Raw genomic sequence first — 57,668 nt, 5'->3', positions numbered from 1 at the left:
CTGCATGTTTACCTAAGGCAATAATAAAAACACTTACTACTTATGAAATATGTAGTGTGTTCCAGGCTCTGTATGTGTTGTTTCCTCTTTAATTCTTACTGTATCTGCAAAGTAGATATTTTCCTGATGTTAGAGATAAATTGAGGCTCATGGAGACTGTTAAAAATTACACTTCTAGTAAGTGATTGAGCTACGACCGGAAACCAGATAGCTCTGACTTCAAAGTCTTGTTTGCTACCAACCTCCCTGAAGATATATATATAAAAAAAGCTAAGTCGCTCAGTCGTGTCCGACTCTTTGCGACCCCATGGACAGTATAGCCCACCAGGCTCCTCTGTCTATGGGGTTCTCCAGGCAAGAATACTGGAGTGGGTTGCCATTTCCTTCTCCAGGGGATCTTCCCAACCCAGGGATCTTCCCCACCCAGGGATCGAACCCAGGTCTCCCACATTGCAGGCAGACGCTTTAACCTCTGAGCCACCAGGGAAGCCTGAAGATATATATAGATATAGATATAGATATATAGATATTTTTTTTTTACATAGTACAGCACTAGTTCCATAACTCTGATGTTAAATGCAGGCATGTACTAATGAGAAATTCTTTCATAACTTACACAACTGTTCCCGTCTTGCAGGATATGTGGGCTGCTGTCTCTTTCTCCCCCTCTCCCTTCTCCTCCATCTTCCTCTTTCCTCATCTTCTCTCCCCTCCTCCCCTTCCCCACACACACTGCCTTAATGAACATCTTCACGGATTTTTTTTTCACTAATTATTTGCTAAAGGTTTGACCTAATTTGAATGCCACACTGAAATGACACTGGCATGTTATCATTTTAAAAAGAGAGCCTATAATTTAATAGGTAAAAAAAAAACACCCTTACTTGATTTAATTAGTGTATATTTGAATACAAGTTTGTTTTTATTCAAGGAGCATTTAAGGCGTATCTGCTGTTTACTAGGACTGATGGCAGGAATGGAAACAACAAAGATATTTTTATTGCACAACTCAGTGAGAAAGCCAACAGCAAGGCACCTCAATTCATTCAACCCATGGCTAAGTTGATTGTTTTAGGAATTCGGTCATTGCTCCTAAGACCGAGGGGGTGATGTGTGGGCAAATGTCAAAACGATGAGTTGGTTTAATCAGCTCAGAAAAATGTGGTGTGGGCTAGATGGGATTCCCAGTTGATGGGTGTAATCAGTTCAGTTCAGTTGTTCAGTCGTGTCCAACTCTTTGCAACCCTATGGACTGCAGCATGACAAGCTTCCCTGTCCATCATCAACTCCTGGAGCCTACTCAAACTCATGTCCATCACATCAGTGATGCCATCCAACCATCTCATCCTCTGTTGTCCTCTTCTCCTGCCTTCAATCTTACCAGCATCATGGTCTTTTCCAATGAGTTGGTTCTTTGCATCAGGTGGCCAAAATATTGGAGTTTCAGCTTCAACATCAATCCTTCCAATGAATATCAGGACTGATTTCCTTTAGGATTGACTGGTTGGAACTCCTTGCAGTTCAGGGGACTCTCAAGAGTCTTCTCCAACACCACAGTTCAAAAGCATCAATTTTTCAGTGCTCAGCTTTCTTTGTGGTCCAACTCTAACATCCATACATGACTACTGGAAAAACCATAGCTTTGACTAGATGGACCTTTGTTGGCAAAGTAATGTCTCTGATTTTTTAATATTCTGTCTAGGTTGGTCATAGCTTTTCTTCCAAGGAGTAAGCATCTTTTAATTTCATAGCTGAAGTCACCATCTGCAGTGATTTTGGAGCCCAAGAAAATAAAGTTTCCTCATTTATTTGCCATGAAGTGATGGGATCGGATGCCATGATCTTAGTTTTCTGAATGTTGAGTTTTAAGCCAGCTTTTTCACTCTCCTCTTTCATCTTCAAGAGGCTCTTCAGTTCCTCTTCACTTTCTGCCATAAGGGTAGTGTCATCTGCATATCTGAGGTTATTGATATTTCTCCCGGCAATCTTGATTCCAGCTTGTGCTTCCTCCAGCCCAGCGTTTCTCATGATGTACTCTGCAGATAAGTTAAATAAGCAGGGTGACAATATATAGCCTTAACATACTCCATTTCCTATTTGGAACCAGTCTGTTGTTCCATGTCCAGTTCTAACTGTTGCTTCCTGACCTGCATACAGGTTTTTCAAGAGGCAGGTCAGGTGGTCTGGTATTCCCATCTCTTTCAGAATCTTCCACAGTTTATTGTGATCCACACAGTCAAAGGCTTTGGCGTAGTCAATAAAGCAGAAATAGATGTTTTTCTGGAACTCTCTTGCTTTTTCAATGATCCAGCAGATGTTGGCAATTTGATCTCTGGTTCCTCTGCCTTTTCTAAATCCAGCTTGAACATCTGGAATTTCATGGTTCATGTATTGCTGAAGCCTGGCTTGGAGAATTTTGAGCATTACTTTACTAGCGTGTGAGATGAGTGCAATTGTGCAGTAGTTTGAGCATGCTTTGGCATTGCCTTTCTTTGGGATTAGGATGAAAACTGACCTTTTCCAGTCCTGTGACCACTGCTGAGTTTTCCAGATTTGCTAGAATAGTGAGTGCAGCACTTTCACAGCATCATCTTTTAGGATTGAAATAGCTCAACTGGAATTCCATCACCTCCACTACCTTTGTTCGCAGTGATGCTTCCTAAGGCCCACTTAACTTCACATTCCAGGATGTCTGGGTGAGTGATCACATCATTGTGGTTATCTGGGTCATGAAAATCTTTTTTGTATAGTTCTTCTGTGTATTCTTGTCACCTCTTCTCAACATCTTCTGCTTCTGTTGGGTCCATACCATTTCTGTCCTTTATTGAGCCTATCTCTAATTTTCTTGAAGAGATCTCTAGTCTTTCCCATTCTATTGTTTTCCTCTATTTCTTTGCATTGATCGCTGAGGAAGGCTTTCTTATCTCTCCTTGCTATTCTTTGGAACTCTGCATTCAAATGGGTATATCTTTCCTTTTCTTCTTTGCCTTTAGCTTCTCTTTTCTCATCTATTTGTGCCTTAGCTCCAATGTGGAGTCAAGACCTGGTTTTTCAAGCTCGCTCTGTTAGGACCTGCCAGTAGGGGGCGCCAGAGGGAACCTGCACGGTGCATTCTGTGGCCTTCCGGTCCGCACGCAATGCTCCAGTAATGTGTCTTCATGCTGACAGCAGCTTTGTCTTCCTGTAGTTGTAGCTGAATCTAGTTGGCAGTTTTCCCAACACTTGAAGAATCAATCAACTTCATTGTGCCTCCTACTAGAGGTACCAGCGCCAGCCAAGCAGCGCCTCCTCCCCAGAGTTCTTTGTTCCAGGGGCCCCTTTTCTAAGGTTCTGAGTTTTAACGCTTCTAACCTCATTCCTTTATTCCTTCAACCCTAGTTACACCTCCTACGTCTGTCAGTGCCAGTTCCGTGATATCCTAGGGCACTCTTTCAGTCTCCCAGTTAACAACTCTACATTTAGTTAACAATTTTTTACATTAAATTCTTTCTGTATAGGTTTTCAGATTTCTGTCAGAATTCTTTCTGTTCAAAAAACTAGTGTGACTGTTTTCTCCCTATTGGAACCTGACTGACAAAGGGCAGGCCTTGAGCTCCTGAAGTTCAGAGGCCCTTGCTGTGCCTACGTGATTTCTTTTAAATTCTGTGTACACAGAGATATGAGGAAGTGATAGTTCTCCGGCCAGTCGCTTCAGTCATGTCCGACTCTGTGCAACCTCATAGACGGCAGTCCACTAGGCTCCCCCATCCCTGGGATTCTCCAGGCAAGAAAGTGAAAAGTGAAAGTGAAGTCGCTCAGTCGTGTCCGACTCTTTGCGACCCCATGGACTGCAGCCTACCTGGCTCCTCCAACCATGGGATTTTCCAGGCAAGAGTACTGAAGTGGGATGCCATGGCCTTCTCCATGGGAGCTATAGTGTTGGCTGAAAGAAAGTGGCCCCTTTCGGAACATTGTTGCTCTCTCTTGACAAGTTTCAAAGAAGAAGTGTCTAGCTGCATTGAGGAATTGCTGGCTGGAGAAATTCCAGTTAGAATGTTTGGCTGCTATATGTTCCATGGAGTTAAGGCATTTCCTGGAGATGAGAATCTATTTTAAATTGTCTTCATAAATTCACAGAAGTATTTCGTCTGTTTGATGTATTAAATGGCCAAAGAACAACTTTCATTTGAAATCTATTCAACTAACATTAGTGAACACCTAGTTAGTTGACTCATTGGAAAAGACCCTGATGCTGGGAGGGATTGGGGGCAGGAGGAGAAGAGTTCGACAGAGGATGAGATGGCTGGGTGGCATCACCAACTCGATAGACGTTAGTTTGGGTGAACTCCGGGAGTTGGTGATGGACAGGGAGGCCTGGCGTGCTGCGATTCATGGGGTCGCAAAGAGTTGGACACGACTGAGTGACTGAACTGAACTGAATGAGGGTTGGGGGGCTTCCCTGGTGGCTCAGTGGTAAAGAATCCACCTGCCTGTGGAGAGGTACAAGAGACACAGGCTCAATCCTTGGGTTTGGAAGACCCCTTGGAGAAGGAAGTGGCAACCCACTCCAGTACTTTTGTCTGGAAAATCCCATGGAGAGAGGAGCATGGTGGGCTACAGTCCATGGGGCTGCAAAAAACTGAGCAACTCAACAACAACAGTGAGAGTCAGATCCTGGGCTAGAGACTGGGAAAATGGATATAGAGTTACTAGTCCTTATCCTGGCAGGTCCTACTGTCCACTTGGGAAGTAATCATGTAAAGAAATAAATATGGCAGATCGAACACATGTCTTTACCTCTGTTTCCCTCTGAAACCCACAAAAACTGCAGTGAAATTTGTTTCTTTGAATACAAACACAGTTGGTTGTTTTGAAAACATATGTATATATATATATATAGGTCTCTGCTGCAGTCCATGGGGTCGCTAAGAGTCGGACACAACTGAGCGACTTCACTTTCACTTTCATGCATTGGAGAAGGAAATGGCAACCCACTCCAGTGTTCTTGCCTGGAGAATCCCAGGGACGGGGGAGCCTGGTGGGCTGCTGTCTATGGGGTCGCACAGAGTTGGACATGACTGAAGCGACTTAGCAGCAGTAGCAGCAGCATCCCTTTCCCGGCACAGAGCTCTTAAAACCCTTGTAATTCCCTAAGTGATAGGAGCCTTAGGAGCATCTTTTGTTGTAAAGTTTGGTCTTTGACTCTGTCTCTGACACAGGGCTCCTAAAGGCCTTGTAAATTCCCAAGTGATAAGAACAGTAGAAGTATCTTTTGTTCTTTGGAGGAGACTCTGGGTGAGCTCCTGGGTGTCAAGCCATGATTAGAAGCTTGGAATTTTTGTTTCCACCCCTCATTTTCCAGAAAGGGAAGAAGGGCTGGAAATGGAATTAATAATTGATCATGCTTATGTGAAGTTCAATACTTTGGCCACCTGATGCGAAGAACTGACTCATTGGAAAAGACTGTGATGCTGGGAAAGATTGAGGCAGGAGGAGAAGGGGACGACAGAGGATGAGATGGTTGGATGGCATCACCAACTTGATGGACATGAGTTTGAGCAAGCTCCGGGAGTTGGTGATGGACAAGGGAGGCCTGGCATGCTGCGGTCCATAGGGTCACAAAGAGTTGGACATGCCTGAGTGACTGAACTGAACTGAACTGATGTGAAGAAGTCTGCATAAGATCCCAAGAGAAGGGTGTTTGGGAAGCTTCCAAATTGCAGAAAACATCCATGGATGGGGCTGGGGAAGGTGATGCAATCTAACTTCATGGGGACAGAAGTTTCTGCTCTTGGGACCTACCCACACCTCACCCCATGTGTTTCTTCATCTGGCTGTCTACTGTGTTTTTTTTTTTTTATCACATGCTTTAATAAACAGGTTAATATAAATAAGTGTTTCCCTGGGTTCTGTGTATCACTCTAGTAAATTGATGGAACCTGAAGATGGAGTTGTGGGAACCTCAGATTTATAGCCAATCAATCAGAAGCATACCTGACAACCTGAACTGAAAGGAGGGGGCAATTCTGTGGGACTGAGTCCTTGATCTACAGGACCTGATCCTGTGTCTAGGTCGATTAAGTGTCAGAATTGAGTTAGACTGTAGGACCCAGATGGTGTTGCAGAATTGCTTGGTGTAGGGAAAATTTCCCACACATTTGGCCACCAGGATTATAAAAAATGAAGTGTCTGTGTGAGTAGCAAAGGAGACACATAGGAGGGGAACTCTAGGTTTTTTTTAATACACTATCTTAGACCCAAGAAAGTTGACTGTTAAGGCATCTGGGAGAAAGCAGAAGGGATCTACTGAGAGAGAGCCTCAGAAATCTGCAGGAATTCTCCTTGAGTACATGGTTAAATAACCAGTCTTGTATATGTAGAGTGATGATCCATGAGATTAGGCAAAGAATGACTGGGAAGTTGTAAGCTGAACAATTTTCAGAGCTCATTCAAGTTAGAACCAGTCAGAGAGGAGACTCCTTAATAAGCACCCTGGGCACTCGGTGGAGACCCCAGAAGCATGACACACTAGTGGAAAGCCTAAACTAGTCCATAGTAAAGACTACCCTAAACTTACCCTTAATACTGAGCTTAACACTGGGGGACTCGTGCTACCAAATTCCAAGACTTAATATAAAGCCACAGTAATTAAGGCAGTATGATATTGGCAAAAGGATAGACACACAGACCGATGGAATGGAATAGAATCTAAAAACAGGCCCATACATGTATGGTCAATTGATATTTGACAAAGACAAAAAGGCAATTAATTTGGGAAAGAATAGTCTTTTCAACAAATGGTCCTAAAAGAACAGGGTATCTGTTAGAAAAAAAGGAGCTCAATGCATTACACAAGAATGAACTATAAATGGATCATAAACATTATCATAAAAGCTAAAACTATATAGCTTCTAAAGAAAACATAAGATAAAATCTTTACAGTCTTGGAATAGAGAGAATTCTTTGATAAGGCACAAAAAGCATGAATCATAAAGGAAAACGTTTGATAAATTAGACTTCCTAAAAATAAAACTTTCTGTTTTTCAAAAGATGCATTAAGAAAATTAAAAGTCAAGTCATCCTTGCAAATATAAACTATTCATAATCCACACATTTGACAGTGGGCTTGAATGTAAAATACAGAAAGAACACTTATTAATACAATTCAGTAAGAAGACAAATGTGTGTGTGCTTAGTCGCTCAGTTGTGTCCTACTCTTTGCGACCTCATTGGACTGTAGCCTTCTAGGCTCCTCTGTCCATGGGATTTCCCAGGCAAGAATACTGGAGTGGGGTGCCATTTCCTTCTCCAGGGAGTCTTCGCAACCCAGTGATTGAAACTGTGTCTCCTGTGTTTCCTGCATTGCAAGCAGATTCTTTACCTGCTGAGAACAAGTAGCTCAATTTAAAAATGGGTAAAATATTTGATCACACTCGTCACAGAATAAGCTGCATGAATGGCCAATAAGCACATGAAAATATGTTTTGTGTTGTTAATTATTAGGGAAATAAAATTAAAACCACCATTAGACCCGCCAAACCCCAGTACCACTAGAATTAGTGATGCTGTCAAGTGTTAGTGAGTATGTGGAGCAACTAGAATGTTCATGTGTTGCTGGCAGAAAAGGAAAATTGCATAACCACTTTGGAAAACCACATTGCAGTTTCTTATAAAGTTAAACATCGATTTACTTATGATCCAGTAATTCGACTTCTAGGTATTCATTCACCTAACTGAAATGAAAATGTATGTCCATAAAAATGTATATACAAGTGCTCATGTCAGGTATTCAAAATAGCCCCAAATTGGGAAGAACTCATATGTCCGTGAAAATTATGGATTGTGCTCTATTCATATGATATAATGCTGTGTGTGTGCATGCTTAGCTGTGTCAGACTCTGCGACCCTGTGGACTGTAGCCTCTGGGCTTCTCTGTCCATGGGATTTTCCAGGCAAGAATCCTGGAGTGGGTTGCCATTTCTTCCACCAGGGCATCTTCCTGACCCAGGAATCAAACCTGTGTCTCCTGTATCTCCTGCATTGGCAGGTGGATTCCTCACTACTGTGCCATGATGTAATGCTACTCAGAAATAAAAAGAAATGAAGATTTATCCATGCAACAGCATGGACGAGTCTCAAAAAATTTATGTTGAACAAAAGAGGCTAGATACTAAAAAGTACCTACTGTAGGATTCCATTTATATGAAATCCTAGAACAGACACATCTATTCTATAGTGACAGAAAAGAGATAAGTGTTTGCTTGGGGCCTAGGGTTGTGGGGGTTGATTATAAAGAGATATAAGGAAATTCTTTGGAGGTCATGGGTATGTTCTTTATTTTGGTGGTGGTTACACGAGTAACCTTCATCAAAACAGATCCAACTTCCACTTAAAGTGGATGAATTTTATTTTACTTCAATAAAATTGATTTGAAAAATCTGGAAGATTGGTCAAAATCTATTCCATGAGCTATTGGACTTTGGAATCCCCTCTTCTGCTCAGAATGGCCAGACACTGTTCCTCCCCACCTCCACGGAAGACTTCAGGTTTATTCTCTGGAGGGTTAAACAGAGGGTCTTTATAACAAGGCACAGTAGGGCACAGACACCTTACTGAAAAAATGGTGAATGAAGGAAAGTTTACAACCAAGGGTTAAGATCCCCAGCCCTCTTTTCTCATTTGGTTTCCAGAATGCTAGAAGTCAGGCTTGTGGACTCTTAAGAGGGAATTTGGAAGATTTTTCTAACTAACTGCAAAGGAAAGACCCAAAACACTGACATTAGAATCTCTCCATGTGAATAGCTTAGCCGACACTGTATAGAGAGCCTACCATTGACATGCGTCATCCACACTCACGGAGTTGTTGGTGCTGCCCCTGGAAATGTGAGTTGTCAGCCATGGAGTAGTCACTCATTTGAGAAGAGCCTCCACATAAAAACTGAAGCTCAGATAGCAAACATGAAAAAAAAATGTGGAGGAAGCAGAGACTGCTGCTGCTGCTAAGTCACTTCAGTCGTGTCCGACTCTGTGTGACCCCATAGACGGCAGCCCACCAGGCTCCTCCATCCCTGGGATTCTCCAGGCAAGAACACTGGAGTGGGTTGCCATTTCCTTCTCCAATGCATGAAAGTGAAAAGTGAAAGTGAAGTCTCTCAGTTGTATCCGACTCTTAGTGACCCCATGGACTGCAGCCTACCAGGCTCCTCCGTCAATGGGATTTTCCAGGCAAGAGTACTGGAGTGGGGTGCTATTGCCTTCTCCGAGCAGAGACTTAGGGAGATGAAAATATTAACATTGATTTTATTAGTATTTTCAAAAAGAAAGAGAAGATACTTTATTCCTGAAACAGGAACAGGATACAATAAAAAATGCATATTCAGAAAAGAAGCCAGCTCTTGGAGATAAAAACTGTGATACCAGAAATGAAAACTTGAGTAAATAATTTTCAAGAGAATATGAAGGAAATATAGAAAGTAGAGAAAAAGAATAAAAATATGAGAAATAGGAGATCAAAGATAAGAAAACAAGAGGACCAATTCAAGAGGTCCAGTGTTTAAATAAGAAGAGTCCCAGAAAGAGAGAACAGGGAAAATGTAAGGGGGGAAAAAAGAAGAAATATTCCCAGAAAAACTTCCAGAACTTAAGGATATGAATTTGCAGATTGAAATGGACCACGAAATCTCCAACAGATCTCAAGACATTTTACTGGGGACAGAACAGACTCTACAAACTTATAGAGTGGAGAAAAAAACTTTTGTATAAAGAATTTGGAATCAGAATGACTTCAAACTTGTCAGCAGTACTATTAGCAGCTAGAAGACAATTAAAACCTTCAAAATTTTGAGGGAAAACATTTTCCAACTCAGAATTCTATAGCTTTACAAACCATGAGTTACTCTTGAGCACAGGGAATATTCAGATGTGCATTCCTATCAACACATTGACCTCACCTTTCTCAGAAAGCGACTGGAGGATATGCTCTATCAAAACTAAGGGGCAGGACTGTATAGCACAGGAAGCTACATTCAATATCCTGCGACAAACCAAAATGGAAAAGAATATGAAAAAGAATACATACATATGTATAACTGAGTCATTATGTTGTATAGCAGAAATTAACACAACATTGTAAATCAACTATTTTTGAATACATTTTTTAAAAAAGAAAAAAGAGAGAAAACTAAGGGGCAAGGGACTTCCCTGGTGGTTCAGTGGCTAAGAGTCCCTGCTCCCAATGCAGGGGGCCCAGATTCCATCCCTGGTCACGGAGCTAGATCCCATATGCTGCAACTAATTCGCATGCCACAACTAAAGATCCCACATACTGCCACAACGATCAAAGATCCCATGTGCCAAAGCTGAGAACTGGCACAGCCAAATACATAAATAATAAATAAATATTTTATAAAAGAATAAAGAGGTAAACTTAAGAGGAAGAGACAGAATGCAGGAAACAGGGATTCAAGTGCAAGCGAGAAAATAAGAGATCCATTCATTCTTCAATTCATCTATACCTGGGGCATACTGGGAAAACAGTGGTTGGAGAAGGGTGATTTTCTTTTTCCCATTGTCCTTCTGGGAGACTCAACCAAGAGGATAAAAAGTGGGCCAGCTAATGAGAGTGGATTGGGGAAGTTTGGTTTCTTGTTGGATCCCAGAGGAGATACGTCAGAAGATTTGAATTCTCTGAGTTGTTAGAATCCTAGACCCTAGTGAAATTTCAGAACTTAAAAAAAAGAATGAAAATCCTAAAAATCTCCAGACATAAAAACAATTCAACAATTCACAACAAAAACGGGTTATCTGCAAAGAGAATTGTACTGGCACTGAAGTTATCACCTGCAGCTCGGCAGGCCCCAGGGCCTTGGAAAAGACTCCCGGCTTCCAGGGAAAAGGAATCTTAGCCAAAATGGTGTTTAAGTGTGAGAACAGAAGGCAGATATTTTCAGATCTGCAAGATCCATGATCCATTTCTCAGGAACCTAATCAAGAAGGTAGTTAAGACAAATGAAAGTTAAATTTGAATGAAAACAGAGACATCTCAAGAGAAGACAAAGAGCATGTCAAGCAGTGGAGAGTAACGAATCTAGTTCTAGTAAAATCTATAGCAAATAAATGGATGATGATAAACTGACTTTTAACTATGTTATAAACCAGAAAAGATCTTTGAAATAGAAGACAGAGGGAAAAATACTTACTAGTAGGTTGAAATTAAAATGTCAGATTATTTTTAACCAAGCCCAGGATATGGGATGGAGAGACTGATGGAGTTGGGAGGAAAGAGGGGATGAAGACGAGGAGATAGAAAGTACAACAGTGTGCACTAAGCAGAGGGTATCATATAACGATATAATTTCGGTGTGTTGATAGGGAAGCATGGGTTCAAATATAAATTGAAACCTTGGGCTTCCCTGGTGGTCCAGTGGTTGGCGGTCCACCTGCCAATGTGGGGGACGTGGGTTGGATCTCTGGTCTAGGAAGATTCCACATGCCATGGGGCATCTAAGCCCATATGCCACAACTACTGAGCCTGTGCTCTAGTGACCATGAGCCACAAATACTGAAGCCTGTGTGCCCTAGACCCTGTGCTCTGCAACAAGAGAAGCCACCTCAATTAGAAGCCTGCAGACTGCACCTAAAAAAAGGCTGCATGCAGCAATCAACACTCAGTGCAGCCAAAAATAAATATAATCAATTACTTAATTTAAAAATAAAGAGATACTAAAATATAAATTGAAATCTAATTACTAATAAACTTGAGATACATAGGAAAAAATTCCAAACACCAGGGAGAAGAAAAATGAATTTAAAAAAGAAAAAAGCTGGAAGGACAGCCACTACCATAGTGACCTACAGGGACAGGTCAGGCAGTGAGATTTAGGGACGTGAAGAGAGGACCTTCATCTTTCTATGTGCTTCTTGAGTTTTTGGGTTGTTTTTAACAAGTAGGATGTATTGATTAACAGCCTTTATAATTAAAGACAATGAAGTATGAAACTGAAAAGTTAACAGTGATCAAAGGTGCAAGCAGATACCATCTGCAATGTTTTTGGAGAAAACTGTTCTGTCCTGATTCACCCTTTTTTAATACTTATTTTTATTTATTATTAATTAATTAGGCTGTGCGAGGTCTTAGTTGCGGCACACACGTCTTTGATCCAATCTTCGTCATGGCATGCGGGCCCCTGCATTGGGAGCTCAGACTCTTGGCCACTGGACCACCAGGGAAGTCCCCTTGATTCGTCTTTTCTTTCTCAGCATAACTGTTCATTTTCTACAAATGACTAAGGAATTTTGCTCAAGGAAAGGGCTAGGGAATCGTATGTAGATAACTCTTGAGGCCCCAGGGTGAAAAGTGAAGACTATATACTATAAACGTAGGTGGCTACCTGTGTACTTACGTGTTCTCGCTTGGCGCAGAAGGAGATGATCTGGTAGCCCTCTGGGGGATTCAGTGTTCTCAAGGTTAGGAAATCGGACTCTGATGAGACTTAGGTGACCCCAGGTTGGAAGCTACTAGAAGGGTGGCTTGGTAGGGAGATCTCTAGCCCAGATCTTCTTAACCTAGAAGTTAGGGTGCCTGGATTTTTGTTGCATCTCTGCCATCTTTGTGAGCCATCTATCTTTGTGTGAGTCCCTTTACCCTTTCTGAGACTCATTTCTCACCCCGTAAATACTACATTGCTACACAGAGTCAACATTCTCTAAATGTCTATATCAGCAAATAAACGAATGAGAGAAGTGACCTGCCCAAGGCCCACGGGAGCCGTGCCTGAAGCCCACAGGTGTCTATGCAGTCCCATGCTCTACAGGCCGAGCACACAGTAAAGATGATCCCTCCTGCTACTGAAAGTGGGGGTCCAGCCTCTCGCCACTCAAAAGCCAATAAAGAAGTCAGGTGGGTGGAAACAAAAGTTTGCTTTATTTTGGATGCCTGCAACCTGGGGGTGGGGAGGGCAGACGCCTGTCTAAAGGCTGACTTCCTCCTCCCTCTCCCACAATCATGGGGCAAGAGCTTTTATTGACAGAGTGAGGGGGTTACATGCAGAAACAGTAGTCAGCTCAGACAGTCACCTTGGAATTGGTCACCGGTGGTTTGACAAGCGTTACCTACCAAGATGATTCTGCTTTATCAGTCTGCTCCATCTTGTCTTGGCTCTCAACACTTGCAGTCCCCTTTTGGGAACTGGGGAAAGCTTTGCAAAGAAGAAGAGCTTCCAGCCAGGGAGAGGTGGGCACACATCCAAGGTACAGACTGACCCAGAAATGGAGAAAGTGACAGTGTTAGTGGCTAAGTTGTGTCCAACTCTTTTCAACCCCATGGACTGTAGTCCGCCAGGCTCCTCTGTCCATGAAATTCTCCAGGCAAGAATACTGGAGTACGTAGCCATTCCCTTTTTCCAGGGGATCTTTCTGACCCAGGGACCGAACCTGGGCCTTCCACATTGCAGGCAGATTCGGTACCATCTGAGCCACCAGATGAAGCTTCCCCCCAACCAGGGAAGCCCTGAAAGGAGGGTGCTGCTGCTGCTGCTAAGTCGCTTCAGTCGGGTCCGACTCTGTGCGACCCCATAGACGGCAGCCCACCAGGCTCCCCCGTCCCTGGGATTCTCCAGGCAAGAACACTGCAGTGGGTTGCCATTTCCCTCTCCAATGCATGAAAGTGAAAAGTGAAAGTGAAGTCACTCAGTCATGTCCGACTCTTAGCAACCCCATGGACTGCAGCCCACCAGGCTCCTCCATCCATGGGATTTTCCAGGCAAGAGTACTGGAGTGGGGTGCCATTGCCTTCTCCACTGAAGGAGGCTAGGGGGTAGAAAATGGAATAATTGGATTCAGGACTGGAAATGCTGCTGTGGCTGAAGAGTCCACCTGCTGGCAGTGGCAGAGGTATGAATGGCCCTGCAGTGTGAGGTCAGAGCTTGAGGTTTCAGAGACGGAGCAGTTTGGGGTCTTGAGAGCAGACACAGGCAGAGACAAGAGAAAAAGGATGGATATGGAAGGCACTGGAATTGGGGAGCCTGGATCAGGCTAAGACGCTGAGTGCGTCATATGCCTGGAGATGAGGTTTGTGGGGGGGAGGGGAGAGGAGCACCCAGAACCAGCATCCAGAGTCGCTGGTGCATGTGAGGGAGTGGCCAGGGGATCAGGAGGTGACTGTGGGGCCCGCTGGGACCAGCCACAGGGTAGAGGGTGGATGTGGTATAGCTGATGGTATGAGCCTCCTGAGAGTTTTTTAAAAAATCACAATGATTGGTACAATCAATATATAAAGGTAAAATTTCAATCAGTGTACGAAGGCTTTTATTCCTTTTACTAGATAACGTTTCTCTGAATGTGTACAGCTCAATGCATTGACTCAGATCCAAGTGATGGGCATTTATATTGTTCCCTGTGTCTCGCTGATATAAAATAATGACAACAGAGGCCGTGTGTGTGTGTGTGTGTGTGTATGCACTTTTGGTGAGAACATCTGTAGGATAAGTTCCTGGCAGTGAATGTGCTTGGCCGAGGACAAGCATATCCATTTCATTAGTTTTGGTTATGGAGGTAAAGGAAATGCCTTTAATTTTGATAGCTGTCGCCAACTTACCCTCTAAAGAGGATGCACCAACAGATGACACCTAAAGAGGATGCGCCAATAAAGGACAAAACTTTGTTACCCACACACTCCCTAACACTGATAGCAAATGATTTAGTCATTTGATAACCTGACAGGTACAAATCGGTTTTTATTGCTATTCTAGTTGTGTTTCTTTAATTTGAGTGAAGTTGAACATTTTTTTTTCATATTTAGTATTTGATTTTGTTTCCTTCTCTTCTTTTTTAGAAGTAATCCAGCAGTTCAAACTGCCAAGGTTCAAATCCTGGCTTTTCTGCATACTAGCTGTGTGACCATGGGCCATTTACTCAAATTCATTCGCTTTACCTCTCTTAAAATGAGATAATAACATACACTATGCAAAGAACAGAGTTGGGCGCGGATAAAGTAAGTACGAGGTAAGCACTGGCTGATATGATACGTGTTCATTGCCCACTTTTCTTTTCCTTATGGATTTGTCTCTTTTGGAAAGTTGGCTGCCATATATGTGTTTTGTCAATTGACTTTATTTAAAAAAATTGTTTTGGCTTTATTTTTAAAGTATTACATTGCATGTGGAAATGTTAAATGGTTTTTGTTATGATTGCAATAATTGGAATTCCAAGATAATGAAAACAAATTATGCCTTAAACATTTGTTTTCTTTAGGAATCTAAGGAGGTATTTGGAGGGGATGGACAATGAGTAATGGAGCCAGAAAGAATGTCTACTCCACTTCTCACAGAGATCCAGTCTGTTCCAGCTTTGAGGGCTGTGGGACTGCGGTTTCTGGGCAGGTTTGGTAAAGCCAAGCAGGACTGTGGACCTGGGGCGGCTTGCTTGTTCACAGCTGGGTCCAGAGGTGCAGGGGAGGTCAGGTGGGCAGCGGGAGGACAAGTGATGTGCATGGTGTGTGTGTGCACATGGTGGTGTGCACGGTGTACGTGCGTGTGTGTGTGCGACAGAACACTACAGAGATGAAGCGAGCCTCTGGGGTGGGGAGGAACAACTGGGAAAGGTTTTGGAAATTAATTCAGCTCAAGATTCTACCCAGAATCTCCTAAGGGGGTCTCTGTGAGGCCAGCAGAGGCATCGGCTGATGGGAGACGGGATCGGCTGGTGGGAACCCCTGGATGGGGCACTCTTGCGGGGCAGGAATTTGACCCTTGGCCTCTTAGTGTCGATAGCTCCATGTGAAGCCCTCCAGAAGGTGTCTGTGTGGGCAGCTGGGCACCCAGTGGGCTCATGGTGCTGGCCTGGGAATGGAGGGACAGGAAGAGATTGGGGAGGGCTGGAGCAGCCAGAACACGTGAGGGAGGAGACGGGGAGCTGAGGGGCGGGTCCAGGGCAGGTCTGGAACGGGGAAATGTGGCCAGAAGCCAGGCTGCGTCCTGGGCCTGAAAAGCCCAGAGGCCTTTCCTCCTTTGTTGTGTCCTCCCAGCTCCTTCTCCCCACTAACCTGCGGGCTTCACCTCTGGTGAAGACGCTGTGGCCCAGGGTGGGGCAGTGACTTGTTCAGGGTCACCAGCATTGTCCAGCCAGAGATTTCCCAGACCAGGAAAGAAGTGGGGGTGTGGGGTATAGGGGGAGGAATTCCTGGCATGGGTGGGGCGTAGACTCCAGAGGGCAGATCCTGGGAGTGGGGAGCTGTGTCTGGGGGGGAGGAGCGGCCAGCTGTGGAACTTGGGTGGGTTTAGGAGGTGGAGGGCGAGGGGGCTGGGGTGGGAGGTAGTGGAGAAAAGAGTTGAGGATGAACACTGAGGAATAAAGACTTTAGAGTGTGTGTGTGTGTGAGTGTATGATGTGCATGTGCTCATGTGAGTGATATGGTTTGTGTGTGTATGTGTGTCTGTAAGTGACATGATGTGCATTTAGGTGAATGTTTGTATGAATGTGTATGCGCGTGTATGTATATATGCATATATGTATGTGAGTGTGTATGTGTGTGAGTGTGTATGTGTCTCTCTTTCTGTCACACACACACCCTGCAGCAGACACACTGAAGGTCTCCTTGGGCATCCCTTGGCCTGAGCTGTCCCAACACCACTATGGAGGAGAGGGAGGGGAGGGGCCTGGTTCTCCACTGAGATCACTGAGAAAGGGTTGCTGCTGATTAGCCCTCCTTGTCTAACTGAAATGAAAACCAGGAAGGGCATTCCATGCCCACCCTCCTCCACCCAGGATGCCCCCAAGGGCTTGGTCTGAAGTGACAACTTGGCCTGTGGGGCTAGAAGTGGCCTAAAGATGACAACAGCCCTGTCAGTTGTCTTTTCCAAAAGCTTCTCTGGCTGCCTCTCTAACAGAGCTAAAAGCAGAGCCATGCAGAGGGCGTGGCATGTGTGGCTGGAGACTAGGAAGTGAGGCCAGTGCTTAGCTCCTTGGTCCAGTGTTCCTTGTTCCAGCACATTTATCCCCATCTTCATCCTGGGTTTGAAACTGCTGGGCATTGTTTGGTGGTGGCTTCAGCTGTGGGACCTTTAAACAGGAAAGTGGCACGGGTGGGGAAGAGACAGAAGTGTCTGAGTGCAAATATAAGCATATTGCACAGATGTGCTTACAAAAGTGTGCAAGTGTGTATCCACAGACGCACCTATCCACCTGCTCCCCCAAAATAGACTCCCATTTGTACAAGTTCATTCCCAATCATGCAAACAATATGGAAACACAAATACCTAGAATGTGTATACCGCTGAGCCCAGGAACCTGCAGGCACGTGCACACAAAACTCACGAAACACTAGCGCCAAGCGTCTCTCACACACACAGGTGTCCCCTTCTTCTCCTGAGACAAGTGAAGTAAGTGGACAGGAATGTGATCTGGGAGTGGGGGGAAGGGCAGGCCCAGGGTAACTATTATCAGGGGCCTCTGGGCTTCAGATGGCTCCTGGGTGGGGAGGAGAGGGGCAAGCACTGGGGTCCTGCCCCACTTGGGCTAGTCTCTGTATAGAAATGAGGTGTTGGGGCCTGTGGCCAGGGAAACCAGCACTGGTGGGCTCACCTTGGGGTTAGCTGACTCAAGAACTGGGCTGCTTGATCTCTCAAGTTGGAGATGAACTTGGGTGGGAATGATTTTCTGGCTTTCAGTAGCCTGGGGAAGGGACCCTGGTGGGGAGGCTGATTCCTGCACTAGAACATTTTGTTCACCTCTTAGCTCAATCTTTTATCGCTTGATCTTTCTGCTGTCAGAAATCTGGATATTCTTCACCTCTTCCCCATGCCTCCTCCAGGAAGCCTCCCCTGACTCTCAGATGGTTTGCGCCCGTTGTCTTCCACCGCTTTTTGCATTCGCCTGCATCAAGGGGTCTGGGGGTCTACAGCCCTCCTCCCCAGTCTGGACTGGCCCAGGCTGGGACAGGAAGGCTCCCCCAGGTGGACCGCGCGGAGGGCGGAAGCGCGGTCCCGGGAGGGGCCCGCGGGCAGAGAAAGGTGGCGCGCGGCCAGCCCCGCCCCTACCTGTGTAAGCCGATCCGCTCGCGCCTAGCGGATAAAAGCGGCCCTGTTCCCCGGAGGTCAGCGAGTTCAGCCCCTTGTTTCTAGCCGCTCATTCTATCCCGACCCAGCTCAGCATGTCGCTCCACTTCGGCTCCCAGGTCTTCAGCTCGCGCTCCGCCGCCTTCCCGGGCCGCGGCACCCAGGTGCGCCTGAGCTCGGTGCGCCCCGGCGGCTTCGGCAGCAGCAGCAGTCTCTATGGCTTGGGCGCCTCTCGGCCTCGAGTGGCCGCGCGCTCATCCTACGGGGCCCCCGTGGGCACCGGCATCCGCGCGGTCACCATCAATCAGAGCCTGCTGACCCCGCTGCAGGTGGACATAGACCCCTCCATCCAGCAGGTGCGCCAGGAGGAGCGCGAGCAGATCAAGACCCTCAACAACAAGTTCGCCTCCTTCATCGACAAGGTGAGCTCCCTCACTGCCAGGAGCCAGGCTCCAGGCCCCAGCAGCCGCCCCGCCGTGCCAACGTGAGCCAGGCGCTGGGAGGGCTGGTACTCTCTTTCCTCCGATATCGGGGACTGAACCCTCCCCATGAATCCTGTGGCTGTTTTGCCAACCTCAGCCTCTCTCTTCCGGCAAGCTACCCAAATCAATCTGCTTTTTCCCTCCCCGAATGTGTGCCGGGGGCTGTCCTGTGAGCTGGAGTTCTTGAGCTCAGTTTTCGAGTTCCAAACGCCTGGGGCCAGGACTTCTTTCCCTGGGCCCCTTTCTCTGAGAGGGGGCTGTGTGGAGTCGGAGATGGGGTAGGTTGAGAACCCTCCCACCTGTCCTCTCCAGTTATTATCTAGCAGTTGCTGGAAATAAAGGGCTGGAGAGAGGGAGGCTCCCAACCCTGGCTGCCCCAACTACCTGGTCTTCCAACCCTCTATTTGGTGGTGGGAAGTGAGGCTCTTCTGCCCTTGGAGAGAGCCCACTGAGGGCACTGAGTGCCCCCTGGAAGGGCCATTTAGGAAGTGTTTTTCTCGGTTGTTCAGGTCCCAAAAGAGTGGGGGATGGAGATGGGGGCGCAGACTTGTGGGGGCTGGACCCAGGAACTAAGGGCTAGTTCCCTGGAGCAGGGCCAGGGTCTCCTCCCTGGGCATGGAGCAGGCTTTTCCTCTCCTGCCTTGTGTAACTCTCCGCTTCTCTGTTCCCCATCTCCTCCTCTCCTTCACCCTTCAGACCATACACATCCTTCAGGTTCTGGGGCAGCCTCCACAGAAAGCCCCAGGCCCAGGCTTCCTCCCCTTGCAACTTAGCTGCAGCCCCAGGGTTCTGCTGCCTGAATGGCTGGTCTTGAGGAGGCTGGCTTCCCACCACCAGTCATACTGGTGCTTCTTAGGGCTCCTTTTACACTGGCTTGATTATAGCATCCTGTCCTGAGGCCCTGTTGGACAAAGAGGGAAGAGGGGAAGGGAGGATATTGAGAGAGGAAGAGATAAGGTCCCAGCCTAAGGGAGGGGGCCCAAGTCAGGCTCAGGATGAAGATAGGAAGGAGGCAGCCCTTCCGAGTGGAGAAGGCAATGGCACCCCACTCCAGTACTCTTGCCTGGAAAATCCCGTGGATGGAGGGGCCTGGTAGGTCCTGGTAGGTCCATGGGGTAGCTAAGAGTCGGATACGACTGAGTGACTTCACTTTCACTTTTCACTTTCATGCATTGGAGAAGGAAATGGCAACCCACTCCAGTGTTCTGGCCTGGAGAATCCCAGGGACAGGGGAGCCTGGTGGGCTGCCATCTATGGGGTCGCACAGAGTCGGACACAATTGAAGTGATTTAGCAGCAGCAGCAGCCCTTCCGAGAGGGTGGTGGAGACCATCACCTGCGGTGTGATGGGGAGCAGAGGAAGGAGGAGACCCTAAAGCGTAAGCACTGGGACATGTCTGTCATCTGAGCCCTGCACACACAGGAGACAGAGAGTCCTGGAGGAGAGGCTTGTTCAGGGTGGGCTTCCTGGAGAAGAGGGCCAAGGACTAGGGGCCCAGCTTGGGGGAAGAGCCAGTGGGAATGCGATTCTGCCATGTGGCTGGAGATTCTCCCAACTGCGCTGAGTGGCACAGTCTGCCCTCCATAAGTTCCCTCCTCCTGCTCCTTCTAGGTGCGGTTTCTGGAGCAGCAGAACAAGCTGCTGGAGACCAAGTGGGCGCTGCTGCAGGAGCAGAAGTCTGCCAAGAGCAACCGCCTCCCGGGCATCTTTGAGGCCCAGATTGCTGGTCTGCGGAAGCAACTAGAGGCCCTGCAGCTGGATGGGGGTCGCCTGGAGGTGGAGCTTCGGAACATGCAGGATGTCGTGGAAGACTTCAAGAATAAGTATGGTCCCCCAGTACAACCTGTGGGGATTCGTGCCCTGGCCAATGTGCCCCTGTCAGCTCACCCCTTCATAATCCTTCTGGGGTCAGAGGTCAGGGGGTGCTGCTGCTCAGTACAATACCTTCCTCAAGGGAAGGAAGGTCTTGATTCACAGGTTCCCTGCCTCTCCTCCCCTTGCTTCTCTTTGTCTCTGGGGGCTGTTTCCAAGTCATTCTGGTCCTTTCTCCCGACTTATTTCCAAAGAACTCTCTCAACCCTTTCCTGATCCACACTGTTCCCTTTGGGAGCCTGACCAGGGCCCAGGAGACAGCAGGGCAAGAAGTGTCCTATGACAGATATGCGTCAGAACTTGTATGACCCTCAGATTATTCTAGAACAACTCCATTTTGTTCTTGTGAGGATTAGAATCCAGCAAGTTGCAGGGACTTGATTGAGGTTGCAGAGTAGATCATTGGGAGTGCTGGGTCTTACTTTGGGTCCCCTGACTCCCGAGAGGAGACATACATGGAGCCAACTTGAGGAGGAAAGAAGCAGAGAGGATGATCACTGTGAGCAGTGGGCGAGGTTGCAGAGGCTGGGGTGGGGGTGGGGATGGGGGCTTCTGGCCAGAGCAGGAACCGGAAAGGAGGCTATGAGGAGGGGCAGGGAGTGTGGAGGCTGGTTTTGAGGGCAGGCCTTTGAGGTGCCCGCTGTTCTCACTGAATAGAAACCAAAACCAGAGGCTGAGTGGGCATCCCTGCCCTGTGGGCACAGGGTGGGGGGTGGGTAATGAGTGAATTCTGTGCTCTGCCTAGGGGTGTATGACTAAGCGAGCAGGGTCACTTCCTCTGACTGGAGGTAGAACAAACAAAGGCCTCAGAAGGGAGTGTCCCTTCCCCCCTCCCCCAACTTCCCTAGGGCAACAGTCAACAGGATTAATCTCACAGCAGGTGGAACCAGACAGGTGCAGGGCAGGGGAGGCCCGGGATAGCCTGTGAGCCCCTGTTGTCCAGGCCTCCCCTGCCCTGCGTGTGTTCACACATGCTCCCCGCCAGCCAAAGCCCCAGAGCACTTTCCTGGGGCCCCAGGCTGAGCTCTGGGCCAGGCTGAAGGAGGAGCTGGAAGGGAATGTGCGGAAGGGTCCTGATGCAGCTGCCCAGGGAGCCCTCGTCTGTGTGCCCTCTGGGCCCAGTGGCACAGCAGGAATGGACAGACAGCCTTGTAGATATTTTTCTAACTATTCTAGAGGCTGGGGTAGGGGGTCTGGGCTCCTGGAGGGCCTCTGCGTGTCTGAGCATCCTGCTCCCCACTGAAATTGCCCCACATTGCTCCTGTTGTTCTCCAGAAGCTTGTGTGCACTGCTGAGTTTCAGTTTCCGACACCTATTTTGAATCCTCCAGTAAACACTGGGTCAAGCCCAGCTGCCCTCTTGCTCTGTGCCCGGCTTTGCTGGTGTCCTTCTACGGGCAAGGGGTTGGCTCCTTGAGAGAAAGAAAGATGGGAGGGGGGCTGTAAGAGTAGGGATGGGGGCTCCCCACCTACTTGGGACCTGGTTCTTCTTCCCGAATCCACAAGGTTCCTCCTTTTCAGGCCCCTTCTTCACCCTCAGCCAATGGGATTAAGCAGGTTAAGCTCAAGCGTCAGATGACCAGGCTTCAAGTCTGGGCTTTGCACTTAGCAGCTTGATGACTGCACAGAGTACTTTGCCTCTCAGCACCTCTGTTCCTCTTCCTGTGAGTCACAGCACCATTGTTAACAGGATTGTTGTGGACATTAAATTAGCGAATGCGCAGGAAGCACATAACGGGGCAGGGCCATATGAAGCGGTCCCTAAGCATGGCTGTTCTCTGCCGTCTCACTCCCAGGATACGCAGCCTCTGTCCTTTAATTCACATACGTTCCCTGCTCCCCCACCCCCACCCCCTGCCAAGACTCAAAGTCCTAGGAATAGCCATATGGACGAGTCAGGGACACTTTGCGTCATAAGTGAAAGTGAAAGTCGTTCAGTCGTGTCTGACTCTTTGCCACCCCATGGACTATACAGTCCATGGAATTCTCCAGGCCAGAACACTGGAGTGGGTAGCCGTTCCCTTCTCCAGGGGATCTTCCCAACCCGATTGAACCCAGGTCTCCCACATTGCAGGTGGATTCTTTACCAGCTAAGCCACCAGGGAAGCCCAAGAATACGGGAATGGGTAGTCTGTCCCTTCTCCACTGGATCTTCCTGACCCAGGAATCGAACCAGGGTCTCCTGCATTGCGGAGATTCTTTACCAACTGAGCTACTGTGTCATTAAGGAGGGAGTGAAGGTGATGCACGGCAGACCTTCACACTTGGATATGAGGAGATGGAGGCAGAGTTGCACCAACACCATGCTTCTCTTCTTTGCTGCAGGTATGAAGATGAAATTAACCGTCGCACAGCTGCTGAGAATGAGTTTGTGGTGTTGAAGAAGGTGAGGGGGCAGACAGGGAGGGTAGGGGACACTGTAGAAACAAAGGGGCCAGGGGACCACATGCCTCTCACCAAAGCAACCAATAGGAACCTGGGTCAGAGTCTGGCTGGGTCTATAAGAGGGAAATGATGGGCTTGGAGAAGGAAAGATCTGAAAGCCAGGCCCTTCATAAGGCTATATTGTGTGCATGTATGTGTGTGTGCATGTGTGTGGTGTGTGTGTGTGTCTGGCAAGTCAGTAGACTTGTTTCTGGGCTTGGAAAGGTTAGAATTAAGACTACAAGTTGGAGGTTAGAGAGGGCAATTTCAACCCCACAATAAATAAGTGTTCTATCAGTTAAAACATTCAGTTACAGATGAGGGTGGCACATGGCAGGCCTGAAATATTGAATGGATGGGCTGCCTTGAGGCAGAGTGAGCCTTCCCATACCTGGAGGTGTGCAAGTTGAGTTTGGAAGGCCTTAGGAATAAGGGCTTGACTTAAGACTATGATTTAAAGTACACATACTCAGTGTCCCAGGCCCATCCACAGAAATGTAACCTGCCCTGGAGTGCTGGGCCCTTGGAAATTCAGGGATGAGTGGAAGTGAGCGCTCCCCACAGGAGCTAACCCACAGCAGAGGATGGGGCCCAGACATCATCTGGACTTGTGGAGTTATCTGTGGCCTGCCTGCTTCAGTATCACCCAAGTTGCCAGTTACACATTTGGGCTGGAGATTTCTCATCTCTGGATGTGGTATCCTGGAGTCTGCATGATTTCATGCTCTCCTATTTGAAGCTGAGGCTCCTGGAGTTGTAGTGATTTGTTCAAGGTGACATAGCCTCTAGTGGGCAGAGCCGGGGGTGTGTCTAAACAAGCCTTTAGGAACTGGTGAAGCTCTAGGTTTGGGGCTTCAGAATGCTCTGGGCTGTCAGTGCTGAGAAGGCACTTCCAGTCCTGGGGATGAGTGGAGACAATGTCCATCTCAAAGCCTGGGCGGGTCCACTGGAGGGAACTTTCCGCTGTGGATGTGTCAGGCAGCATGGAGCTGCTGTATGTTTCTTGGTAGGGCAATGGGGTTTGGTCCTGGGGTTGGACAGTACTGGCTGCCAAATATTTACAGTACTGAGAACACGCTATCTATCTACCCCTTCTTGCCACCACCCCTCCCAGGATGTGGATGTTGCCTACATGAACAAGGTGGAGTTGGAGGCCAAGGTGGATACCCTAAATGATGAGATCAACTTCCTCAGGACCCTCTATGAGCAGGTGAAGACCTCAGGGGTGGGAAATATGCCATATTCTACATGTCCTAGCCAGGGGGCCATCTGGTCTACCCTCTACCTCTGGGTCAGTCTGGGTGTGTGTTGAGGAGATGTAGGGGAGATGACCCTGCTCTTTACTTTTTCTAGATTCAGGAATCTGTGGTGGGTGAGGAGCTCAGAAAGAGCTGAGGCAGTGCAGCAGGAGGGTGAGGAAGGGGGGTTAGGGGGTGTGTCAGTCAAAATTGGCCTTCTAGAGACATGGGATGACCATTTGTAAGGAAGGGAGGTTGAGAGGGGCTGGAAGAAACCAGGAGGATGTTGAGGGATCTGGGCTGTGACAGGGTTCATGGGTGTGCTGGGTGGGCTGGCAGGGGAGCCAGGTCAGGAGAGATTGGAGTGCCTGAGGGTTTACGCCCACCACCCAGCCTCTCTCTCTGCCTACCCCTCCCATCTCCTTTCCTGCCCTGCCCTGAGCTTCCAGATCCTTTCCCTGAAGGGGGTTAAAAAGCACTTCATCCCTTTAGTGTGAGGCTCTGGCCTTAGGCAGAAGATAGTATGGCTGATCATCAGGCTGGTCTGGGACATAGTTACACAAGAGGCTAGTTACATAAGTAAGTTGAGTTTGGAAGGCCTTAGGAATAAGGGCTTACTTATTCCTACTTCTTACTTCTTCAGTTCTTACTTCTTACTTCAGTTCTTACTTCTCTTACTTCTTACTTCTTCAGTCTCGGTTTTACCTGAACATCCAGCTTCCATTTGCATCTCTGAGAGAATTTCCACGTGTGTTAATTTTGGGGGCTGGATCCTTGAAGCTGATTTTGGGCCCTCCTAGTCTCATTGTGGGCCTTTATATGTCTATCACATGTTATATGTGTGTGTGTGTGTGTATATACATGTATATGGAATTATTTTCCTCTTGTTATGAAATACATACTCACTGCAAAAAATCTAGAAAATTAAGTAAAGCATAAAATTGAAAACAAGCTTCCTATACCGTCTCTTATCATCTTGATAGCTACATTTTCAGGCTCTTTCTGTGTATATATATATATATATATACACACACACATAAAGATACAGAAATATACACATTTAATAAAGTAGAATCATACCTTTTTTACATAACTGTATATCATGGATGTAGTTCCCTGTCCATAAATATGGCTGTATCATCAGTGTTAAAGACTGCAGAGTGTTCCATCCATACTAGGGTGGAATATGACTTTTTTTACCCACCCCCTAGTGATCCTCTTCATAATAGAGCTCAACCTGCACAGCAACTCACAGCCAGGAGCCACCGACGTTCAGCACACTCTGCTTTTCCTCTGTGATCCCACCAGACTCTTAGATTTGACAAGCTGCTGATGGGCTCCTCTGGGAGCCAGGGCTGGCGGAGCCATTTAGTAGGTGCTGGGTCTGTTGTGCCCTCTGGCTGCCTGGTGACTCGCTCCCACTCTGGCCTCTTCTCCTTTTATCTTTCCCTAGTGCAAGGGATCCCAGGATGGGCGTGGGGACAGGAATGTGTCACCCAAGCCCTGATGCCCTGTCTGGTCCCTACAGGAGCTGAAAGAGCTGCAGTCTGAGGTCTCAGACACATCCGTGGTCCTGTCCATGGACAACAACCGCTCCCTGGACTTGGACAGCATCATTGCTGAAGTCAAGGCCCAGTATGAGGAGATCGCCAACCGCAGCCGGGCGGAGGCTGAGGCCTGTTACCAGACCAAGGTGTGTGCTCACTGGAGCCATTATTTTCTCTTCCTGGCAGGGTCCTGGGTGGTGGCTTCCCTTACTCCTCACCCTGTCTCGAGCCTTTGGGGCCTGTGTCTCACTGTGCTGACAGGCACCAGGGATTAAGTCTGTGGGGGTCTCCAGTGTCCTGGGAAGAAGAGGAAGAGAAGGCCAAGCCCCTGCCCAGGGAGAGATTCCAGCCTGATGTAGGGGGCAAGGCAGAGGAAATGAACATGGAGTAATAATTATTATAGCTGAAATTTGGCGAGTAAGCACAGTGCTAGGCAACATTTCAAATGTTTTACCTGTATTGACTCATATAACCCACAGAACAGCCCGTTAGGTAGGCAATATTATCCCTTTTTCACAGGTGGGGAAACTGAGGCATGGAGAGGTTAAGTGATTTTTCTAGCTCCACACAGGTAATGAATGGAAGAGCAGAGACCAGATTCTGGATCCAAGGGCTCCAGATTAGGTTTAATCATTATATGCACTGGGCAAGGGCAGGGCAGCTGACAGGCAGGAGCTGAGGGAATGGGCTGGGGTGGGGTGGGGGATGCTGGGGTAACTGAGGGAAGGAGCCTGAGGGTTTAAAAGTGGCATAGAGTGATGTCTCTGCAGATATAGGGGGTCATCCATGGTGCGTGTGAGAACACAGGTATGTCAGTAAGGACTTGCTGTGTGACTCTCAGGCAGTCCCTTCCACTCTCTGGGACTCATTCTCTTCATCTGTGAGATGGATGATGCTGATGAAGGGGTTAACAGGTGAGGATCTCAGACTTCTGTGGTTCTCCAGCGTTAGGACATGATGGAAACAGGAAGAGGACTGGTATCAGTGGGGACGGGTCCAGGGAGCCATCGTTGTCCTCCCTGTCCTGGCTGGGAGGAAGCTGAACCCCGCCCCACCCCATTGTCCAGGAGTCTGGCCTCTGGCATCGGGCAAAGTTTGCTGGGAGTCAGACTATCCCTCCCTGGCACGATAAGCTGGGAGGCCTTGTCACTCAGAACCTGGGGCCTTCTTTGGGTGGGGAGAAGACGAGCCCCCTGTAATCATAGCCCACCCCTGCCATACCCTTCTGTGTGGTCCCTCCAGTTTGAGACCCTCCAGGCCCAGGCTGGGAAGCACGGGGACGACCTCCGGAATACCCGGAATGAGATTGCGGACATGAACCGGGCTGTCCAGAGGCTGCAGGCCGAGATCGACAGCGTCAAGAACCAGGTGGGCACCAGTGCTTGTCCTTGGGGCAGGTGAAGGGCAGCCAGCTGGGACCATGCTCAGGATGAGAAGCAGGAGGCAGGGGCATCAGTCCTGCCCCTGCTGCCCTGGGGATGAGGCTGGGGCAGCTCTAGCCTCTCAGACCCTCCAGGATGAAATGTTCTTGACCAGGTGCTGGTTTGGCCGAAGGGAGAACAGGAGTCCTAGCAGGGCATAGAGCTCGTGGAGGGAGCCTCAGGCTGCTGGCCAGATGAGAACCACCATTCATTATCACATTGGTCCTGAGCCCTCTTCTTGCACCTAGCTCTGGGTGCAATGTCTACCTGGGATAGGGGCCACGGGGTCTGGGGCCAACTTGCTGTGACTCCCGAGACCCTGCCACATCCGCTGACCTCACTCCCCACCGCTCCCTCTCTGGCCGTGCTCTTGCTGCTTGCTGGAGATGATGTTTGCCAAGCATCTTCATGCTTCAGGGCCTTTGCACTCGGTGTTCCCTCCACCTGGAATGTGGTTCTCCCAGCTCTGCACATCGTGCCCCTTTCTCATCATCTTTTGTTGAGGACAAAAGACCTCTTCTCAGAGATGGCTTCCTCAGCCACCTAGCCACTCTCTTAGCAGTCTGTGGGAAGATCCCTGAAACACTTAACACTCTGAAATGTTCTGTCTTATACTGGACTGGGTAGCTATTCTCTTCTTCAGCAGATCTTCCTGACCCAGGAATCAAACCCGGGTCTCCCACATTGCAGGCAGTCTTTCTGTCTGAGCCACTAGGGAAGTCCATTGACTTACTAGGTAAGTCTTATTAATTAAGTGTAAGTAAATATCGTCCCCCACCTCCACTGGGATATTAAAAATGCCGTAGTAGCTGGGCCCCTTTTCCATCTGGTTCACTGCTCCTCCCTTCCCAGCATAGTAGGGCACAGGTCTCAGATGACAGACTGATGGGAGGAGATCCTGTGAAGCTGGGGTGGGGGGCACTGATGAGAAAGGGTCCCCTAAGATCTGATGAAGGCATGGAAGTAGGGGAGGAGGCTAAGCTTCAGCAGGCATCTGCAGTGGGAAGGGAAAGAAGCTGATGGTTGACAGCTGGGGGATGGGATGTGAGGGTGATCTACCCAGAAATGTCCTCCTCTTGGAGCCCTGCAGGCCTGTTTACACGTGGGCGAGAATGGAGGCTTCCTCCTGGCACAGAATCGGAGCCATGAGTCACTGGTGCAGTGAGCCAGCATCCAGGCCAGGAGGGGAGGCACAGAGTAACGAATGGCAGTTTCCCGAACCCCACAGCTTCTCCTATATCCGGTTCTCCTCTCACACAGCAGGGCAGGCTCAGGCCCGGAAGCTGTGGCTCAGAGGCAGTGGAATGACCCTGCCAAGGGGGCACCAATGTGACAGGGAGGATGCTGACCGGTGGATGGGGGCAAGGGCGTCAGCCAGCCTTCAGGGCAGGACTGGGAGGATCAGGCAGAGAGGCAGAGTGCATGCGCTGAGGAGAGAGGATCTGAGGGCAGAAGGTGGTTGTGAAAATGAAGGAGGAGGAGCCCTGGGCTAGGGGATGGGATGGTGGCCCTTGGAAATGAATAAGGGGCGGCTCAGGCTTCTTAGGTGGTGCAACAGTAAAGAGTCCTCTTGTCAAGGTAAGAGATGCAGGTTCCATCCCTGGGTTGGGAAGATCCCCTGGAGAAGGAAATGGCAACCCGCTCCAGTATTCTTGCCTGGAGAATCCCATGGACAGAGGAGCCCGGCAGGCTACAGTCCATGGGGTTGCAAAAAGTCAGACACGCCTGAGCACGCGCACACACACACACACACAAAACATTATGTAGGCTCCTCTAGTGGGGGATGGGCCACAAGAGAGGGAACACTAGGCCAGGCAGGAAGTGACAGCTGTTGTTCAGGTCCCTCTGAATCATACCACCCCTACCTGCACCTGGGGGGCTGTTGACTTGGAATCTAGGGGTTCCAGGAAGCATTTCTGTGCTCCAAGTCTCCCTGTTCTGGGCCTGTTGCAAAATGGCTCCTGTTTTCAAGGTACCTGAAAGGTGCCTGGTCATCTGCCTGAAATTTGAGTACTACACTAGAATCCCATGGCCTTGGAAATCCTCCAGCTAGGGGTCGGGTATGTGAGCATTTGTAAATCATAATTGCATTTACTCATAATAGCGTTTATTAAGTGCTTACTGAATACTAGACACTGTGCCAAGGACTTGTATATTATTTCATTTCATTACTTGAGCTATTCCCATCTATATTTATATACCGTGATTACTGTTATTTTAGAAAAGAGGAGACTTTTGGCTTAGAAGGGTTGATTCATACAAGATCACATGGCTTGTAAGAGGTAGAGCCAGAACTGAAAGCTAGGCATTGGGTATCAAAGCCCATGTTTTTAAAAATTAATTACTGGCTGTGCTGGGTCTTAGTTGCTGCACGCAAGCTTTCTCTAGTTGTGACAAGCGAGGGCTACTCTCTAGTGGTGATGGACAGGCTTCTCATTGCTGTGGCTTCTCTTGTTGCAGAGCACAGGCTCTAGAGCGCATGGGTTCAGTAGCTGTGGCACACTGGCTTAGTTGCCCCTTGGTGTGTGGGATCGTCCCAGACCAGGGAGGGAGCCTGTGTCCTCTGCACTGGCAGGTGGATTCTTAACCACTGGACCACCTGGGAAGTCCCTCAAAGCCCATGTTTTAAACCCTTGGGACTCCCTGGTGCTTGGGGAAGGAGGCTGGTGCCAGTGAAGCCACAGTAAGCAAGTTGCCCAGGCGCTCACCGCAGGATGGGGAGGCAGGAAGGCAGTGACTGATGAGGCCTGCGACCCCGGTTCAGAGCCCCGCTACTCCCCACAGCGTGCCAAGTTGGAAGCCGCCATTGCCGATGCTGAACAGCGTGGGGAACTGGCTGTCAAGGATGCACGGGCCAAGCAGGAGGATCTGGAGGCCGCCCTGCAGAAGGCCAAGCAGGACATGACCCGGCAGCTCCGGGAGTACCAGGAGCTCATGAACGTCAAGCTGGCCCTGGACATCGAGATCGCCACCTACCGCAAGCTGCTGGAGGGCGAGGAGAGCCGGTGAGGACGTACAAGCTGGCTCAGTGGGGCTTGCAGCTTGACACCCATCCACCTGCAAGCATTTCCTGTATCCCTCCTTCTGCAGGGCGCTGAGGATGGGAAGTGCAGGGAGGGTACAGATAATGCTTGCTTCTTTGCCCTTGATGGCTTTCTGGAGGGAAGACCTTGTGGTATAAGCTCAGTGGGAAAGTTGATAACAGCATTTTTGTGTGTTAACAAGGTCATCTTATTTGATTCTCAGAACACATCAGGTAAGCAAGACAGGTATTATTGACTTCTGAGTGCACAGAGGGGAAACTGGTTAGTTTTATTAACTGAGGGGACAGAGCCAGTATGCAGTTGAGCTCTGCTGAGTCCTGGTCCAGCCATCTTCCTTGGCAACAGTCTGCTTCTCACTACATAATTGAGGGCTAAGTCATGGGGTGTTGACTGAGCATGGTGAGGAGGTAAATTTCCCCTGTCCCCAGAGATATTTGCATGCTTACCTGCAGCCTGCGATGAAGCTGGGCTGGGTTAGTCTTACAGGAAATTCTTCACAAAAGACTCAAAACCTATGTCCGTAAAGTTGGGGTCTTCATTCATACCTTGATGGCTTGATTGACTCATTTTGTCAACAGATAAGGGGCCTGGAAGATTCCTAGTGTCTGCCTCTCTTGCCCCTGCCCTTTGCTCTATCCCCTTCCAGGACCTGGGGCTGCTGAGGTCAGCTGGGCTTCCTTCACTTGCTCCACTAAATTGAGGCCTTCTCTTCTCCCTGCAGCGTAAATGCATCCTCACGGCCAAGGGCTTGGTGACAATGGGGCTATGAGTCACAGAACAAACATACCTGTCTCGGATAGATGTTTAATTTCCAGTACAAGACCTGTTTCAGCTCCCCAGGCTGCTTAAAGCCACCGCTGCCTCCTCCTTCCCCTCGCAGTTCCCACTGTAGCTGAATTCACTCAGTCAACACTTAACACTTCATTAACCATTTCAACCCATATTAAGTAAATAGCATGTGCCAGACCTCATGCTGGTGACTGGAGATGCAGGAATCAATAAGCCACAGCCTTCTTTGAGGATTTTATGATCTGGTTAAGGGAGGCAGCCATCTACATAAACAATAAGAGCAGCTACCATTTATAGAATCTTGTGTGTCCAGGGCTTTAGGTAAGTTATGAGTTTAACCCTCACAAACAACCTTGTGAGGTTGGGACAGGTTAAGACTGCATTTACAAGTGAGGAAATGGAGGCTCTGAGACATTCCCAAGATTGTTGTAGCCAGAAATGAAAGGCTGCAGGAAGGCTGGATGTGTGGGGACACAGGAATGAACATGAGTCCTGCTTGCGGCCTGGATGGAGGGGTGCAGGAGTGCCTCCTCTAGTGCTGAGGATAGAGCAGCCCTCACAGGTCTCTCCTCTGCCCCCAGGTTGACCGGAGATGGAGTGGGAGCCGTGAACATCTGTAAGTCCTTGGCTGCGGCCCATCACCTGTGCTGTCCAGACTAGGCTGGGTCTATTAGATGGCACATTGGCCTGAAGACCTGGCCTCATGGAGGCCCGGCACCTCCTTCCCTTAAACAGCTTTCAGCAGGTGCCTGGAGATTCCATCCAGACAGGCTCAACAGCCCAGCAAAGCCATGCATGAGGGCAGGGTGGGGCTGGGGCAGTGTGGAGCAGCCCTCACCTCTGTCTGAGGCTACTTCTGGGTTGGCCCCTGGCTGTTGGTGGGGTAAGGGTGGTGGGTAGAGGGAGGGAAACAGGCAGCTATGGCAGGAGGCCGGGGGCGCAGGTAGTGGGCCTCACACTGATGGAGACCTCTTCTCTTCTCTCTCAGCTGTGGTCAGTTCCACGGGTGGCTCTGGTAGCCTGCTGACCTTTGGGGGGACCATGGGCAACAACGCCCTGAGATTCTCCAGCGGTGGAGGGCCTGGGACCCTCAAGGCCTACTCCATGAGGACCACATCCGCCACAAGCAGGAGCCCCCGCAAATGAGCCCTGGGTGTGGGGAGATACATACCCCCTCCTCCCATAGTCACAAGGAGACCCCCAACCCTGGTCCCACCCTCATCCCAAGAACTGCAAGACAGTTTGAAAAAAGATATCAGAATAGCTTCCAATAAAGCAGCTGCTTTCTGAGGCCTGGATGAGCCCCTGCCTGGCACCTGGTATCCTGGCTTCATTCTGCCCGGAGGGGAAGGTGAGGCAAGGGAGGGGCTCTAGAGAGCACTGGGAGAGCACACTGGTGACGTGGGGTGCTGCTGAACGGAAACTGGCTCTTAGTTAGAGTGAGGCTGTGGCCCCTCTCAAGGCTGGGGCTGATTCCAGCTCCTCTCCTGAACAAGCCAGAAAGCCCTGGAAGTTCTGGTTCTGCCAGGAAGTGGGCACAGGACTCCTCTCCTGCTGAGGGGGTGGGAGGGCTGTTTGCACACCCCCTCCTCCTGCCAATGCCCTGTGCTGTCAGAGAACATTCCTCAGTGGTGAGAAGACCACAAACATTTAGCTGCCCTGGGCCTGGGTTTCGGGTGGACCAGCCAACTGGCAGTTCAGCCCTTCCTGGTGCTGAGTTGGCCAGGCCCTGGGCCCTGGATGGTGTGCGTCTGAGGTCCTGGAGAGGTTCTGGGATTCTGTGGGAGTGAGGCAGTGGGGGGAGGTCTGTGTGTGTTTGGGAGGACTTTATGGTGCGGGGGTCCCGGAGTCTGGATCCCTGGTAGGGGGTTGTCTCACCTGCCTCACCCAGGGACGGGCTGTGGATCTGGATCCCTGATGGGGTGGGGATCGGGGAGGGCATCAGTATGTTAAGGCTCTGCTTGATGGGACTGTATCTGTATATGTCAGGGTCTCTGACGTGGTGTGTGTGTCTGTGAGTGTGTGGGATGTTTGGGGGTCTGTGCTTGGGAGTATCCATCTCTGATGGACAGCAGCTCATATCTTGGGTACTGGAGGGGAGGTAGGAGGTCTCTGACTGGGATGCCCTGGAGGTGATGGAGGTGGTGGGTGTGGGGGCAGGGTTGGAGGGGACTATCTAGGAAGTATTGGTTTGTGGAAAGAGATGAAGGCTGTGTGTTTGACCCCATGGTCAGGAATTTTCATATACTGAGGTGGGAATGGAGTGAGGGAGTAGAGGAAGGGGACCACTGGTGTTTCAGCGGCCACATGTGATGAGACCCTTCCCCTGCTGGCTCCCTGCAGCCCCTCTCACTTCCCTCCCAGCTCCCCCTTATGCCTCCGTGTGTCTGGATTTTGGGGGCTGCAGGACACCCCCAGGCACCCTTCAGGTTGTGCAGTGTGGTCCTAGGGGCAGGGTACCTTAGAGACAGCCCTCTCTCCCTCTTTGCTTAGAACAGTTCCTCTGTTCCCTTGGAAGAGGGCAGAAACGGAGCTGGCAGTCCACATGTGTAGGGAGATTCTCAGAGAGCGTTATATTTGGGTCATGAGCTTAATGGGAAACTTGGAGACCAAGCACAAGGGAGAGAGTGGAAGGGAGGCGGGGGCATAAAGTTGTTCCCCCCACCCCCGGGGACGCAAACTCGGGCACCGTGGGAGGGTTTAAGAGGCACCCGAGGGGCCCTGGGGCCAGTCTGTCCCTTAGAAGCCAAGGGCGTCCAAGCTCCCAGAGCAGCCCGAGTCTGGATGGGCTCTTTGCCCAGGGCTGGAGGAAACCGGTCATTCTGACTCTGGGGTGTTGGGGGCTAGTAGCCCGCCCCTCTCCCTGAAAGAAATGAAGAGACAAACCGCAGGAGAGATGCAGGAGGAGAAAGCAGCCGTTGGGGCAGGTCAAGCCGGCTAGTTCCAGAAGCTCCAAGACCCGCCGCCGCCCGAGGCAGGTAGGATTGGCTTGCGGAGCGGTGAGTTTACAAAGCGGAAGGCGCTATGCAAAGCCCAACAGGCGGCTGTTTCCACTGCTCTGGCGGCAGGGCGCGCACAGGCCGGTGCTCACCGCCAGGTTCCCGCTGCAGGGGGCGCTGCAGACGCTGCCCGTCACCGGCCGGGAGCCAGACATGCTGAGGTCCCCGCAGACGACCCCGCCTCGGGAGCTGCTGACACCTGCGGGGCAGAAAGATGTGGCTCAGTCCTCGTGCAAGGCTGTCGTCAGCTGCTCCTGCCTGCTAGCCAGAGTCCCCCCACCCATTCTTCTCTTGCTCAGAGCCCCTTCCCTCCATTCTATTCCCCTTCCCCCTCAAACACCATCATACCCGGACACTCCTTCCTGTAGTCCAACCTCAAGCATCCTAGAAAAACAGACCAGGCCCTCCCTATAGGCAGGAACAGCTATTTAAGTTATTACAATCATTCACTGCCACACCCTCCTCCTTCCTTTCAGGGTCTTAAGCTGTGGCCCCTTGAGGGCCTCCTGTCTTTGTATATAAAGCTTTATTGAAACCTAATCACCTCTATTAAGTATTGCTATGGCTGTGGCTGCTTTCACATTACAATAAGCAGAGCAGTTGAGCAGAGACCGCGTGACCCACCAAGTCTAAAATATTTACTATTTGGCCATTTGGTAAAAAGTTTGCCCACCAGGAACCCCAGGCTCTTATTTTAGGACCCACAGTACAGATTACTTACAGACATTCAGAGTTCCGATGCCTTCACACAACCTTGTGGGGAGAAGAAAGAGACAAAAATTAGTTGGGGAGAGCAGAACCAGCAAATTCCCTCCTCCAAATAATCTTGATGCAAATTAGATATAAATAAGATGTAGACACGTTCCTGGCTCTGAACACAGGTTGGAGGGTGAAGAGACATCCTCTGCACAGATGTGGTCCTCACCTCTGCTCCTCGCCCTCCAGCAGGCGCCTGTAGGTGGCGATCTCGATGTCCAGGCCCAGCTTGGAGTTCATCACCTCCTGGTACTCCTTGAGCAGGGAGGCCATGTTCTGCTTGGCCTTCTGCAGAGCCTCCTCCAGCCCTGCTAGCTTGCAGCTGGCATCATTAAGGGCCGCCTCACCCTGCTGCTCAGCCTGGGTCACTGCAGCCTCCAGCTTGGAGTTCTGGGGGGGAGGGTAAGGTTATTAAGGCTCCTTCTTTTGGACTTAGGGTCAGAGACCAGGTATCCACTGGCCATTGACTGTCAGGGGAAGAAGGGGCCTTACTGGTTTGTTGGGTCAGGGGTTGCAAATTAGTGCTCTTGGGGAATGTCGGCACAGTGTCCTTAACTTTTTGAAATTTAACGTATAAACCCACATTCCTGGCGTCTCTTGAAAAATCCGAGGATCTGGCCACACTGGGCCTGCTTTTCCACAGGGCCTGTCTCAGTTTGATCTGATGAGCTCTGCCCATTGTGCTTCCAGTTTACCAAACCCTAGTGCCTTTGGTATGGCCTGCTTCGCTCATTCACTAATCTCTGGGGACATCTCAGTGTGTGATCGCTGACCTAAAACAATGGGCCAGAGAGGTGAAATGGGCCCCCCAAGTCACGTGACGAGCTAGTGGCAGGGCTGGTTAGAGAGCGTAGGTTTCCGGCCCCTCAGACTGCTATTTCCCCTGCCTCATTTTGCCTCAGAGACCATGAAAGACCAAGTCACTCCATTCTCCTCCATAGCCCTGCCCCCACAACCCACATTCAGGGGGAATGGAGAACATTGTCTATGGAGGGGACCTGCCTGAAGTTTCACGTTGCTCCTTTTCCCACACTTTGGCAAGGTGTCTGACTTCAATCTCCCTGCCTCAGGCCAACCCTGTTCTCTTTCTACACTGAGGGGTGGGCCAGGACCCTGTACCTGGCACTTGGCATTCTCGACCTCGGCCGTCAGCCTCTGGATCATGCAGTTCAGCTCGTTGATCTCCTCCTTGGTGCAGCGCAGGGTCTCCCCGTGCCGGATCACTGTGGCCTTGATCTCCTCACACTGGGGAGAAGCACAGATGTTCATGAAACACAGGCTATGTCATCCGACTGAACTCCACAGCTTGCACATCTGCACCCCATCCCGAGAGCTGCCCGCCCTTCCCTTGCCCACCCAGACAAAGGTCAATGCTTTTTCAGCATCCCTCCCCACTCTGCTAATGCTTTCAGATTTTGGCATCCCTGTTCTGGGAAGGGAGTGCTGGACCACTCACCTTGCTGCGGTACCAGGACTCAGCCTCGGCCCAGCTGCGACCGGCAGTGTCGTCATACTGAGCCTGGATCTCAGCCACAATGCTGTCCATGTTCAGGTCCCGGCTGTTGTCCATCCTGACGATGACCGAGGTGTCTGAGATGTGGGTGTGGAGAACTTGGAGCTCCTCAGGGGAAGTAGGGGAGTGTTAAGAGCCCCTTGGACCATAGCCCCCTCCAGGCAGCCCGCTTTCTCACCTCCTTTCCTGTCCCTTGCCCCTGCTTCTTCCACAGCCTCACTGTCTGAAACCTCAGTTCAAAGGTGACATCTTCCTTCAACCCTGGAAGCTCTCAGTGCTCCTCAGGACCAGAGGCCTGAGGCTGAGAGGAGTCCAGCTCTGAGGCCTGCTTACCTGACTTCAGTCAGGGCCTCCTGTCTTGATCCTTTGGATCTAGGACTGGAACTTGAAATTTGTGATAATTGTCACCATGCTAACTGGGAGCACCAGTTTGTCTGGGCTTGGCAGGTAAGACACGAAGCTATACCTTTCACCTTCTGACAGTAAACCTGCCTCGGGTTCCTCAACTCTGCCCTATGTCCCCAAACCAAGAGTTTCAGGAGCCAAAATGGTGGCGAGTACTTTCCAGTGTCTAACTGCCATCCTCCTTGGTGCCCAGCTGCTTTGTGGCCCCTCACCTCCTCATACATCTGCCGCAGGAAGTCAGTCTCCTGGGTCAGGGCCTCCACGTTGGCCTCCAGCTCTGACTTATGGAGGTAGGCTCCATCCACATCCTACAGGGAGAGGGAGGGGCAAGAGTCTCAGTGGGGAGACAGCACAGAGCTCTCCCCAGCAGGGAGGGCGCACTCCCTGGACCCTCCTTAGCTGCTCATTCTGGTGCCTGGTGTCATGGTGTTAGTGAAGTCCTTTACTCATTTTGAGGGGTCAGGAGCAGGTATGGGTGAGAGGGGGTCCCGATGTTTCCAGGCATTCCCCTTGGTACTAGGATGATCCCTCTAGAAGGCACTATCATGAAACGTAGGATCTAATGTAAAATAGCTCAGTTCTAACGCTGACCCACTTCTCCCTGCTCTGGAATGTTATGGAAAGAAATCTAGAGATGTGTGGTCAGAAGTCATCCCAGGGATCAACTCTGCTCCCAAACCAATGTGACTCAGGGCGAGACCCTTGCTTGGTCTGTGTCTCAGTGTACTGAGGGCGGTGTTGCTGAGTCAAGTCCTAAGAGGTGAGGAGCAACAGCTCTGTTCATGCCAGCATTTCCCAACCATTGCTGGCCAAGGATGGAGTCATCCCCAAGCATTCAGGTGCTCTTCTGTTCACAAAAATTTATGCAGTGCCTGTTTTCTGCCAGGCTCAGAGCAGGAGGAGGTGGGAAGCCATTGAGCAGGTGGGAGTTAGCTTGGATGGTGGGAGATTGCCCTGTTTGAAGCACTGCTCTGATGTCCAGGGCCACTCAGGGAGCACTGGGACATTTGGAGAAAGAAATAGGGGAGAGGTTGGGCTGTGTGATTCCGGGGAAGTCACTTAGCTTCACTGAATCACAGAGTGCTCCCTCCACCTCTGTCCACGGTTCTGAGTTGTGGGATGTGTATTCTGGGGCCACTCACCTTCTTCAGGGCCACAAATTCATTCTCAGCAGTGGCCCTGAGGGCCACCTCCTCTTCATACCTGGGGACAAAAAGGGCACAAGTTTCAGTGGCCAGAGTTTCAATAGGCTGGGATTTGAGGAGAAGCAAAGAGAAGGAAGGCTCAGACAAACACATTCCAGGAACTGGATCTTTTGGACGTGGTCATGGAATCAAAAATTGTCCATCCCTCTCCTATGGGCACCCAAACCAGCCATGTCACCCACTGTTCTTCCTGTTTTAGAGGCAGGGTGGGTGCCATGCACATTCTTGTAGGCCTCCTTTCTGTTCCTGAAGCTAATTCCCCAGTGGTGGTGGCGGCACCCTGATCTAGTTTAGGTGTCCCCTTTTCCTGTTCTCTTGACTTTCTTATCCTTACCCCTCTTCAGGGCCCAACACAGCACCTGGAACATAGATAAATGCTTGATAAATCAAAATAAAATAAACACAGAATGATGAGGTGGCTGGAGAAGCACAGACTTGCCAGTGATTCCTCTCCCATTTCAGAAAAGAAAAAAATTTCCCCACAGTCTTTCTGTCACTCTCTACTTCCTAGTGGAAAGTTCTTCTAGGGGTCTAACCCAAATCTATCCTGCTTTGATCGCACCCCATTTCTTTTCTCCACAGCCTCCTCCCCGATGCACTCACTTCTTCTTGTAGCCCTCCAGTGCCTCCTGTATGTGGTTGGACTGTGAGGCCAGCCTCCTGCCGTCAGCCTCCACATGCTCAGCCTCCCGCTTCAGCGTTTGGATGTAGCCCTCGTAAAGGGCCTCCAGGTTGCTCTCACAGCACTCGCGGTCCTGGTGGAACTGCAGCTTGGTCTCCAGCAGCTTGTTCTGCTGCTCCAGGAAGCGCACCTGGTATGGAGGTGGGAGAAACAGTGAGAGGAGCCAGTAAGCCCAGCCCTCCTGCGAGAACAGGCAGAGTGAGAGAACTGGAGCTCACAGCAAGGTGTGCAGAGGCAGAGGGTGGGTGGATGGCATCATCCTTGCTGGGCTCTCCTGGCCTTAGGAGGCAGCTGGAGACTCCTTGTTCCTGATTGCTTGCTCGAATCTGAGTGAGGGTCTGTCCAGTTGGGCCTGGCTGGGGTAAGTGCGACACTGAAGGGCATATGGGTTGTGCTGGGTTGGGTTGGGGCAGAGACAGATAGGAGTTGACAGTAGTGACAATCAGGGAAGGTTTCCTGGAGGAAAGGAGTGTAGAGGAGGGTTGAGAGGGTTAGAGTAAGAGGAAAGCCTTTCACTGTGAACCTCACCAGTGCAGGGGAGCTCTGTCCTCAGTGGCCAGCCTGGGGCTTGAATGGATGGTCAGCCTGGGCAGGGCTTCCTACCTGGGGAGGGAGGTTGGAGAGGGCAGTTTCTCACCAAGTAGGAAGGCTGGGGTCTGAAGAGGCCTGGTGGAGGATGACACACACTCCTGTGTGAGGAGACACACACTCTTATGTGTCTGGAAGCCAGGCAGGTAATGTGAAGGGGGGATGATAGTAAAGCATGCAAACCAACGCTAGAAATCATTCAAACTGGACAGATGTGACAGCAGCAATCACGGTGCCGCCAGAAAGGAATCAGCAAACAGGACCAGGCTCCCCGGTCTCCAGTTTTCCCCTCTCAGATTTTTTTAGCTGGATTTGGGACATTGCCTTGCCTTTTACAGGCCCGAAATCCTTTCATCCAACCCGATGAATGCAGCTAGGCAATCCCTGTGGAGCTCCCAGAAATGGGGAAAGGGCACTGCTGATATGACGTGGGATCATTTTAGGGGGTCTTAGCTGGCAGGGCTCGAGCCATGGTGGTGAGTTGCTTGCCTGTCTTGATCCCTGTGTTTCCTTTCAGAGTCGTGGCCAGCACACACACTGCACCTAGCACAGCTTTGGGGCTGAGGGGGGAAGCCACACACAGAGAAGCATCACACAGAGAATCAGTGGAGAAACGACACAGAGCCCATGCTGTCTGCTCCTGGGCCAGGACCCTTTCTGCTCCACTCCCTGTCCACCTTTCCCAGGTGTGAGCTCCAGCACACTCAGGATGGAGTGCCTGCTGAAGGGGGCCAGCTCTCGCTCGAGAAGAGTGGGGGAGCTGGGCCCCAAACTTTGAACTCCCTAGCCTCAGGGGCCTGGAGAGCCTGGAAGAGCCAGGCTTGGACCCCTGCTCTGCCACCCACTCTCAGGGAATGTGGGTGGGGGCTGGGGCCGGTCCTGCCATAATTCCCCATCTCCTTTCTCCTCTGTGTGCACTCAGAGGACTACTCTGGTGGCAGTGATTCTCAAACATGAACCCTTCACAGGCCAGCTTCAGGATTTTGCCTGTTTTACTCATGATTTATCTACAAATGGATTTGTTTAGTATTTCACCAAACACTTAAATGGGGCTTAAAGGGGTAGTTTTATATTAGCATCATAGCTGTAAAACCAGTATCACTAGGCATACATAAGAGGAAAACAGAAAGCATGACATTCTAGCTGAAACTGTTGCCCCAGACAGCTTTGAAGCTGAGGCTTGCTCTCTTTCATTAAAAGCATGAGAGTAGAAGTATTAGCAAGTATTAGACAGAGAAGGCAATGGCACCCCACTCCAGTACTCTTGCCTGGAAAATCCCATGGTTGTAGGAGCCAGGTAGGCTGCAGTCCATGGGGTCGCAAAGAGTCGGACACGACTGAGCGACTTCACTTTCACTTTTCACTTTCCTGCATTGGAGAAGGAAATGGCAACCCACTCCAGTGTTCTGGCCTGGAGAATCCCAGGGACGGGGGAGCCTGGTAGGTTGCCGTCTATGGGGTCGCACAGAGTCGGACACGACTGAAGTGGCTTAGCAGCAGCAGCAACTATTACAGGGATATTAAAGACATATTAATACCTAATGAGATTTCCCCAATTTGATTTTAAGGATCAAATTAAATAAATTCAGATCAGATCAGATCAGATCAGTCGTGTCCGACTCTTTGCGACCCCATGAATTGCAGCACGCCAGGCCTCCCTGTCCATCACCAACTCCCGGAGTTCACTGAGACTCACGTTCATCGAGTCAGTGATGCCATCCAGCCATCTCATCCTCTGTCGAACCCTTCTCCTCCTGCCCCCAATGCCTCCCAGCATCAGAGTCTTTTCCAATGAGTCAACTCTTCCCAGGAGGTGGCCAAAGTACTGGAGTTTCAGCTTTAGCATCATTCCTTCCAAAGAAATCCCAGGGCTGATCTCCTTCAGAATGGACTGGTTGGATCTCCTTGCAGTCCAAGGGACTCTCAAGAGTCTTCTCCAATATCACAGTTCAAAAGCATCAATTCTTTGGCGCTCAGCCTTCTTCACAGTCCAACTCTCACATCCATATATGACCACGGGAAAAACCATAGCCTTGACTAGACGAACCTTTGTTGGCAAAGTAATGTCTCTGCTTTTGACTATGCTATCTAGGTTGGTCATAACTTTCCTTCCAAGGAGTAAGTGTCTTTTAATTTCATGGCTGCAGTCACCATCTGCACTAATTTTGGAGCCCAGAAAAATAAAGTCTGACACTGTTTCCACTGTTTCCCCATCTATTTCCCATGAAGTGGTGGGACTGGATGCCATGATCTTCGTTTGCTGAATGTTGAGCTTTAAGCCAACTTTTTCACTCTCCACTTTCACTTTCATCAAGAGGCTTTTGAGTTCCTCTTCACTTTCTGCCATAAGGGTGGTGTCATCTGCATATCTGAAGTTATTGAGATTTCTCCCGGCAATCTTGATTCCAGCTTGTGTTTCTTCCAGTCCAGCGTTTTTCATGATGTACTCTGCATATAAGTTAAATAAGCAGGGTGACAATATACAGCCTTGACAAACTCCTTTTCCTATTTGGAACCAGTCTGTTGTTCCATGTCCAGTTCTAACTGTTGCTTCCTGACCTGCATACAAATTTCTCAAGAGGCAGATCAGGTGGTCTGGTATGCCCATCTCTTTCAGAATTTTCCACAGTTTATTGTGATCCACACAGTCAAAGGCTTTGGCGTAGTCAATAAAGCAGAAATAGATGTTTTTCTGGAACTCTCTTGCTTTTCCCATGATCCAGCGGATGTTGGCAATTTGATCTCTGGTTCCCCTGCTTTTTCTAAAACCAGCTTGAACATCAGGAAGTTCACGGTTCACATATTGCTGAAGCCTGGCTTGGAGAATTTTGAGCATTACTTTGCTAGCATGTGAGATGAGTGCAGTTGTGTGGTAGTTTGCGCATTCTTTGGCATTGCCTTTCTTTGGGACTGGAATGAAAGCTGACCTTTTCCAGTCCTGTGGCCACTGCTGAGTTTTCCAAATTTGCTGGCATATTGAGTGCAGCACTTTCACAGCATCATCTTTCAGGATTTGGAATAGCTCAACTGGAATTCCATCCCCTCCACTAGCTTTGTTCGTAGTGATGCTTTCTAAGGCCCACTTGACTTCACATTTCAGGATGTCTGGCTCTAGGTCAGTGATCACACCAGTGATTATCTGGGTCGTGAAGATCTTTTTTGCACAGTTCTTCTGTGTATTCTTGCCATCTCTTCTTAATATCTTCTGCTTCTGTTAGGTCCATACCATTTCTGTCCTTTATCGAGCTCATCTTTGCATGAAATGTTCCTTTGGTATCTCTGATTTTTTGAAGAGATCCCTAGTCTTTCCCATCCTGTTGTTTTCCTCTATTTCTTTGCATTGATTGCTGAAGAAGGCTTTCTTATCTTTTCTTTGAAACTCTGCATTCAGATGTTTATATCTTTCCTTTTCTCCTTTGCTTTTCACTTCTCTTCTTTTCATAGCTATTTGTAAGGCCTCCCCAGACAGCCATTTTGCTTTTTTGCATTTCTTTTCTATGGGAATGGTCTTGATCCCTGTCTCCTGTACAATGTCACGAACCTCATTCCATAGTTCATCAGGCACTCTATCTATCAGATCTAGGCCCTTAAATCTATTTCTCACTTCCACTGTATAATCATAAGGGATTTGATTTAGGTCATACCTGAATGGTCTAGTGGTTTTCCCTACTTTCTTCAATTAAAGTCTGAATTTGGCAATAAGGATTTCATGATCTGAGCCACAGTCAGCTCCTGGTCTTGTTTTTGCTGACTGTATAGAGCTTCTCCATCTTTGGCTGCAAAGAATATAATCAATCTGATTTTGGTGTTGACCATCTGGTGATGTCCATGTATAGAGTCTTCTCTTGTGTTGTTGCAAGAGGGTGTTTGTTATGACCAGTGCATTTTCTTGGCAAAACTCTATCAGTCTTTGCCCTGCTTCATTCCATATTCCAAGGCCAAATTTGCCTGTTACTCCAGGTGTTTCTTGACTTCCTACTTTTGCATTCCAGTCCCCTATAATGAAAAGGACATCTTTTTTGGGTGTTAGTTCTAAAAGGTCTTGTAGGTCTTCATAGAACCGTTCAACTTCAGTTTCTTCAGCGTTACCGGTTGGGGCATAGACTCGGATTACTATGATATTGAATGGTTTGCCTTGGAAATGAACAGAGATCATTCTGTCGTTTTTGAGATTGCATCCAAGTACTGCATTTCAGACTCTCTTGTTGACCATGATGCCTACTCCATTTCTTCTGAGGGATTCCTGCCCACAGTAGTAGATATAATAGTCATCTGAGTTAAATTCACCCATTCCAGTCCATTTCAGTTCGCTGATTCCTAGAATGTCGACATTCACTCTTGCCATCTCTTGTGTGACCACTTCCAATTTGCCTTGATTCATGGACCTGACATTCCAGGTTCCTATGCAATATTGCTCTTTACAGCATCAGACCTCACTTCTATCACCAGTCCCATCCACAGCTGGGTATTGTTTTTTCTTTGGCTCCATCCCTTCATTCTTTCTGGAGTTATTTCTCCACTGATCTCCAGTAGCATATTGGGCACCTACTGACCTGGGGAGTTCCTCTTTCAGTATCCTATCATTTTGCCTTTTCATACTGTTCATGGGGTTCTTAAGGCAAGAATAAATAAATTAAATTAATAGATTAAAGAGATGAATTTTTTCATCAGGTGTTTTGATGTTATTTAATGCTTCAATGGGACATCTAAAACATCTAAATTTATACCACATAAAATATCAACAGTCCTCATTCCCCATTTCCAGGAGAGTTCAGTTCAGTCGCTCAGTTGTATCTGACTCTTTGCAACCCCATGGACTGCAGCATGCCAGGCCTCCCTGTCCATCACCAACTCCCGGAGCTTGCTTAAACTCATGTCCATCGAGTCGGTGATGCCATCCAACCATTTCATCCTCTGTCATCCCCTTCTCCTCCTGCCTTCAATCTTTCCCAGCAGGGTCTTTTCCAGTGAGTTAGTTCTTCACATCAGGTGGCCAAAGTATTGGAGCTTCAGTTTCAGCATCAGTCCTTCCAATGAATATTCCGGACTGATTCCCTTTAGGATTGACTGGTTTGAGCTCCTTGCAGTCCAATGGACTCTCAAGAGTCTTCTCCAACACCACAGTTCAAAAGCATCAATTCTTCGGTGCTCAACTTTCTTTATAGTCCAACTCTCACATCCATATGTGACTACTGGAAAAACCATAGCTTTGACTAGACGGATGTTTGCTGGCAAAGTAATGTCTCTGCTTTTTAATATGCTTTCTAGGTTGGTCATAGCTTTTCTTCCAAGGAGTAAGCGTCTTTTAATTTCATGGCTGCAGTCACCATCTGCAGTGATTTTGGAGGGAGCCCAAGAAAATAAAGTCTCTCACTGTTTCCATTGTTCCCCAACTTTTTGCCATGAAGTGATGGGACCGGGTTCCATGATCTTTGTTTTCTGAATGTTGAGTTTTAAGCAAACTTTTTCACTCTCCTCTTTCATTTTCATCAAGAGGCTCTTCAGTTCTTCTTTGCTTTCTGCCATAAGGGTGGTGTCATCTGCATATCTCAGGTTATTGATTTTTCCCCCTGCAATCTTGATTCCAGCTTGTGCATCATCCAGCCTGGCATTTTGCATGATGTACTCTGCATATAAGTTAAATAAGCATGTGACAGTATACAGCCTTGACACACTCCTTTCCCAATTTGGAACCAGGCTGTTGTTCCATGTCCAGTTCCAACTGTTACTTCTTGATCTGCATACAAGTTTTTCAGAAGACAGACAAAGTAGTCTGGTACTCCCATCTCTTGAATTTTCCACAGTTTGTTGTGATCCACACAGTCAAAGGCTTTGGTGTAGTCAATAAAGCAGAAGTAGATGTATTTCTGGAGTTCTCTTGCTTTTTTGATGATCCAGCGGATGTTGGCAATTTGATCTCTGGTTCCTCTGCCTTTTCTAAATCCAGCTTGAACATCTGGAAGTTCTTGGTTCACGTACTGTTGAAACCTCGCTTGGAGAATTTTGAGCATTACTTCGCTAGTGTGTGAGATGAGTGCAATTGTATGGTAGTTTGAACATTCTTTGGCCTTGCCTTTCTTCTGGATTGGAATGAAAACTGAACTTTTCCAGTCCTGTGGCCACTGCTGAGTTTTCCAAATTTGTTGGCATATTGAGTGCATGACTTTCACAGCATCATCTTTTAGGGTTTGAAATAGCTCAACTGGAATTCGATCACCTCCACTAGCTTTGTTCTTAGTGATGCTTCCTAAGGCCTGCTTGACTTTGGACTCCAGGATGTCTGGCTCTACGTGAGTGATCACACCATCGTGGTTATCTGGGTCATTAAGATATTTTTTGTATAGTTCTTCTGTGTTCTTGCTCTCCAGGCAAGAATACTGGAGTGGGTTGCCATTTCCTACTCCAGGGGATCTTGCCCACCCAGGGATTGAACCAGGGTCTTCTGCATTGCAGACGAATTCTTCACCACTGAGCCACCAGGAATGAACTTCCAGGGGAGACTAGCCTGTAAATTCTCAGGTCCTGCCAGGACTTCTGAGCTCAGAAAGGGTGGGATCTTGTCTATGGGGACCCTGCCTGTCTGGAAAGAGGTTGTATATAGTAACAGTGCTCTAATCAGGAGCCCCTGCTCTAGACTCATCTCTCTGGTCTGTCTGTGCCTTGGAAGTGTGTCCATCTCCTCCATCAGCCTGGGGGCTCACCTGGCCCACATCTCTCTTGCCCCCGTGACTAACCCTTGAGTGCCCACCCAGGAAGGGAAAGTTCAGGAAGGGTGTGATCAAGGACACTCACCTTGTCGATGAAGGCAGCGAATCTGTTGTTGAGACACTTGATCTGCTCCTTCTCCTCTTGCTTCACGCACTGCGCATTGGGGTCGATCTCCAGGTTGAGGGGCGTGAGGAGGCTCTCATTGACTGACACGGTGGTGATGCAGGGAGGGCTGGGGCCGCTCACGCCGCCGGAACGGTATCCAAAGCTGCGGTCGCAGGACCCGGCGCGGAAGCCCCCGCAGATGCTGCGGCTACCGAAGCCCCCGGTGAGGCCGCGGTAGCAGGAGATGCCACGGTAGGGGGCGGCCGTGATGCAGCAGCGGCCGGGGCGGGGTCCGCAGGCGGAGACGCAGCTGAAGGCTCGGACCCCGCCGGGGATGCAGACGCGCGATGGGAGGCAGGACATGGTGCTGTGGCGGCGAGCGGCGGTGGGAGAGGGCAGCTGGACCCAGAAGCCCACCATGTGCCTTATATCGCGGCCCGCGGGCCGGAAGGAGGAGTGCTCGGCTCACTCGTTTATGAGCTTGGAGGTCGGGCTGAGAGCCTCTGCGAGCCGGAATTAAAGTGAACCAGGCCTCCCGGCTGCCTCTATAAAACGGCGTTCGCCTCCCGCCCGCGCGCGCTTTATGGGACCGGGTAGCGCCTGCTCAGCTTCGCCGGCCGTGCGCTGCGGGCTTGGGGCCGGCCGCCCGCGGCCCTAGGCCGGGACTGGGCAGGGAAGCGCGGGGGCATTGGTTCTAGTCCCAAACTGGGCAGCTAGGCACCCCCGGCCCCACCAGCCTGCGCCACCGCCCTGCAGGCTGGGAAGCTTTGGTCTTAGTTTTCTGTGCGGCTCTGCGAGGTCTCTGTGTGAGTGTGTATGTGTTGTGTGTCTGTGTGTGTGTTGAAGGGGAGGCATCTTAGAGGTCAGTTCTGGAGATTCTTGTCATGATCTGGGACAGGTGAATAACCTTTCCGAACCTCAGTTTCCTCATGTGCAAAATAGGGATCCTAACAGAACCCGCGTGGGCGCAATGGACAGGGTAGCATTTAGGGCCCTACTTAGCTCTTAATAACAGCTCCATAAATGTTAGTTTGTTTGTTTGTTCTGTTTATTCTATTATTAATTTGCCATTCATCCTGTTTCCGCTGGGACAAAAACTCTCTCTCCTCTCTGTCAGAACTCAGCTCATAGTTCCTCACCCAGTAAGACTGGATCCTCCACCCCCACCCCTCATATTTCTCTCCACTCTACTGGTGAGGAGAAAGGGAGTTTACATTTATGGAGTACCTACTATGTGTGAGCTTCCTGGGTGGCTCAGCAGTTAGAGAATCTGCCTGCAAGGCAGGAGACGCAACAGAAGCGAGTTCAATCCCTGGGTTGGAAAGATCCCCTGGAGGAAGGCATGGCAACCCACTCCAGTATTCTTGCTTGGAGAATCCCATGGACAGAGGAGCCTGGTGGGCTACAGTCAGTGAGGTCGGAAAGAGCAGGAGACGACTGAAGCGACTGAGGACACAAGCACATACAATGTGTGAGGAATTTATCCTGCATTATTTCATCTAACCCCGAGGGCATTCTTCTGAGGTCAGAATTACTGTGTCCATTTACTTGATTAGGAAGATGAACTCAGAGTGAATCAATGGCTTATTTACAATCAAGCACGGGGGCTTCGCTGGTGGCTCAGTGGTAAAGAATCCACCTGCCAACGCAGGAGACACAGGTTTGATCTCTGGTCTGGGAAGATCCCACATGCTGTGAGGCAACTAAGCCTGTGTGCCACAACTGTTGAATCTGTGCTCTAGAGCCTGAGAGCCACAACTACTGAGCTTACTTGCTGCAACTAGAGAGTAGCCCCCGCTCTCCACGACTAGAGAAAGGCCCCCGCTCTCCACAACTAGAGAAAGGCCCTCGCGGCAACAAGGACCCAGCACAGTCAGAAACAAACAAATAAAAATAATGATTAAAAAAAACAAGGTAAAGCACAGAAGGGTCCATCAAGGGCAAAGTCAGAATCTGGAAGGAGGCTCCTAGCCCTTTGCCAAGATTGAAGAGTCTGAGTCTTCAGGACTGAATGAGAGTTAAGTTCCTCATGGAGGCAGGAGCCCAGACTGCTAGGCTTTGGGGTCTTAGAGAAATCAGATCCAAAGCCTTCTCCTCAACTGATGCTTGCTCATGGCCAAAACCCTAGAAGGCTATGAGCCGTCATAATGGTAGTTAATTATGTGTCCAATTATGGACAGAGGAAACCAGAGTGTGAACTCAGCAGCTTGCATTAAAGAGAAATACGCAAATCATCTTTGGCTTCCTTTGCTTTTAAATATGACTTGTTATTATGCAAGGGGGTAATTAAATCCTGGAACAGCAGAGGTCACCCTGGCCGGCCATGCCTGGCTTTGGCTGCCTGGTGTCCCATTTCTAGGGAGTGCCTCACTGCCCCCTTTGCTGTCTTTCCCAATTCTCTTGTGGGCCTGAATCCCTTTGGTCCAGCTTTGATTTTTGCAGGGGTTTCAGTGTAACCTTAGAGCCATCCTCTGTAGAAGATGGAGCCCCACCTCCAGTGTCTGTGCTTCTGCTCCCAGCTCTAGCTGTGTGTCTAATGGCTTCAGGATTATGAATTTCTACTCCAGTTTTCTTCGTTAAAAAATTATTGATTTTTGGCTCTGCTGGCTCTTTGTCACTGTGCGGATTTTTGTCTAGTTGTGGAGAGAGGGGCTACTCTTTGCGGCAAGCGGGCTCAGTAGTTTGTGACACACGGGCTTAGTTGCTCTGCAGGTGGGATCTTTCCGGACCAGGGACTGAACCTGTGTGTCCTGCATTGGCAGGTGGGTTCTTTACCCCTGAGCCGCCTGGGAAGCCCTCTACTCCAGTTTTCTTTAGGGAATAAATTGGTATTGAAAAAGTCTTCCCTTGGTATCTCCCTCACAAGAGGAAATGGACTTACCCCAAAGTATTTAATTTCCTTAATTTAAAGATTTAAATTAGACTTACAGAAGCACTTTCATGATGCTTGCTTGGATCTCCTTCTGCATTTTGGTGGATGGATGGAGCAGATTTTCTGTGCTATCACAATCAATGAGGAGGTTAATAATCAGCTTTTGTTCACACTGATAATTAAGTGCATTTAAAGCCCCAAGAGACCAGAGGCCTGCAGGCTGAGTTGTACTCTCTAACATGACCTGAAGGATGGAAATGACAGGTTTGACAACTAAAGCACAGTGGTCCCCCAAGTGTCAGTACCAATCCCTGACCCAGCTCCAATTTCTGATACATTCAAGGACAGACTTCCCCATAAAGACAGTGGTCACAGTGATGGGGAAGAGGGGGGCTGCTCCATTTTCAGCCACATCTTCTAGAAATTGATCCCTTGCCCCCTTTATCTCCTGGGGCACCAGTTTAACCCACCAGTCAACAGATGGAAAGCTGGTGTCGTGTCTCTTCTTTACCCCCACCCTAGGCCCCTGGAGCAAATAGATACCCAAGGCAGGGAGCAAATAGATACCCAACAGGAGCCAGGCTCAGAGTTGGAAAGAGTCTGCAGTCCCCACAGAGGGCAGGCACATGCAAAGGACTTTAATACAAGGCTGCAGGGGATCTGACTTTAATGCCAGGGTACTCGGTGGGAGAGTCAGCCTCCAGCGCCTTGGGGCCAGAGGTCAGGGTATGGTCTTACAGGAAATGACAGCTTGGTTGGGGATGAAAAACACTGAAGAGCTGGATGTACAGGGAAGAGAGAGGGGAGGAGGGTTCAGGCAGAGGGAACCGTGTAAGCAAAGACACAAAGCGAGGGAGGCCAGAGGATGTGGGAGGAACAGCTGGCAGCGAGTCTACCTTGGTTTGGAAAATGGGGGATGGATGAGGTTAGGGGGAAAGGAGGCAGGGGGATGGTGAATATGGTGGGTGGGTAAGGTGGGCTTAGACTATCAAGCTGAGTGTGAGAGGTAGTTGACTGGGAGAAGGCCATATTCACCGTGTGTGACCAAATGGGATGTGAGGATAGTACATGGAGGGTGTGTGTGTGTGTCTACTTTTGGTAGCCCAAGGTGTCCTTATGAAACATCTTGAACATCAGCATGCCCATTTCAGAGACACACTTCTTTTTTCTCTGTGGAATAATGGTCAAAGTAATTCTGGAATCAGACATACCTGGGTTCAAGCCTGGGCTCTGCACCTTGCAATCTGGATGAAAATTCCATAACCTCTCTGAGCCTCAGTTACCTTTGTATCTAGAATGAAGATAATCAAACTTATCCAGGGATGTGATATGGATAAAGTGAGTGTATATGTAAAGCATTAATACAATGCCTGGTGCCTAGTAAGTGATCAATAAATATCAGCTGTTATCATTATTGTTGTTGTTATTATTTCCCCTCTATGGCCCATTGGTTGCCCAGGTACTTCCCTTCCAACCATCCTGGCCTCTGCACTCCCCTCACCCCCACCCTGGGCCTGCCTTGTCTTCCAGGTCTGGGAGCTGGGGCCTCCTGCCCATTGAAGTTTCTTGGAAAGGATCCCAGGTCCCACCACTCAGTCCAGGCCCAGAGCTTATTGGAGAAGCTCTTCTGAAAATGCCCCAGAAAACAGGGAGGCCTTTGAAAGAGACTGTCTGGGGAGTGTGGCCTTGCACTTAAGGTCTAGTTGAGGAAGACACTCTGTGTCAGGTGTGGGAGAGGAATCTTGAAGGCACACAAAGAGGGATGGAGGTGGGTGGACAGAGAGGGTTTTAGGGACTCAGATACTGAACTCTCACACCACTGCTCACACACATCTACCCACTTCATGGATCCCCCAGCATGAAGTGGCTGAACAAATACTTTTTTTTGGTTGTATGACTGGCTTTTCCACGTCTTGGTGGGAGTAAACACAGTTTCCTTCTGGCCATGCCAAGGGTCAAGTGTCATAGGTTGCCCTGAAGAGTTGGTCCCCAAGACCCTACCTGTGAAGCCCCTGGAAGGCTCTTGCTCTCAAAGCTGCCAGGGTCCACGGCCACCTTCCCACCATAGGCTGGCCCACCCTTTGTCCCTGGTCTTAGTGCATCTTGTGGCCCAAACTAAAAGTCAGAGGTCATGAGTCCAGCTGACCTGAAAACCATCATCCCAACCCAGCTTCCCTTCCTCTCCTCAATTATCTCGCAAAATGCAGAGTCCCCAGGCCTTGGTTGATCTAGGCTCCTTGGCACCCTCAGGCCCTGAACTATGGAAAAAATTCTGCCAAGGCTTCAGAGTTGCCTGAGTGTAGGATTTTCCAAAGCCCCATCTTGATGATATTATCCCAGGAGAGGAGAAACAACTGAGAAATTCCCCAAGCCCATAAAGGTGACAAGAAGTTTGCTCCACACGGTGACGTAGACAGCGCCAGGTGTCTGGGTTTATAAAAGGCACAGACAGTGAGGGAGAGCTCAGAACCCTTCTCTTCTTCCTCTGGCTTCATCTCCTCCAGCCTTGAATCACTATGACCTGTGGATCGGCTTGCTTTAGCTCCCGTAGCGGAGTCCGCAGTTCCAGCTCCTGTGTGACCACTCAAAGGTACGCTCCTGGTCGCACCTTCAGCTGTGTCTCGGCCTGTGGGCCCAGGCCCAGCCGCTGCTGCATCACGGCTGCTCCTTACCGCGGTGTCTCCTGCTACCGTGGGCTCACTGGGGGCTTCAGCAGTCGCAGTGTCTGCGGGGGCTCCCGTGCTGGTTCCAGCAGCCGCAGCTTTGGGTACCGCTCTGGTGGCCCCAGCCCTCCCTGCATCACCTCCGTGTCAGTCAACCAGAGCCTCCTCAAGCCCCTCAACCTGGAGATCGACCCCAATGCACAGCGCATAAAGCACCAGGAGAAGGAGCAGATCAAGAGCCTCAACAGCAAGTTTGCTGCCTTCATTGACAAGGTGGGTGTCCTTGATCACACCCTTCCTGAACCTTCTTTCCTGGGTAGGCACTGAAGGGTTAGTCAGGGGGTAAGAGAGATGTGGACCAGATGAACCCCAAGTCTGATGGAGGAGATGGACATATTTCCAGGGCACAGACAGACTAGAGAGATGTGAGCATTGAGCAGGGGCTCCTGGTATGATAGCACTGTTATAATGTACAAGAGAGATAAGAACAGGCTTGGAACTGCATGTCAGAGGGAAGCGGACACAGACCCCTGTCCCCCATGGGACACATACAAAATTTACGTCAGAAATAGAAACAGAAGAAAAAAAGAAATAGAAATAGGACTATAGGGTCATCCTTGTGGACATCTGGAATGCTTAGTTGTCCCCCGCCGATCTCTCTCTCTGCATCCCCGCCCCACACTCACTCACTCACACACTCTCACACTGAACTCTGGGGCCAGCTGAGGCTTCTCCAGTAATGTTCACTTCAGACAGGAATGGGCCAGCAGGAGACCTAACTGGGGAAGGTTTTCCAGGGGAAGGCTTAGTCATTTGGGAAGGGATTCTGATCCCTGGCACAGTGAAGCCAGGCATGAGAAAGGACTTTTCCGCTTGATCATGGATACTTGGACTCAGATCTGCAGCCATCTCAGTGACAGAGATCCTCATGTATGTGTTGGGGTGGGATGGGAGAAAGGGATGGGTGGAAGTTTTGGAGGGTAGATTCTGCAGGATGCTGGAATTACGGCTGTCTGGGTGACTATTCCTCTGGGCGGCAGGTGCGCTTCCTGGAGCAGCAGAACAAGCTGCTGGAGACCAAGTGGAAGTTCTACCAGAACCAGCGCTGCTGCGAGAGCAACCTGGAGCCCCTGTTCAATGGCTACATCGAGACGCTGAGGCGGGAGGCTGAGCGTGTGGAGGCCGACAGCGGGAGGCTGGCCTCAGAGCTCAACAGCCTGCAGGAGGTGCTGCAGGGCTACAAGAAGAAGTGAGTGCATTTGGGAAGGTCCACTTCTCTCAGAAGGGTTGACATGATACGACAATTGGGGAACCACTGAGCACACTGGCCTTAGAAACTTCTTTCTTCATTAACCCACTTTTGCTTTTATCAGCTTTAAAGGCAGTGACAGGAAGACACACGAAAAGAAGAGAAGCTGAAATGTCAGCAAAGAGTCTTTCTATTGCGTTATGAACTTCTTAGGATAGGGACCATATCCCTCTTCATCCATCCATCCATCCATCCATCCATTGACCTGTCCCACAAACCTGTTCTGAACACTCACTCTTTTCTTTACTGTGCTAGGTACTGGAGGTACAAAGAAATGACACTATGTCTTCTCCACTGTTCACAATCACTGGTTCAACTTACTAGTTCCATCCACCTTTCCAGGCAGTTTATTATACTTGAGTAATAACAAAGCCAATATCTTTAAAGTGAATCATGTCTAAGTTAGAGAAATGTGTAATTAGGGATATGGGTGAGAGGGATGTTTCAGATATCCTGGGGGGTGGATGTGATGGGTCAGGTTGAGCCCTCCTTTCCATTACTAGCTAAATCTCTTGTTTCAAATTACCTTCCCTTGTGAAGGTATGAAGAGGAGGTCGCCCTGAAGACCACGGCAGAGAATGAGTTTGTCAAAATCAAGCAGGTGAGTAGGTCTGCTTGGGGGATAGTTGCCTGGGAGTCTGGTAGCCCTCAGGGCATCGGTATGCCCTTGTTCAGTTAATAAACTTATATTTTATTCCAACCGATAGGCATATCCCTTCTCACACTCTGGGAGATCTACAGGGCAGGAATTCTTTGGCTCTCCCTTAATAGAGTGGCCCAGAGAGATGGAAGGACTTTCTAAAGTCACACAGGACGTTTTGCTAGAGTTGGTGGGAGACCTTAGTTCCCTTATTCTTGACTTACTGATATATGCCTACGACTTGCTTTGCAGGGCTGGGGATGGGGTTGGGGGAAGTGGAGCCCCCACTGGAAAGCCTCTGCAATGACCAGGGATTGCTGTGTGTTTGTATCTCCAGGAGGTTAATCGTGCCTATGTGCTCAAAGGAGATCTGGAGGCCAACGCACACAGCCTGGTAGAGGAGGTGGGCTTCCTGAAGACCTTGTATGAAGAGGTGAGCACCAGCAGAGAGGACATTACTCAGGTCTCCTGATTCCCAGGCCGGCCTGTGTACAGAGGAAATAGACAGGGTGCCTGCAGGCGTGAGGGTTTTGGAAATTGTGGGCTTGTGTGTGTGTGTGTGTGTGTGTGTAAAGGTGGAAAGTGAACTCTGTTCTACTTGGCTCTGGATGGTGTATGTAATGTGAATGACTCTTGGCCCTACAGGAGTTGAGAGTCATGCAAGCCCACATCTCAGACACCTCAGTTGTCGTCAAGATGGACAATAGCCGGTACCTGAACATGGACAGCATTGTCGCCGAGATCAAGGCTCACTATGATGAAATTGCCAGCCGCAGCCGGGCCGAGGCTGAGAGCTGGTACCGCAGCAAGGTGAGTGGTCCAGGACACCTGCCTCCTAGATGTGGCGCTGGGGGGGATTCAAGGCATTTATTAAAAAAGGCTACTTTTGTCTGGGGATTCTGATCCTTAGGGACGGTAAATAAAGTATTGACATCTCTCAGGCTGGGGTAGAAAGGCAGGGCTGCCGTGTATGGTTGCACAGGCTGAGCACTGGACAACCTGCAAATCATCTACATTGTCCTGAATGTGTGGGAGGTCCTGTCCTGAGTTTCATGAGCCTCTCTGCTTCCTCTTCCAGTATGAGGAGATCAAGGCCACGGTGATCCGGCATGGGGAGACCCTGCGCCGCACCAAGGAGGAGATCAACGAGCTCAACCGCCTGATCCAGAGGCTGACAGCTGAGATTGAAAATGCTAAGAGCCAGGTAGGGTTTTTTTGAGGCCCACCCAGGGTCCCACAGGCAGTGTGTGCGCCCAGCTGGATCTCACCATTCACTCTCCAACCCATTCGTATGACTTGAGTCCTAAGTTATGGCCCTTCAGGGAGCCCCAGTTGATGAAGGGGAGAGGTCTGTTTCTGGGGTGATCTCATCTAGGTAGAGAGACTAGACACATCCAGGAAATGGACACAGAAACCCAGAGGCCATAACCCACCTTGTTCTCTCCTGGGCCCTTAGAACTCCAAGCTGGAGGCCGCAGTGACCCAGGCGGAGCAGCAGGGCGAGGCGGCCCTTAATGATGCCCGGGGCAAGCTGGCGGGGCTGGAGAAAACCCTGCAGAAGGCCAAGCAGGACATGGCCTGCCTGCTCAAGGAGTACCAGGAGGTGATGAGCGCCAAGCTAGGCCTGGACATCGAGATCGCCACCTACAGGCGCCTGCTGGAGGGCGAGGAGCAGAGGTGGGTACAGTCTGCACAGCTGGGGCCTCAATTGCATAGACCTGGCCCATTTTTTTTCCTCTACTACTTCCCCATTCCTTCTTCTGCTTACATCTTGGAACCCTTTCTGGCTCCCTCTCTGCTCCGAGGAGAGGCTAAGGAGAACAGTCTCAGTTGAGCCCGCTGTCTGATTTCCAGTGGGCTCCAACATCATTTGGTTAGGGACAATAGTTTGCTGGTTCTCTGAGGGAATAAAAAGTCTGTGATGTATAACATTTGCATATTTTAGTGGTATAAATACTGCTATCATGCCTGGGCTCAAGCTACCACTGTGACTTCATGCAGAGTTGGCTAGAAATGTACAAAACAGTATCTGTGAACTAACTGGTAGGAGCTGGTGCCAGAACATCCTTGCTTAAGGGACAGGATAAAAATGGCCTCAAACTGAAAGGGCAAATAGAAAAATACATTTCGATTAGAGAGATGAAAAGCTTGTGGCCCAGGGAGACTGGATTGTTCAGGATGGTAGAGCCAGTCAGTAGGAGTGGGGTCGGCAGTCTGAAGCTGGAGTCCTGGGGGCAGTCCCACTGCACTTCAGTAGGACCCTCTTCCTAGAGGGACCTGGGAGATCCTGCCCCTTGTGTTCTCTTGAAACAGAGCTGGGGAGATGCTGAGCCTCTAGGGGTGCTGGACCCCAGACCTTCTCTGACCTTCTGAGGAGGAACTTGGGTGGCTTCTTAGGTGACTGGGTTCAGAGTGGGTGACCATGTGACTTCTGGGATCGTTGTCAGAAACTAACACCCAGTCCTAATGCTCTTTTCTCTCCCACATCAGGCTGTGTGAAGGCATCAGTGCTGTGAATGTCAGTGAGTAATTCGGGCCCTGAAGGGGAGACACTGAAGTGAGACAGTGGGAAAAATGTCTTAGCTCTGAGGGTGAAAAGACCCTGGGAGAAGAGTTCCATTCATTTCCAATCACACAGTTACAAAGAGGGAGCTGGTTGACAGGTTAGGAGTGGAATAATACTTCACCCCCTGCCTGTTAGAGTGTCAGTCTTATTTTCCCCATTATAGGAAGCTCTGACTTTCTCCTTGTCCAAACACACTTGTCCATACTCCAGTTGTCTTGTTCTAGATCAAAACAGGTATTTTATTAGCATGGTTGTCCCCATGGAGGTCTTCCTGAAATCAGCTACAGAAGAATAGATTAAGAAAGATTGAGGTCATTCCTGTCCTGTGAGGATGGGAGTCCTGAGACCACACGGGAGTTCAGATTGTCTTTCTCCCTGGAGATGTGGATGATCCAGAGACATCCTGCTGGGTGTTAGGGAGGGAGTGTGCTTGGGACCAGCTCCCCACTACCCCCGAAGGTTCTGACTTACCATTATTGTCTCTGTGCAGGAGTGAGCAGCTCCCGGAGTGGAGTTGTATGTGGTGACCTCTCAGCCACCCGTACCTGTGGCATCGGTTCCTATGGGGTGGGAGCCTGTGGCAGCAGCTGTAAGAAGTGTTGAGCTGGTAGGACTTGAGGAGGCACCCAAGCCCCAGCCCATCTCACCCTCTCTGAGCCTCCCAGCTGGCCTGTCTGCCCAACCCTACCATGTGCAACCCATCATTCTGACTCACCTTCTCTACTGTCCACCTCTCAATTCTTGTGTGGGAATCCCCTCCTCCCCTCCTTGTCTCCTGCCTGCCTCTGGCTGAGAAAGGCTGCTGGGAGGAGTGATCCGTGGATGTAGTCTATTTGAGGATCCTGGGCTCTCTGATCCCACGAAGAGGGCAACACCTAAGTCCCCCTCCCACCTTTCTTTCCCTTGCATTCTTGAATGTTCGTCACTTCCTTTCCCAAATCTTCTTTCCTCCTTGCTAACTGTGCTTAAAATAAAGTCATCTAGTTTCCATCATATGTGTGCATCTTTCTGTCCATTATTCCAGGCTTGGAACGGGTGGGTGGGATCTCCAGGAAGTGGGGGTGGGATGGGGGGTGGTGGCGGGGGGTGTTGGAGGGGCGGGCCTGATGCTCAGGCTGTGCTATTGTGTGCTCAGGGCTCTCTGAGGTAGTTCTCTAGTGCTAGGAAGTGTCTGACACAGTGTTGGCTTATAGCAGGCACTGAGCAATGTTGAGAGAATGAATGAGTTCATCTCTGAGGTTTCTGATCGACCATGGGGCACCTCCACGTGAATGTTGCACTGATAATTGAAATTCAAGCAGCCTTAAAAACGTCTCATCATTTTCCTGTCTACAGATGGCCCATTCATCAACTTTCCTTCTTTCTATCAGTTCTTTCTAATATCTCCAGCTTAAAACTCTTTGACACCTATTTTCCCTATCTAACGAGTCACCAAACTTTGTGAATTGTTTTCTCTGAAGAATGCCACCAGCAACTTCTTTTCTTGCAGTAAGTCAGACTGCTGCTGCTGCTGCTAAGTCACTTCAGTCGTGTCCGACTCTGTGCGACCCCATAGACGGCAGCCCACCAGGCTCCTCCATCCCTGGGATTCTCCAGGCAAGAACACTGGAGTGGGTTGCCATTTCCTTCTCCAATGCATGAAAGTGAAAAGTGAAAGTGAAGTCGCTCAGTCGTGTCCGACTCTTAGCGACCCCATGGACTGCAGCCTACCAGGCTCCTCCGTCCATAGGATTTTCCAGGCAAGAGTACTGGAGTGGGGTGCCATTGCCTTCTCCGAAGTCAGACTAGGAACTCTAAACTTTTTGTCATTAA

General features: G+C 49.5%; 2 protein-coding genes across 4 annotated transcripts; one reads left to right on the top strand and one right to left on the bottom strand.

Moving 5' to 3' along the window:
- Positions 1–16,293: 16,293 nt before the first annotated feature.
- On the top strand, positions 16,294–56,851 carry LOC133247378 (keratin, type II cytoskeletal 7). Of its 3 annotated transcripts, XM_061416083.1 has the most exons (10): positions 31,991–33,823; positions 51,183–51,614; positions 52,382–52,590; positions 53,191–53,251; positions 53,628–53,723; positions 53,936–54,100; positions 54,369–54,494; positions 54,747–54,967; positions 55,781–55,812; positions 56,347–56,851. In XM_061416083.1, the coding sequence occupies exons 2-10, from the start codon at positions 51,195–51,197 to the stop codon at positions 56,457–56,459; spliced, it is 1,443 nt and encodes a 480-aa protein (XP_061272067.1). In that variant the 5' UTR covers positions 31,991–33,823; positions 51,183–51,194; the 3' UTR covers positions 56,460–56,851. The 3 variants fall into 3 exon arrangements, with proteins under 3 accessions (XP_061272069.1, XP_061272068.1, XP_061272067.1); XM_061416085.1 differs by lacking the exons at positions 31,991–33,823; positions 51,183–51,614 and adding an exon at positions 16,294–18,451; XM_061416084.1 differs by lacking the exons at positions 51,183–51,614; positions 52,382–52,590; positions 53,191–53,251; ... (4 more) ...; positions 55,781–55,812; positions 56,347–56,851 and adding exons at positions 18,023–18,451; positions 20,123–20,334; positions 22,708–22,768; ... (3 more) ...; positions 29,797–30,017; positions 31,427–31,461 and having other exon boundaries at positions 31,834–32,160.
- On the bottom strand, positions 34,572–46,583 carry LOC133247380 (keratin, type II microfibrillar, component 7C-like). Its single transcript, XM_061416088.1, has 7 exons — positions 45,786–46,583; positions 38,327–38,535; positions 37,661–37,721; positions 36,731–36,826; positions 36,057–36,221; positions 35,720–35,845; positions 34,572–34,990 (listed from the first exon to the last, which is right to left on the bottom strand). The coding sequence occupies exons 1-7, from the start codon at positions 46,224–46,226 to the stop codon at positions 34,766–34,768; spliced, it is 1,323 nt and encodes a 440-aa protein (XP_061272072.1). The 5' UTR covers positions 46,227–46,583; the 3' UTR covers positions 34,572–34,765.
- Positions 56,852–57,668: the final 817 nt, after the last annotated feature.

This window comes from Bos javanicus, chromosome 5 (genome assembly GCF_032452875.1).
Source record: "Bos javanicus breed banteng chromosome 5, ARS-OSU_banteng_1.0, whole genome shotgun sequence".
Lineage (NCBI taxonomy): Eukaryota > Metazoa > Chordata > Mammalia > Artiodactyla > Bovidae > Bos > Bos javanicus.
The sequence above is the reverse complement of the archived record's forward strand: the minus strand, read 5'-3'. Positions and strand labels throughout refer to the sequence as shown.

Excerpts from the sequence above, each read along its gene's own strand:
- LOC133247380 (XM_061416088.1), bottom strand. The coding sequence starts at position 46,226 with ATGGTGGGCTTCTGGGTCCAGCTGCCCTCTCCCACCGCCGCTCGCCGC. Across the intron at positions 38,536-45,785 it reads TCGCTGCCTTCATCGACAAG|GTGCGCTTCCTGGAGCAGCA; the intron begins GTGAGTGTCCTT and ends CCTCCATACCAG. Across the intron at positions 36,222-36,730 it reads TGCGGCAGATGTATGAGGAG|GAGCTCCAAGTTCTCCACAC; the intron begins GTGAGGGGCCAC and ends ACTTCCCCTGAG.
- LOC133247378 (XM_061416083.1), top strand. The coding sequence starts at position 51,195 with ATGACCTGTGGATCGGCTTGCTTTAGCTCCCGTAGCGGAGTCCGCAGT. Across the intron at positions 54,101-54,368 it reads AGAGCTGGTACCGCAGCAAG|TATGAGGAGATCAAGGCCAC; the intron begins GTGAGTGGTCCA and ends TTCCTCTTCCAG. Across the intron at positions 54,968-55,780 it reads CTGGAGGGCGAGGAGCAGAG|GCTGTGTGAAGGCATCAGTG; the intron begins GTGGGTACAGTC and ends CTCCCACATCAG.